This window comes from Talpa europaea (assembly GCF_964194135.1).
Source record: "Talpa europaea genome assembly, chromosome: 6".
In the NCBI taxonomy this organism is placed as follows: Eukaryota; Metazoa; Chordata; class Mammalia; order Eulipotyphla; family Talpidae; genus Talpa; species Talpa europaea.
Genome location: NC_140072.1, coordinates 45734272 through 45791770, shown reverse-complemented (window position 1 = coordinate 45791770; position 57499 = coordinate 45734272). Strand labels below are relative to the sequence as shown.

The window sequence follows — 57499 nt, the reverse complement described above, 5'->3', positions numbered from 1 at the left end:
GATATTCCATTTTACTCACAATAGTCTCCCAAAGGTATAAAAATATTCTCCTACCATTTTTCATTTGTCACGCTGACAAAAATTTGAAAGAGCAACAACACTCAGCAATGCTAAGAGAGTCAGGAAAGGATATTCTCATACCCTACTGGTAGAAATGTGAGTTTGACAGCTATTTGGAAAGTAATCTAGTTATAAGTACTAACGTAAAAATGCACACATCTATTATCACAGCAATCCCACTTTGGGAAATCTTTTCCTCAAAAATAAAAACATTGGATCATAAAAATATATATACAAAGATGCTAGGTTCGGCATTACATGTAGGGCAAAATGAAAACAAATGTCAGCCACAAAGACGTCATGTGATAGTATATTTTGCTGTTACTAAAAAAATGATTTTCCTGAACAATCTGAAAGTACATAATGCCACCATATGAATGTACTTAAAATGGCAAAAAATGATACATTTTGTGTTTATTTTACCACAATTTAGAAGAAAAAAGTGTCCTGGAGAAATGGTCATAAACATTGTTAAGAGAAAAATCTGTTTCTCTGAAATATGGATTTTCTTTTTTTTTTAGTAAAGTGTGTGTGTGTACACAAGTTCACAGCAAAAGGAATGGTAGGATAAAAATCAAATTTTATCATCAATTACCTAAGGGATTGTGAAACACTTCTTGTCTGACTTGTAATCAAGAGCATGAATTTAGAGCTCAAGTCCCTTGACTTGTGTGACCTGGGTGAGTCTGTATTAGTTTCTTAATTTTTAAAACAGGAAGAGACATAGTACATGCCTCTATTGTTGAATTGTTGAGGTATAGCTGTTAAGAACAGTTCCTGTCACAAGAAATGATAGGTAGGTGCTGTCATCATGATATTATTGTCTCCTTCAGTGTCTCCTTCAGTGCTTCATTGTATCCTATACATTCTTCCATCCCTGACTGCTTTTGGGGATTGTCAAAAGATTTAAGTATCAGAAAGGAAAATAAATCAGAGAAACAAAAACAAAATACAAGAAGCCTAAAAATGAGGGGATTCATGTACTATTTGTTTTAGATCCCAGAGCTAACTTGCTTCTGAGGCCATCTGAGCTGTCTGGGCATTGGCTCTAAAAGACTGGCACAATTTTGGAGGCATCTGGCCTAGGTTTCTTTCTTCTTGACCTGGTTTCACGTAGAAGGTACTCTTTAAATTCACAATTTAGCTGTCTTCTCAATGTCTTCACATCTCCACTACTGCTCTTTGATAATCCTAGTGTCACCTTCCTCTTTTCGCCTGCCAAACCAACAGTTTCTTGCACTGCAAATGTTTTCTCTGACTGGCAGACTGCTAAGACCGGGAGGTGTTAAACATGTGCACCAGTTGCAAAGATCAGTTTATCTATTCCCAGCCTTGTTTCTTTCATAGGGTTGCCGCCACATTAATGTTCTTTGGGTTGAGAAATTTGGAGCCTTTAGGCAGTGAATATTTCTCTTGATGCTTTATAACATTTCACATCCAACGAATCTTACGTTAAATGTGATATAAACCAGTAAATTCCCCTGGCTTATTTTTACCCATGGAGTACTAATCTATAGAATCAAAAATCTCCTTCCTCTCAGGACAGAAAGGCATGAGCTTCCCTAATAAAGACCTCTCAGGGGCCTCCCCGGTGGCGCAGCGGTTGAGCGCTGGCTTGTGAAGCTGCCCGCAGCCTCTGCAGCACCAGTTCGATCCCCAGTTGCCGCAAGGGTCCCACATGGAGCGCAGACCTCTCCTGCTGCCCGCTGCTCCCCTCAGCAGTGTACTTCGTCAGTCTGCCTGTTCTGCTTCTCCCTGCTAAGGCTCTGGTGAATTCTCTCACCCTCCCGCGCTTCTGACTATACCCAGTGCTTGTATAAATAAATAAAATAAATCTTTAAAAAAAATAAAGACCTGTCAGTTTTATTAATTATAATGCTTGAGATTAAAACCAAGCAGTACTTCTTTTCATTGATTTTACATGATCCCCAGGGTTTCTCTATCCCTTACGTTCTCCTGCCACTGCTTATATTTTCATTCTTTCCTTTAGTCCTCTTCCCTTACTCCCTCTCCTTTCCTCTCTTCACTCTTACGCACTTCCTGTGTGTCAGGCACTCAGCAACAAAGCTTGAGAAAAACAGACCATCTCTTGTTGTCATGGAGCTTACAAACTTAATTGAGAGATAAGGGACATTCATCAAATAATTACCAAATCTATAATTTTAAACAGCACTAGTGCCATGTAGGAAAACACAGGACCCACTAAGAAATCTGTCTAGGTGAAGGCTTCATCCATGAAGTGGCAGCTGAGCTGGGATAAGAAGGATGAGGAGTTAACCAGGCATCTCTCCCCATTTAGAGTTCCAGGTGGATGGAGATCAGCACTGTAAGAGTACCAGTCCTGGGTCTGCCTGACAGAGGTGCTCATAAATGTTTCCGGAAGGGAGGAAGAGACTATGTGAAAAGCATAAAACCTTAGAAAAATGTACCCTGCTTTCTTTCGATATTAATTAATACATTTTAACTGCTGCTAAAAAGAACTCCAAAGCAGAAACAGAAAGACTAAAGTGGTAGAAGGGGAGATTAAAATAGTTGCAACCAAATCACATTCGGGCCTTTAAGGGTATGTGGGAATTTTGCCCTAACAGCAGTTGGAAGTCACTGAAGGGTTATTTTTCAGTTAGCATTTTTAAAACCCCTACTCAGTGCTAAAGACTTTATTTGCATGATTTCAGTTAATCCTTGAAAAAAATCTTATGAGAGTATTATTATCATCCCCGTTTACAGACCTAGGACACTGAGGTGTAGAGAGGTTAAGTTGTTTGCTCAACACTGCTAGTAAGTGGCAGAGGCATGACTCCAAGCCCTTCCTCTTAACCACTATATTACACATGCTTTGAGCAAGAAAGAAGTAGGTAAGCAAGTATGAACAGCTGATTCTAATCTTCTTGGCAGGAACAGCCCACTGTGGAGGTGGTAGCATAGGGGTATCAGGGTTTAATGAGCTAATCATTGAATTTAACTAATCCCCTTGTTCTAACTCCATATTAATCAAATAACCTTCTAATTATATTCTGGCTTCCTATACAGATTTTTCTGCTGGTAGATAATGCACTGACCAGCCTACACATGCATTTTGTTCCAGTTGGTAATTTTATTTACTCACCGTGAGATAATAAATTGGCATTCTGCTTTTTACAAAAAAAGGGAAAAATACACTAAAACGAAAAATATTGTTAACTTTTAGTTATTTTCCTATGTAGTTTGAAAAATAAAAAACAACAAATAAAAAACAACATAAACTGTACATTGTCTCTTTGATGATTTAACCGTTTCCTGCTGCCTGCTGGGGAGGGACGGGCTATGTGGTCACGAAGTCGAGATCGAGCTCTTTCTTCACCTTCTTTGTCAAAGTCCCTGGCACAGACCAAGTGCTTCCATTGTTTCCAGTCGGCAAACTTGCGCCCTTCCTCTCGCACGTGGCTGGGAGGCTCGCTCTTCAGAATTTACCTAATTCCCAGAGCGACAGGCAGCTCCACCGGGGGCTCCTCCACCTCCCGGGGGTAGCGCGCGTGGGGTCCTCGGAGCAGGCGGATCCCGACCCACCAGCGCACAGCCGGGCAGGGCCGCCCCGGCCCCCCCAACCCGGAGCCGCCCCCCGCCCGGGCGCCGGGAAGTGACCCCCGCCCCTCCCCACTTGTGGGCGCCCTCCCAGCGGGTACTCCAGGCAAGCCGCTCCCGACTCCTTGTTTCTCGTTGGCTCGCGTTTCTCTCCCTACATAATTCCTTTAATGGGCAAAACTGGGACAATCGCGGGTGGACATTTTAAAGTGAAAGCTTCATGGAACACCCCTTTCAACTTGTCGGGGATGGGCTTCATCGCAAGGGGCTACATCGGGCTTTTCCCGCAAGAAAACGATTCCACTGTCTCCAACAAAAGATGTTGAAATGACTTTTTTTTTTTCCTCCCCAAAGACACTGGAGAATCAGCAAGGACAAGGTCAGCCTGGCTAGCGGCCTCCATTCCCTGGGCAGGAAAGGCCGGCGCCCTCGAGGCCCCGGGCTCGGCCTCCGCTGTGGGGTCAACAACGGGGGAGGCCCCGCTCGGAAGCCAGCGCTGGGAGTGGAGGGGAGGGCAGCGATCGTTTTAAATGGACATAATTCTCTTTAATGTCCTTTTCGGCCATTTTCATCACAGAAGCATTACCCAAGAATTACTACAACTGGGCGGCCGCCCCTCAAGATTTCCAGCGGCCAGCACCGCCCAGGGCGGGGATAAATACGGGGTGTGAAGAGTCCTACGCTGACCCGCCAAGATGGCCACTTTCGCACGGCCCAGGGCCAGCGGCGCCCCGCCACCCCGGCTCGGAAGGTGGGTGGCCGGAAAGACCCTCGGGAAGAGCCGAATGACAAAACCTCGGCCGATTCCCGCCGCCACCGCTGGGGGGCGCGCTCGCTGCCACATAGCCGAGCCAACGGTCAGGAGGGAGGTGCCAAGTCACAGCACAGGGGAGCGAGCCCAGAAAGACCTTGTCGCTTTTCCTCCACTTAAAAAAAGAAAGGGTACAACCACCCATTATACTGGCGTTTCCACTTATTCCTTGTTACAGCCGCTTAAGGCAGCTCAATATTCGTAAAAGGGGCGTGGAACCTGCGCTCCCCCCCGCCTCGCAGAGTGGTTCAGCCCGAGCTCCGCTCGCCGCCCCGCCCCTCTGTCTCCCCCCCCCGCGCGAGTGGCGCATTGGTGCGCGGCGCCGAGGGGCGGGGCCCGAGCCGGGCGCGCGCTGCGGCTGCTGTATAAATACTGGGCCGCACCGCCCGCCGCCTCGTTCGCTCCGCGCCGCCAGCCCAGGGGGAGTCGGTCGCTGCCTCGGCTTGCGCATTTCGCTGTCCTCGCCTCGCCCTCTGCCTTTTCTCCTCCGCGCCACCTTCACGCACCGCCACCGTCACCGCCACAATGAACGGGCAGCTCAACGGCTTCCATGAGGCATTTATCGAGGAGGGCACGTTCGTCTTCACTTCAGAGTCGGTGGGGGAAGGCCACCCAGGTGAGGTCGCGGGGCGAGGGGCGGGGCGTGGGCAGGACCCTGGCCCGGCCTGCCGGGACCCGCAGGTGGCGCCCGCGCGGGGTGCCCTCGCCCCCGGGCTGTGGGGAGCGCGGCGGCCGCGCGCCTTCCTCGTGGCGCCGCCGGTGCCCGGCGCGTGGCCGCCGCTCCCCTCCCCCTTCGTCTCTCCGGCCGCGCGCCTCTGCATGCGGAAGATTCCAGAAAGCGACTAGGGCGGGGGCCGCGGCCGCGTGTGCTCTGCCCGGGGAGGGCACTGTTTCCTCCTCCCCGCCCCGCCGTCTCAGACACCTCGAGTGGGCGACCCGCCCCGAGTGCTCGCCACCCGCCCTCGGGAGCGCGCGCCCCGCATTGCAGCCGCAACCACGTGTTTGCAGCATGTGGCATCCGGGCGAGGGGGCGCCGACCGGCCGCCCGGGGTGGAGAAGTGGGGGGCCGGTGCCCCGGGACGCCTGGTGTTTAAATGAACGCCGTGGCTTGTGCCGTTACCACTTAGTAAAGAGGACGGACATGCCCTTAGGCCTCAGGCAGAAAGAGTGTGGCCTTGTCTTCAAGGTGACAGCCTCCAACTAAATATAGCGCCTGTTGGAGAAGGCAGGCCTTATTTGGGCCTTCTGTGAAAGGATAAGGAAACGTGAATTAAGGGTAAGCTGCCGTTGCGTTGGGTTTCCTTTTAAAGTCTTCGCTACTTACCGTTAGGTAAGGTTTTACACATTTCCTCCCCGGCTTTGTCCACTGATCCGCCATTATGGATCAGTTTACACGTGAACAAATGAAGCTGTTTCAAGGAAGCTCCAGTCTCAGCCTGAAAGCATCACCTAGTGAAGATCATGGTTTTGCTTCTGCTCTTAGGGTGACCTCAGTGACAATAGTTCTATCTAGTCTGTGGCTGAAGGACCCATGTCTCTGTAGCAAGTCTCTGCCTAAGATGAAATCCCACCGGTCACTTCGTGCCGCAGAGTGGACAAACCCCAGATCCTGATGAGTGAAGAGCAGATGTTTTGGTGTGGTGGACGCGGTTTTTTATTAAGTTTGTGCATTTAATTGAAGCCTCTAACTGGATTGCAGCCCACAATTTGCTTTGTGTTTTGGATGATTAGAGAAAATTCGGGAAAGTGAGGTCTTAACCGCTGTCCCTTTTTCAGTTTTTAATAGCTGGCAGTACAGTGGGGAGAACAGCAACTAGGATTTGGAATACTTGTGGGCATTTCCCAGTCGAGCTCTTGTGCTGGGACTACCTTTACAATGAAATTAAAGATTTTTTGTTTTAGTCCATTTGTTTATGTGTCTTTGCATTCATTGTTTAATTCTTTGACATTTCTTGTTACTTAACTGGTGTTACTTAAAATCAAGGAGGCTGGTTTGCTGGCAGCCTCTGTTCTCCCTGACCTCCAAGTGCACAGGGGTTTGGTACATATTGTAGAAGTAAATATTGAATGACTTGGGCAAAATTAAGACTTCTTAAGAAATGGGTAGGAAAAATACAACTTACTCTATTGATTGGTTAGCTTTATAAGGCAAACTTTAAATTTAGGGGATAAGATACAAGGAGTATTTGAAAATTAACACTGTAAAGCAAAATGTTTCTTAAGTTCACATATGGCTGTTACTTTGCAGTGGAAATTGTTTTGCTTGGGAACTTCATTTTTCAAAATGTTTGCAATACTTTAAGAGATGGACTGACACCCTTGTGATGTTTAAAGTGCACATATTTAAAGTGCACATGAGTTAAAATGTATTAAACTTGTTGAGTGTTACGGCTTACTGAATTGGTAAGCTTGTGGCACAGCTATATTAAGATCCTGGTGTCAAATTTTCAACTACATGCAGCACTGTACCTAGCATTCTTCAGGCCAATGACTAATGACTTCTGGTAATGCAGTGCTTTAAGTAGACAGCAGTGAAGATGTACATACTTAGTGTCACTGAATTTATCACTAAGTTTTGCCGCCTTTTTTTTTTTTTTTTCTTAAAGAAAGCTCTGTCCCAATGAGCTTTACAGGTGTAGCTAAAGGGAAGTGGACATGCTTTTACTTTAAAAGTTGAGCCAGGACTTCTTTTTCCCCTCCAGATAAGATTTGTGACCAGATCAGTGATGCTGTCCTTGATGCCCACCTTCAGCAGGACCCTGATGCCAAAGTGGCTTGTGGTAGGTTCAGACTATTGCTTACTTACAAACTGATGAAAAGATAATACAAAATTTGTAAATTGAGATTTGAGCGTGAAACCTCTTTTTTATTAGAAACTGTTGCTAAAACTGGAATGATACTACTTGCTGGGGAAATTACATCTAGAGCTGCTGTTGACTACCAGAAAGTGGTTCGTGAAACTATTAAACACATTGGATATGATGATTCTTCCAAAGGTATGTTCTAGTAGCTTAGCTTTTTCCTAAGACTTGCTTTTTTCAGATGGTTTCTATAAACCCTACTCGCATTTAAAATGTTCCTGTTAGGAAAATGAATATAAGAAAGTGAAAATCAAAATCAACAAAAAACTATGAACCAGAGACACTTTTAGGGGGGCGGGGGCGGGAGGGGAGGGATTGGGGTCAGAATGGGGGGGCTGCAATTGTATGGGGAATATAACAATAAAATTTATAAAAAAAAAAAAAAAATGTTCCTGTTAATCTAACTCTAGTTGTATGGGGTTAATTTTTTTGTCCCAGCTCTATTATATTCTTTGAAAGGTACTAGTTTTAGGTATATTGGATTTCTACAGCGATATTCAGAATCCCAGATAATTGTCACATAGAAGATTTTTTTTTAACAAAACATTGTCTTTTTTATAGGGTTTGACTACAAGACTTGTAATGTGCTAGTAGCATTGGAGCAACAGTCACCAGATATTGCTCAAGGTGTTCATCTTGACCGAAATGAGGAAGACATTGGTGCAGGAGACCAGGTATCTTGGTATAGACACTACTTACATCTCTTACAACATTAATTTATGAAAATTTGGATTGTTGACATTGGTGATTTTTTTGTTTAGGGTTTGATGTTTGGTTATGCCACTGATGAAACAGAGGAATGTATGCCTTTAACTATTGTCTTAGCACACAAGCTCAATGCCAAACTGGCTGAACTACGTCGCAATGGCACTTTGCCTTGGTTACGCCCTGATTCTAAAACTCAGGTAAGTGATAATCAAAGCTAGATTACACATATTACATTGGCACAGAATCTGAACAAGACTAGTATGTCTTGCATGTATTATAATTTAGGGTACAGAATCAAGAACTAAGTTGCTTGATAGACTGATGTTCTGTGTTGCCTTCAAGGTGACTGTGCAGTATATGCAGGATCGAGGTGCTGTGCTTCCCATCAGAGTCCACACAATAGTTATATCTGTTCAGCATGATGAAGAAGTTTGTCTTGATGAAATGAGGGATGCCCTAAAGGAGAAGGTCATCAAAGCTGTTGTACCTGCAAAGTATCTTGATGAGGATACAGTCTATCATCTACAGCCAAGTGGCAGATTTGTTATTGGTGGGCCTCAGGTAAGGTCTTATATCAGTTCTGTGCTTGTAGGTCTTCTGTGGTGGTTACTTGCAAAAAATTTGCTGCTACCATCTTTCTTCTAGGTTTTCTGAAGCCCCATATGTGAATCTTCTGAGGATATTTGCTGAGTAATATAAATAGGCATTTAACAAACCTGATCTAAAACTGCTTATTGAAGAGGATTAGGCATAAAGTGACTCAAATCCTGTGTTTTCAGGGTGATGCTGGTTTGACTGGCCGGAAAATCATTGTGGACACTTACGGTGGTTGGGGAGCTCATGGAGGAGGTGCCTTTTCAGGAAAGGATTATACCAAGGTGGACCGTTCAGCTGCTTATGCCGCTCGTTGGGTGGCAAAATCCCTTGTTAAAGGAGGTCTGTGCCGAAGGGTTCTTGTTCAGGTATATGCTTTTATATAATTTAGAGTGATTAAATGCTTGTAAGTGGGAGGGCATTTTAGTAACCTACTTGTCTTTTATGCCATTGTTGTGTTGTATGTGGGTGTTTTGATCACTGACTCTTCTGATATTTGAATTCTTTCAGGTCTCTTACGCTATTGGAGTTTCTCATCCATTGTCTATCTCCATTTTCCATTATGGCACCTCTCAGAAGAGTGAGAGAGAGCTATTAGAGATTGTGAAGAAGAATTTTGATCTCCGCCCTGGGGTCATTGTCAGGTAAAGATGGTAAAGCCTATTGTTAGTGAAAAATATTGAGGGTGTGGGTATCCTGAGATGTTCAAATTTGAGAAAGTGAAGGAAGACTCGAGTGGGGAAAACATCTTCCTAGAATGTGTTCATCGTATAAGTTGTGTTCAGCAGACTTAATGAGAGCAATCTAAAATTTTAGCACTCCATGGCTTAGACTAACCACCCTAGAAAGTCCTCGATATTTGATACTGGGCTTTGTGCTCATATTGCCTAAGTATGATTTCTTTTTTTGAAGAAGAAGAAATTAGTACAGATAAATGGGATGTTCAAGGCTGTTATAAAGAAAATAAGAAAATAACCATGGCAGGGTGTGGGCATGGGACCTTGGTAAGTATTTCATTATCTCAGATGAGCTTTTGACATTTGAAATTTCTCAGAATGATGACAAGTTTTCATTATTTGTTGAGCCAGGGACGGAAAAACAAGAACTGTAGTTACTAATAAGGACTGTGCAAGGAGTTTGGACACCAGGAAGTAACAAACACTTTTGCCATAAAACTTCTTTCCTAGCAAACCCCAGAGAACTGCTCATTTGCCAGAACTCTTGAAAATGAGTCTTGCTGATTGTTTTGCTTTGTTTTAATTGAATGCTACATATTAAGTTACGGACTTGTATATTCCAGGGATCTGGATCTGAAGAAGCCAATTTATCAGAGGACTGCAGCCTATGGCCACTTTGGTAGGGACAGCTTCCCATGGGAAGTGCCCAAAAAACTTAAATATTGAAAGTGTTAGCCTTTTTTCCCCAGACTTGTTGGCGTAGGCTACAGAGAAGCCTTCAAGCTCTGAGGGAAAGGGCCCTTCTTCCTAAATTTTCCTGTCCTCTTTTCAGCTCCTGATCAGTTGCAGTCACTCTAGTTAATGACATGAATTTTAGCTTGTGTGGGGGACTGTAAGTTGGGCTTGCTATTCTGTCCCTAGGTGTTTTGTTCACCATTATAATGAATTTAGTGAGCATAGGTGATCCATGTAACTGCCTAGAAACAAACCAACAACACTGTAGTAAATAATGCTTTGAAATTGAACCTTTGTGCCCTAGCACCCAACCCTCTAAAATCCTAGTTGCATTGACGTTCCCACCAAATGCTGAAAATGTCTTGTGCACGTACTTGTAGTTCCAGTATAGCCTTCTGTCTGGCAATGCCATAGCCCTGTCAGCATGAATTTGTAATGTCTTCAGCTCTATTATGAATGTGAAGCCTTCCCTTATCCTCCCTATAACTTGATCCACTTCTAATTATGTAGCTCTTCTGTCAGGGAGTGTTCCCTATCCAATCAGTCTTGCATGTAACGCAAGTTCCAGTTGGAGCTCTAGCCTGACATTTAAAAAAAAAAAAAAAAAGGCAGTTACCATTAAATCATCTCTCTGGTGCTTATGCTCTTAATTGCCATCTCTTAAACAGCACCAAATCAAAATCTCTCCACTTTTCAGCTGTCTTTTGGAGGACGTACGTAATAAGGGTTTTATTTAGTAAACCAATCCTATGCATGGTCTCAGCACTAGCCAAACCACCAACTCCTAGCTCTAGAAAAAAAACAGGCACTTGGCACCCTTGTGATGTCATACAGAGAAGTCACAGGGAAGTACCTGAGGGTCTGTAGGTTGCACACTTTGGTACCAGTTAACTTTTTTTTTTCTTTATAAGAAAGACTGAGTACTCCACACTGCACAATAACTCCTCCCAGGGTTTTAACTTTGTTTTATTTTCAAAACCAGGTCCAATGAGCTTTCTGAACAGCTGGTGTAGCTACAGAGAAACCAGCTTCCTTCAGAGAGCAGTGCTTTTGGCGGGGAGGAGGAAATCCCTTCATACTTGAACATTTTCTAATTGCTTATTTATTGTATTCTGGGGTATGGCGTAAGTACAGAGAAGCTATCACCTCAGATGGCAGCTTTTAAAAGATTTTTTTTTTCCTCAACACCATGATTCCTTTAACAACATGTTTTCCAGCATTCCCAGGTAGGCCAAGGTGTCCTACAGAAAAACCTTGGGTTAGACCTACAGGGGGTCTGGCTGGTGTTAACAGAAGGGAGGGCAGAGCTGGTGCGGCTGGCATGGATAAAGCTGACTTGGCTGGTGTGGTACAGAGAAGCCAGCTTGTTTACATGCTTATTCCATGACTGCTTGCCCTAAGCAGAAAGTGCCTTTCAGGATCTATTTTTGGAGGTTTTATTACGTATGTCTGGTTCTCAATTCCAACAGTTTAATGAAGATCTAAATAAAACGCTAGGTTCTACCTTAACTGTGTCCATTATTCTTTAAAAGTGTTTCAGTAATGAGTGTGATCTAAGAATATGGTCTATGCATGTACTTTCAGTCCTCAATAATTACATTCCTACTCATGGATGAGGGACTTAATGCAGGCATTTAATAGTTTTGTAGATCCTGTCCCTGGTACTAAGAAGACAGTTTAAGGTTTGATTTTGCTTTGTCCAGCATGTTGTCTTTTTGGTCCATGTGATGGCCAAAGTTGCTCTCTTGCAGCATCCCATTGCTATGCTGCAAGTTGTGTTTTTGACTTTTAAGATACAGTACATTAAAAAAAAATCATAATGGAGGGGGGGTCATGCGTCAAAGTAATTTAACTAACTTGAAAAAATTGAATTTATCTGACATGTCTTACATAGTCATCTATGAAGCTACATGTTACGGATTAGTGTGAAATGTTCAGACCGGTGAGGGGTCAGTTTTAATCCTGTAACACAATACATGAACTAAAATGAAATTTATTTCTGACAGTTAACAGTAAAGGTGCTACAAACTTATAAAAGCTTACTCTAAACTTTGGGTGGAAGATTGATCTACCACATGGGCCCTGAACCATCCTTTATTGAGCTTAAGACCTAAGATATAATAGGCAGCCATTTGTATATGCTTATACCAGCATGTGTAAAATCAGGTGTGGTGAAACATTTTACCTTGGCCTACATGTCTCAAGGAACGCTTGCTTTTTTATACCTGTTTGGCTAGAGGCTTAGAAATTTTGGAATCTTGCGATGAGGAGGCAAGGTTAAATTCAACTAGGTAATAACAGTTTGCAAACAACATAAAATTTGCTCAAATGAGAATTAACTTTGGCACTGAAGATTTCAAAAAGGTTAGATGCCAGTGCATTGCTGTTTACCCCTGCTGGTGAGGTGAGAATAACGATAAGTGGTTCTGTTTTGTGGAAAAGTAATGGTTTTAGGTTCCATAGTTGGTAGGAAGTTAAGGCCTTTGTCCTGTCCAGCTGGGGAGATGGGGGGGGGGGGCAAGCCCAAATGAAACCTAAGTAAGGCAGAGGAATATTCACCAGCAAGTAGCATGAGCCAAGGGGTGAGGGTGATTACAAGTGAGTTACAGAAGGGGAGAACATGGTCAGGGACAAAAGAGTCACATCTTGGGAGTAGGATTAAAGAAAGCAGCTAAGGACATTGATAGCCCATTTTCAGAACAGATAATTATTAATAAGCCTGCCTCCCAACAAACATTAGCAGGGTGAGTCAGGTGGTAGTTTAGGGCAGGAGGTAACCCTGCCTATATTAAGAAAATGCTTTTTTCAAGCAAGGGAGGGAACAGCAAAAAGCTGAATTAGCTAGTGAAGGACAGAGTGCCACAAACTAGCACTGGGAGCTGCAAAAGGATAGCAACGTGGGCTTCTCTGGTGGCACAGTGGTTGAGCGCTGGGGTGCGGAGCTGCTCAAAGCCTCCACAGCGCCGGTTCGATCCCTGGCTGCTCCCCAGCCACCGGAGGAGGGTCACACATGGCGCACGACCTCTCCTGCCGCCCATTGCTCTCCTCAGCAGTGTACTTCGGTCCTTCTGCCTGCTCTGCTCCCCACTCTGGCTCGGTGAATTCTCTCACCCTCCTGTGCTGCTGACTGTACCCAGTGATTGTATAAATAAATCTTTAAAAAAAAAAAAAAAAAGGAATAGCAACGTTTCTCCCCAATGATGACACCCTGTGGTGAACAGGGTGAACAGGGACTTAAGCATCAAGGAAGTGCCCTTGTTCAGGCCAAACCTGTACAACTAAAGGGTGGCCCTACTGTGACCTATCCCTAAGTAGGTTCCAATATAAAGGCTAAAATAACAGGTAGTAGAAATTCATAGATTCAAGGAGTAAATTGTGAAATTGATGGGCTTTGAAATGTGAAGTGTGAGAAAAAGTAAAGGATAACAGCTTGAAAAAGTCAAGGAAACTAGGTGCCATTTGTTAATAAAGCAGGTCTGAGCTGAAAATGAATGTTCTCTTGAGGACAGTGATGGCCCAGTGGAACATCCAAGTGGCACTAATCAGATGGATCTTAAATACAGGGAAGATTTAAGCATCACTGGATGTAATTTCAAATGTGTACAGTGAAAAGGGAGATAACTAGGGAAGAATCCCAAGACCACTGTCTATGAGGATACAGTGGGCTGAGATATGGAAGAGAAGCCTGAAATTTTACTGCCAATCTCTGATGAGACCATGAGCTCCTAGAGTGGTAGACTTTGAAGAAAAAAAAAACGAAAAAGCCCCTATGCATTCTTACTGCATAAGCCAGCACCAAGCCTAGCACACACAAGCCTACAAAGTAAACATTCCCTAATCCCTCATTTGGTTGATTTTTTTCTTCATACCACCTGCTCCCTAAAGGCTAGATTAAAGCTAAATACTACGAATCATCTAACCTTACTAGTTTAACTTTGTGCTATTCTAACCTCATAACTGCTAGTAAAAAACTTAACTGCCTGGATAGTTAATAGGAACAAAGGGTTAGAATTGCAGTGAAAGAAAATTATTCCACATGTAGAACTTGATCACTATCCTAATCATACTTGTGATTAAGACAAGTTTTAAGCCACGTTAGTTAAGAATCATTGTCAGTGATTCTGAAAATTACAAGGGGCAGAATGCAACAACTTAACAGACGAGGTTCAAATCATCAACCTTATCTCTTACAAGGTATATATCTGAAAATTATATTACTTCCCAGTCTCAGTTTTTCCAACTATAAAATGAAGCAATGGCTACTAAGGACTTATGTGTAATAATATAGGCACAGTGCTTTTTTACACAATACCTAGCAAAGAGCAAGCACTTAAGAACAGTTTGTTATTATTTTCATCATGGTACATTTAAATCTCTCTCCAAGGAGCCAGTCACTTAAACCTGTCTCTTACCCCTTTATCCTAGAAGGACATTTTCACATTGCTTTTAACCCTTTCCTAGCCCCACAACCTAAGATTCATAAATCTTATCCTTGCTTTACTACCTTGGCTACCCTAAACTAATTATCTCTGAATTAAAAATAGTTATGAACAGGGAATAAAAATGTTAGAAATATCTGAAATAATTTTTTCAAATCAATTTCTACTGTAGAGGTAATGGTCCTGTAACTGATACTTCATCTATAAACAATGTCAGCCCCTCTCAGAATTCTGAGTGGACATGCTCCGAATTTGGCTCAGGAGGATCAGGATTTGAAGAATCTATGTTTGAAGGGCTGGACTCTCCAACTGGTTCAAAGGGTCGCAAGTTTGCATAAGACACCTCTTGGGCCAGCTGCTCCAGAGAAGGGCGGCCTAAGACCAAATTTCGAAGTGAGATACAAGTCATGAAGAAGCTGAAAAAGAGGAAAAAGTTCATTCAGTCCAAACTCTTGTTCCAACACAGGAATTCTTGCCAAAGCCCTATGAGGCTCCACTCAGGCATAAATGAGAAACCCCCCTCAGTGAAAATTCCCCTCATCCCAGCTGGACAGACATACCACTCCTTATACAATCTGGTAAAGGATCCCAAGGTGGGATAGGAATAACCCAAAGGGAAGTCAGAGATAAGCTGAGGAAAATAAAACAGCAGGCCACCAGACACAGGTCCTCCTTTACTCTTCCATTAGATCAGGAGGAGAAGACTGAAGGGGGCAAAAGATATTTAGTACTAGATTATCTTTTCCTGGGTGAGTCTCTGCTATTACCCCCACTAGCAAGAAGTTACCCAGCTTGCAAACTTTTCTGACAATGACAAATACTGTGGGTAAAACTTACCTGCGGCGAAAGATAAAGAGTTTTCGCAGCAAGAAGCGAAAGAATCGCTCATAGAAAGGGGTATTTCTTCGGCGTTCAATCTCCTGGAGTCTTCGCTGGCGTTTAAGAAAGGTCTGAACGAGAGGTGTTGGCTCAGGGCCCCCTTTTACTTCCCCTTCCAGCAGAGGTTGCAGTTCTGGAGGTAGAGGCCCTGTTTCTGCCCAGAAGATGGCAAAAAGAGAACTCAATGACAGAGCTTGTACTGTCTCTGCGAACTCCCCATTCACCAGCTAGAGGTCTTCAGTCCATTCTTTAATAGCTAGATCTGTATTTGTAACGTTAACTTTTTGTAACCGAGACTATCTCAGCCCAAATGTTCATATACTCACCACTTCCATTCTCGACTTTCTCCTTTAGTTCTTGCAGATAAGCCAGGTCTTGCTCCAGTGCAAGCTCCGTAGTGTTGACATAGATGTACATGTAGCAGGAAGGAGTGGGGGACACTGTATACACCTTATGGTACTCACCAGCAGGCAACTAATAAGGGAGAAGAAATGGATATATTTCACTCTTACCTTTCTTGAGCCAGCCTATGGCTCCCTGCATTACCCCTTCAGGCACATATTTTTTTATCAAGTTTTTGGAGTCCATCAGAATTGTATCCTCTAGAATGCTGGATGAGGCTATTAACAGTCCCAGGGGCCCTTGCATTGCTTCAATGGAAAGCATTTTGAGTTTAAAATAAACTCCACTCGTCTAAACATCCTGCCATTGCTGATCCCAGCAAAATACCTGCATTTTTTCTCCCTCCCGAAGAGTCTGATTCTTCTGTTCTGCCACCAGCTCCACAGTCACCTCCCCCTGCAGCAGCTGGATGCTAGTGTTGCCCAAGTCTTCACTCACAAAATTTTCCAGGTGCAGCCCTGCCAGGGGCAACAAAGTTTCATGTCCCACCAGTGGTAGAGTAAATTCACTCAGGCCAGAACAGAGGCGTAACATAGTCACCATTACTATCCCTCAGATTTCGAAAACATTCTTCCCACCAGTGTTATCTATCCCTCTACCACATGCAACGCTCTTGACCAAGGGAGCCAGGAGGAAAGACCACAAAGCTGCCCCTTGTTTTCCTCCATACCAGGAAAATCCGCAATGAAGACCACTTCAGTGTTGTTGTCCAGACTGGTCTTGATTTCCTGTAACTTGGCCCTCCAGGGAGACAGGTCCATCAACAATGGCTGCAGCCAAGCTGTACGCTGGAAGGGGGACCAGGCGGCCCGCACGATGTCCACACGAGGATCAAAAATCCTTAGGGAAGAAAATCATGATCTAAGGAGGCCACAGTCACCCACCCGGCAGAACTTCCGGCTCTCTTCCTTCTATCTGCCATTCCCAGATAGAAGAAATGGCCCAGGTCAGCATGTTACTGCCAGTCTGAGCGAGAGGAAGGTGGGAATGAGAGTCTGATGCACTGGAAGAATGGGGGTTAGTGGCCATCTGAGGAGAATTGTGTTAACAGTTTCTAAAAGAAGTCAGTTACTTTTTCTTCTGGTGCCCCCTACTGGAAGCAATCAGCTATGTCCACAACCAGGTCAACAGAGACATGCACTAGAAGGCAGCTTTTCAAGCAAGATATATTGGGGAGCATGGGCTATTCATCTTGGCAAAAGGAGCTGGATTTCACTTTTCCCCCTTCTCTGCTCCCTTGCCCACCTCTGCTGGAAGCGGTCATTGATGGAGACCCAAATATCAAAGTAGATCTGGGGCTCAGTGACATTGTACTTGGGCAGCAGGCGGCTCAGGCAAGTGGCATATTGCTTCAGCATGTCTGCGTGATCCTTCCATCGCCGGCTCTGTGTGAATACCTGCCCCAAACCCCCACATTAGTCCCACCTCATCATTAGCAACCTCAACCTCCCGGACAGGCCACGCACTGCCAACAGCACAAAGCGATCCCTGCCTGCTGCCCATCTGGACCAGGAAAAGAAAAACACATCTGAACTTGTGTTTGGAGACTTTCTCATTGCTGTGCTAGTGTGACACATAACTTTCCTAAATCTAGTTTCAGTTCAAGGAAATGGAATGCATTGTCCTACAGCAATTCACACATAAAGAGATTTAACCTGGCTTCTGAGATGGGATCGGGAGGGCCCAGATTGGTCTTATTTTATAATTTTGATTAGGATCAACCCAGACCCTGAAGTTCCAGCTGATGACAGTAAATTGTCAGCATCAGAGGTCTCACCCCAGGGTTAAGGTAGCCCAGCTCGCCGGTGCGGCCATCGCGGTAGGTGATCTTCACGTGCTGGTGGGAGCGGGAGTGCACCATCATGTCCCAGGAATAGCCATACAGCCCGTTTGTCCAGTTGTTATAGCCCTGAGAAGGCAGGGCAAAGGGAATCAGCTCCACAGCTCTCACACTCCGTCCTCGACCAAGAAAGGGCTACAACACCAGTCTCGCTGTCACCTCTGCCACTTTCCAAGCTAACCCCTTTCCATACATACCTGGGTGAGGAAATGGGAATAAGGCAGGAAGAGCTGCTCCATGAGGTAGAGCAGGGTGAAGGCAGTGGCTAGGTGATGACGCAACCCCAGCCTCTGGCCCTCTTTAGCTCGGCTCCTCTTATAAATGCAGGAAGAACTGGGCTGAGGGGCAGTCTGGAGGGGCAGCAATTCTTGCAGCCTTTTGGGACAGTGGGATACCAGCTTCCGAGGCCACTCAGGGGAGCAGAAGAGAGGGCTGCTGGCCAGCATGACATAGGGGAACATACCTAGGAAAGCAGGGAGAAAAGACACATTTAAAGAGTTTGGGAAGGAACATGGGTAATTCTCTCAACCTACTTCCCTTAGGGCACTTCTCCCAGGTATTCCCATTTATGATGATATGTAAGTTCCTAACCAGAGGATACTCCCTTCCACAGATTCCTTAGTGTACAACACACCGAGCCCAGGAGCCCAATCCTCTCCTCCCCATTTATTTCCATTTCACAGTGACTACATCTGGCTCAGTCTAGCTTCTGTTCCCATCACCTTCTCCCACTCCCAAAAATGCTTCTGACTAGTTCCTCCCTGTGAATCTGTGGTTTCCTGTTTTCGACCAGATTGTAGGTACTGACCAATGCTGAAAAGCTGGGAATTCATGCAGTGGAAGTAGGACACAAAGAGGAGGCCAATGGTCCTGGAGGCATCGAAGAAGAGCAGGAAACCAGCTGTGAGGTCCAGCACCAGCCCACACCAGTGCACCACTAGTAGGCTAGTCATCTCCTCAGACAGTATTAGTCTGCAGACACAGGTGACACGGGTTATTGGACAAACCCTGCATTCGCAGCATATTTGATCCCAACAATGTGTCTCTGCTGCCCTATCCTTCCCAAAGGTTCGGCCCAGCAGGTGGGTAGAAGAGCTCTGATAAAGGCAGCCTATGGGAGTTTTTCTACCTCCTCAGGTGTCCGCACACTTTAGGTATCCAATTTTTTTCTACACACTGTGTAATAACAAGGGCAGATCTCCTAGGGCAAAATACGATGAGGTGTCTGCTGGGGGTATGGGGGGTGGGGCATGACCCTCATGGAGGTTATAAATGAGAAGAAATTTTAAAAGGTGAATGCTTAACTAACATAATAATGAAGCCAAACTTCAGGAACTGGAAAATAACAGAGAAGAGGTAAAAGAACACTATAAAACAATAGGAAAGAAGAAATGGAAGGAAGAGAGAAATCAGAGCAGCAAACCTTTGTTTTGTAAAATGCTGGTAACAAGGGGTTTCTCAGAGTAGGAACACTGACTATCCTGACCTCTCAATGAGGAATCCTGGCAAGAGGCTGCGGTGGCAACCCAAAGGCATAGGCACGGCCCAAAGTAACTGCTGGTGACACCAGGTCACCTAGCCTTGGCTCTTTCCTTTTGTTTTCTTTTCCCTTCTTTCTGGCCCATACCATCTGTCTACAAGGGGCAGCTCGGTCTAGCTCTTTTGATCATCAACTCTGCCTTCTGGGAGATCAGTGGACAGAGGAGAGCATGTGGCAAGTTCAGCAGCCATTACTGAGCCCTGCGCGAGACAAGTCAGCCACTCAGTACCCGTCCCTCACTTGAAGGGATTGAAGAGCCAGTGCCGGGACAGGTATTCCATGGAATAGCCTCCAACCCAGTCTGCATCCAGCTTTTTCACCCCAGCAATGAAGTATACAATGAAGATCTGCAAACACAGGAAGCAAAATGAATATTCAAACAAAAAAAGAACTTTGTTTTCTACAGTCAAAAATAAAGCAAGTTCTGATCTCAGTTCAGGGCCCAAGTAAGAATACACGCATTCTTCTATTCATTCATCCCAGATAATTCACTCATGCAACAAGTATTTATTGACTTTATACCAATGCCAGGCATAGTATTAGGCACCCAGGAGAAGTCATGAAGCACAGATGTTATTCTTTCTCTCATGAGGTTTCTAATCAAATAGGTAATAACCTAATCTATTCTTCCCATGACAAGGTGAGAGAACCCAGCATTTAGAAAATTGGAAACAATAGAAAAGTCAGCTGAGCTTTCCAGCAAAAAGGAAACAAGAGACAGGAGAGTGTACTCTGGTAGTGGGAAGGCCGAGCTGACAGTGGCTGTCAGACACCTCCCTCTACCCTAAAACCCCATACCTGGCCACGCAGCACAGCATAGTTCCAGAGGGGCACGTGGGCATTCTGCTTACGGGCACTCAGCAGGCCATCCACAGACCTACACCAAGGGAGGTAAGAACTGAAGAAGGCCTCTCAGTCCAGGCACATTTCTACCTTTCTTTTCAAATGTGTTAATCTATCCCAGGTTATCATCCACATTCTCTCTGACCCTCTGTGCTGTCTGGAGGCCCGTTAGAAATCTATGAACTGCGCCTCCCTGGTGGCGCAAGGGGTTAAATCTCAGCACTATGAAGTTATCACCAGCCACTGCAGCATGAGTTCAATTCCCAGCCAGGGAGCTGACCCACATGGCTCAGCAGACCTCTCCTGTCTCGCCTGCTGCTCCACTCAGCAGTGTATTTCAGTCAATCTGCCTGTTCTTTCCCCTACTCTGTCTCTGGTGAATCCTCTTACACACACACCCCGCCCCCCCCCACACACACACACCTCTGGACTACACCCCAGCTCTTACCTGCATAAATAAAATAAATCTTTAAAAAAAAAAAGTCTATGAACCAATTCTAACAGTGATTATTTTAAGTCAAAACAGAAATACTACTAGTCAGTAACAACAAAAGTTTCATGTTTTCATTAGTTAGTTAGCAAGTTAGTTTGTCAGGGAAAAAACTGTAATACTAGAAAACAACTAAAATGAATGAGTTCAAGGGAGTGTTTGTAAAGCTAAAGGTATATGTAAATATATATAGAGGCTTCTTTTTTCCAGTCAGTATCCAGGACAAAGTGATATTTCATGACCCAGATACCAGGATGTAGCACTAGAGTTTAGATGTTGAAGCTTACTTTGGGAGAAAACTGTTAAATGTAGGTAACTATGTCTAGATGTACTCTGGAAGGCAAAAGCAAATCAGGGTTTTAAGAAGACAATGACTGAGCAGAGAAGTTGGGAAGGGGGCAGGTTACATTTGTGGTCAAGAGCCCTGGAGTCTGCAGTTAAGAGACCTGGATTGTCACTTGTGCCTATTACCTGCAGTGTGACCTTAGACAGATCCTTTCCTTATTAAAGCCTTAGTTCCTTCACCTTTAAAATGGAAACAACACTATAGACCTTATGGGGCTATAATGAGGAAACATTAGAAACGTTTGTAGAGTACCTGGCATGTGGAAAGTCTTTAGTAAGTAACTGGTATTTTTTTCAAATTGTGTAAAAATTGGTAAAATTGAAACTTTTCAGGGATATTCTGTCAGCATTGCCTTTCAGTTCTGCATCATCAGAGCCGGCCATTCTGAATGAGTTCAAAGATTTACAAAGAGCTATCTGTGTGTATTAACAAGTAAAATTTGATTAATGATTGATAAATCACTATGAAATTCAATGTTTGAGAGTGTTTTCCCTACACCCAACTTACTACATTCATATTGACCTTTCACTAAACAGAAAGTATCTTTAAAGGACATCTATCCTGCCACTCGGTATCCACATTCTCTCTACTTCCCCTGAAAGATGGTCATCTAAGCCAGATGTGGGGGAGGGTTACCTCCTCCTGGGAGATGTGGGGGAGGGCTCAGCTCTGGTAGGCCTCTCCTTTTGACATGACTGACTCACAGCAACTTCTATTCTTGGTTCTAACTCTGCCCCTCTGAGCTAATACAGGGAGTCTGCTCCCTCTTCCACATGACCACCCTTGAAGTATCTGAAACCAGCTATATCTGGCTTTAGTCTTCTCTTCTTCTAAGAGGATTACAGGAAGTAGGTAGATCAAGGCACCTGGGGAGATATGGAAAGAGTGAAGGGGTGGGAATGGAGCCATTTCTGCTTTTTTGTCATCCCAAGTACTGCAACCTTGCTGAAGCTCCCCCCTCCCAAATCCATCTAAATCAAAGCATGACCTTGCACTTTGCAAAGCATGGTTGAAAATATGCTTGCTGGGGCAAATTCTAGAAAGTCAATGGGCCCCTGTCTCTACTAATTATCCTGATCCAGCCAAGCCCTCCCCGCCTCTTTTCCCTAAGGCTCATACCAATAGCGATTTGCATCCACGAACATCAGCTGAAAGGCCAACAAACCATACAGATAGGAGTGGTTGTTCCATGATGTCTTGTCCAGGAGAAACACATACCAGTATGGCAGCAGGAAAAACACACAGCTTATCCGGTAGCACAGGCCCAGCATCATGCCCAGTGCCCCTGGGATTTGTGGGGAGAGGATTAAGAGGTCAATGGGGCACCACAGGCCCAGCTCCCCTGGGATAGGCTATGGGTGGGATTAAAAAAAGTCATCATGCCTTTTACAGTAAGGTAAAACTAAATGAAAATTAAATGCTATTTTAATATTTTAAAAAGAGTTATGGAGTCACAGCTCAGAGGGCATATGGGTGAGCAGGATAAAATGAGTCACAGTAGAAAATGAAATAAGGAGTAAGATCTTGGCCATTCACTAGCATGCTGTGTATTTCAGTATTGTAGGTAAGACCCAGGAGTTTTATGTAGTTTCCCTCACCCAGAAACATGATGGTGTAGACAAGATACATCCAGTCAAGTGGCAGAGGCTGCAGGGCATCCAGCAAGGGGAAGCGGCACACATCCAGCCCATCCAGGTATCTTCGGTCCAGGGAGTTGAGCCCCCGCTCCTGGGGAATGTCCAGCACCATCAGCAGCCCTGACAAGGCAGAGGGAAAGGGGACAATCAGACCCGAGTAAAGAAATACTCAGTATACAATCCAGTGCACCCAGCTCCAGGGCCACACTTTTTTCCTAACCCTGGCTCTGTAACTTACTCATTTATTCAACAATAACTCCTGAGGACCTACGCTGTGTGAGGAGGCATCATGCCAGTTGTGTGACATCAGCCATTCACTGTACCTCACTGAATCAATTCTCCATGTGCGAAAGGGGGTTCATAAAACTTCACAGAGTGAGGAGAGAAAGGAGAAAAGTATATAAAACACTACAAAAGTGTTTAGGGGAGTGACAATTATCTACCAAGGTCAGTTCTGCTGGACTACAGAAAGTGCTCTAGAGTCATGCTGCTCTACCTTTCTCATTTCCTGGCACACCCAGAAAACAGCAGCATTTGGCCAACACAGTAGGGTAAATAGAAGGAGCTCCTCAGGCTCAGAAAGTCAGCTCTAGTTAAGTCAAAGTATTTCAACTTCAGAGTATTCACGTCTTGGGCTGGTTAATTATTTGCTGGGAGGGGCTCTCCTGTGCATTATAGGTCATATAGCACCATCCCTGACTCCTACAAAGATGCCAGTGGCCACCTATTTCCCAGTTGTGACTAATAAAAATGTCTCCAGACACTGCCAAATATTCCCCAGGGAAAAAAACTGCCCCCAGTTGAGAACCACTGGGGATTTTATATCTCAACACATTTGTCACCCATTCCAAGCACCCATTCCAAGCACAGACACTGTGATCTATGACTTAAGAGGTCACCGCCAGGGGTCTCCCTGGTGGCGCAAGGGGTTAAGTGTCAGCACTATGAAGCTACTACCAGCCACTGCAGCATGAGTTCAATCCTCTGGTCAGGGAGCTGACCCACATGGTGCAGCAGACCTCTCCTGACTCGCCCGCTGTATTCCAAAAATCTAGTCCTCCTTATCATAGTTACTGGGCACCTTCATGCCCAAAACAAAATGGGTTCCTGTTCGTCTGCCTCTATATTCCTATAGCCCCAAATCAAATCATTTCCGGTGTCCAAACCCTAATAGGAGACAAAGCTGGGTTTGATCCTAAACACAAAGACCTCTTTCACGATATCAATTACCTTCAACTCTGAAGAAAAGGGAGGTAAATCCAGTAAGTCACCAAAGAATGAATGGACATGAGACTATTATTCTCTCACATCCAATCACACTGGCACTTCCAGAAACTGAACTTACCAAAGAGAAAACGGAAGACAGCCAGGCTTGCAGGATCTGTGGGTCGATTCAGCAAGGTCACTAGCTTCCCCCAACTGGACAAATCTGTCCACTCAAATCCCAAGAGTTTCCCCATTTGGCTGCCTTGCCTGGGTCTTGAGGTCTGTCCAGCCTTGTCTTTGTGTATTTTATCTGCAACCAATAAACGGAAAACGTGTGTGCATGCACAAGGCGGGGTGGGGACACTTGAAAACAGGTTCCTCTCCAAACCGTAGAAATCAAAGCCCCAAAAGCTTCAGGATTTCTGCAACCCTGGGCTCTTCTTTTGATTTGTGACTGCCGGAAATACTCGGCAGCAAAGCCCTTCTCCAGGATCCCCCAGTGCTCCAGGACTAGTCCTAAAGAAAACAGCCCCCTAACCACAAAGCGTCCCCGAAAGTCACCACCCTCCTGAACCTGCTGGCTGCAATCTCTACCCGAGACCTCCTCCCCCGATCCCGGAGGGCGCTCCTCCAGCCCCCTTCTCCCCGAGACCAGCGCCGGGCTCCCCGCTTGGCGAAGAATCTACCTGAACCCCGCGTCACGCGCGCGGAGCGGGCCGACTCGGCCATGGCCCTGCCCAGGTAGCTCCGCCACGGCAGCAGCGTCCCGGCCGCGGCGCCCCGCCCCCGCACGTCAGCACCTGCCGGAAAGCGCGGCGGCGAGCGTCGTGAAGGCGGCGCCGAGCTCCCCGCTTGGCGACAGGGGGCGGAGCGCGGCCGGGCTCGCCTGACTCGGTGACCTGGGGTGCAGTGAGGGTGCTCCGCGGCTCCGCCTCTCTTCCCTGCACCACCTCGGCTTCCCCGAAGCCGTCGGTCCTCGGAAGGCGTCCCTTAGCTTCCCCGAGGCCGTCCCCGCCCCCATTAGACCTCTCCAGGTAGCAGCGTCACCCCGCGGTGCCCCGTGACGCACCGATGCGGGCGCACAGGTCAGAGTCTTCCCCAGGGGGCCGGCTTGCCCAGCTGAACACGCGTGGAATGGCCGCCACGGCCGAGACAGGATGTGCGGGGTTTTCTCCCAGGGCTGTCAAGAACCTGAAGTGTGAAAGCAACAGGAGCTACATAACGGCAGAGGGGATGCAGAATAGGGGCAGCGAGTAGAGTGGGGTCCATCAGGGAAGATTCTTAGAAAGGTGAGTCTTGAGCAGAACTCTAATATCGAATTCCCTGCACTGGAATTGGCCAGCAGGGTAAGAGGAAAGCATTCCAGAGCAGAGGTGGCCACTTTTTTTTTTTTTTTAAAGATTTATTTGCTTATACATACAAGAGCTGGGGTACAGGCCAGATATGGGGGGGGGGGGTGAGAGGATTCACCAGAGACAGATTGGGGAGCAGAACAGGCAGACTGACTGAAATATACACTGCTGAGGGGAGCAGCAGGCGAGACAGGAGAGGTCTGCTGCGCCATGTAGGTTGCTCCCTGGCCGGCCTGGGATCAAACGCATGCTGCAGAGGCTGTGGATTGCTTCATAGTGTGGTGCTTAACCCCTTGCGCCACCAGGGAGGCCCTGTCACATTTTTTTCCCTGTTTATTTCAGGACTGTTTATAGTGCTAGAGATTATTGAGAGCCCTAAAGAGCTTTTGTCTACGTGGGTGATATTTACCCCTATTTAGGGTATTGGAAATATACACTGAGAAATGTTTAAAATATGCGTTGATTCACTAAAAAGAAAAAATAAATTCAGTATGTTTATACAACATTCTTATGAAAAAAGTAAAATTTATACCCCAAAATTGACCAAGTATTGTGATTTTACATGCAAATCTTTAATGTCTGACTTAATTGAAGACAGCAGTGTCCTCAAAACTGCTTCTGCATCCCATCTATTGCCAAACGAAGGAAAATTTGGAAAGGGAAAAGTATTTTAATAGCCTTTTAAGGTAATTGTGAATATTATTCTTTGATATCACACCTAAACTTACAAGTGGTAATTTTTTTTTTTTTTTGTTTACAAGTGGTAATTTTTTAAAGGGGCCTTTAAAAAGGCCTCTTTTTAAAGCTATTGGGGGCCTCCTGGGTGGCCTAGGGGCTAAGTCTCAGCACTATTACTCACTGCTGAAGCCTGAGTTGGATCCCTGATCCCCTCCCCAGGGAGCTAACCCACATGTGGTGCAGCAGAGCTCTCTTCTCTCACCCCTGCTGCTCCCCTCAGCAGTGTATTTCAGTAAACCCCTGTGTTCTCTCCACTCTGTCTCTGGTGAATCCTCTCACTCCCCACCCATCACCTCTGGCCTATACCCCAGCTCTTGTATGCATAAATAAATAAATCTTAAAAAACAAAACATCTATTCCACAATGTCCACAGCAGCATTGTTGACAATAGCTAGGATATGGAAGCTACCTAAATGTCCAGGATAGATGACTAGATCAAGAAGATGTGATATAGCCCACGATGGAATACCATGCAGCCATGAGATTGGATAATTGTAGCAATTTTCAACAAAATAGGGAATTTGAGAGAATTGTGTGTTGTAAAGTGAGTCAGAATGATAAAAACAAATACTCAACTTTCACACAGCAGACAATTTGAGAACATAAAATACTTTCCAAGACTGCCAGACATCAATAAATATAGTGAGGGCCCTGAGGTTAAGCAGTTGAGGGGAAGGGACAAGGGGATATAATAAAGCAAATTGTGGGGCAGGGAGATAAGTAAATAAGAGCAACTGATAAAAAGTGTTGTGGGATTACTGAGGAAGAAATAAGACTGGAGAAATCAGATAAGTTTTTTTTATTGAGTTGGCCTTTGACAGATGAGTACAGTGTTGGTGGAGAGAGGGAAATCAAAAAGTTCTTAATAATCTTGACCTGAACTGATTCTGGATAATAGAACATTAGCTAATAGAGGCCTCCCTGGTGGCATAGGGGTTAAGTCTCAGAGCCATCACACTATCACCTCATGTTATCACCTCATGCTGTCACCTCTGCGGGCTGAATTTGATCCCCCCGCCAGAGAGCTAACCCACATATGGCTTAGCAGACCTCTCCTGTCTCCCTGCTCCCCTTAGCAGTGTATTTTGGTAGATCAGCTTGTTCAGCTCACCACTATCTCTGGTGAGTCCTCTCACCCCTGTATCTCTGGCCTCCACCCCAGTTCTTATATGCATAAATAAATAAAAATGATCTTAAAATGAATCTTTTTTTTTTTTTTTAATAGAGGCATTTATTTATTTATTTATTTATTTGTTTGTTTGTTTGGTTTGTTTATACATGCACTGGGTACAGTCAGAAGCGCAGGAGGGTGAGAGAATTCACCAGAGCCAGAGCGGGGAGCAGAGCAGGCAGAAGGACCGAGGTACACTGCTGAGGGGAGCAGCGGGCGGCAGGAGAGGTCTGCGCGCCATGTGGGACCGGCGCCGCAGAGGCTGCGGGCAGCTCCGCAACCCAGCGCTCAACCGCTGCGCCACCGGGGAGGCCCTTAAAATGAATCTTAAAAAAACAAGAATTTCGTAACTCAGAAACTCTCCATGCCATGATTTTAACTTTTTTCCAATAGTTTCTGTAAAAGAGAAAACATAGTGGAGATCAGAAGAGGAAGAAGTTAACTTCAGTGGGGAAATCCTGAGGGCTTCATGGAAACAGTGTCTTAAATATGAATAGTGTTTCCATAAGTAGTGATAAGTGAAGTGGGATATTCACTTATCAAGAGAAAGTTTTACTTGAACAAAGATATAAAAGGGGTGGTGTGTCCGTGGAAGGGCATGTGATTTGGTGTGATTGAGGAGCTGCGGGCTGAGTCTATGGGAGGTAAGTTTCAAAAAGCAGATTGAGATTGGAATGTCAACCTAAGGAATTTGGGCTTTATCCTGAGGGCAGGATAGAGCGTAGGCAAATCTGTGTTTTAATTTTGTTGTTTTTTAAAATCTTTTATTTTTTTAAAAAAATATTTTGTTTATGCATATAAGAACTGGGGTGTAGGCCAGAGGTGCAGGGCTGAGGGTGGGGGTGAACGTAAGAGTATTCACCAGAGACAGAGTAGGGAGCAGAATAGGTGGATTAACTGAAATACACTGCTGAGGGGAGCAGCAGGCGAGACAGGAGAGGTCTGCTGAGCCATGTGGGATAGCTCCCTGGCCAGGGATCGAACTCTTGCTGCAGTGGCTGGTGATAGGTTCATAGTGCGGAGACTTCACCCCTTGCACCACCATGGAGGCCCCAAATCTGTATTTTGGATAGATAACAAGCGGCCCCATGAGGAATGGATAGGAAAAGGTCAGTTTGGAGATGGCTGGAAGTGTCTGGAGGAAAAATCATGCCAGCGTTACTGAGGAAACAAGAGCTGGTATGATAAGAAGGGAGTGGATATGAGAAACATATCTGAAATAAAATTAAGGTTATTTTGCAATGTGTGTGTAGGATGGCTTTGGAGTTCCTAGCTTGTGTGACTAGTACGATGGGAGTACTACCCAGGAGGAAGAACATGGGGAAAAATAAAAGGTTTGGTTTTAGCTGTTGGAGGTGCCTGTGGACTCTCCAGGGCACTGGAGAGATAATAATGGTAATTGAGAGAGAGGTCAGGGCTGGAGATACAGATTTGGAGATTGTCTGGAAATGGTTGTTAAAACCATAAAGGCATTGACGCCATGGTAGTCCTTTCCTATTTCTGTTTAGCCTGCAAGAACAGCAGGGAAGGCCATGGGGGGAAAATACCATACCCATTTTAAATGAGGAAAAGACAGATTTTTTTTTTTAAATATGTGGACAGGTTGTATTTCAGAGCACAGGCCCAGAAGAGTGTTTGCTGTCCTTGAGGTGACCTCTTAGTGCCCAGAACAAAAAAAAAAAAAAAAAATGTCATAGGAAACAGGAACTAAGATGCCTGGCTCGTGGTTAAACGGATGGTCAGAAGCAAGGGGTGCTTGGTTTTGTGGCAGTTCTGGACCTAAATTTGAGTTACACCATGTTTCAGCAGTAAGTAACTAATCAGACTCTAACAACTTGCATTTTTTTAATACTTTCTTTGTTCCTCAACCCCATAAATACTGCCCCAAACCCCATCCTCCAGGAAACTGATTTAAGAGCCTTGCCGGTCTCCTGCCAGCTAACTTTACATTTAACTATTTGTTTTCTCAAAAGCCAGTTTGATCCCAGGCCAGGGAGCTGACCCACATGTCCCGGCAGACCTCACCTGTCTTGCCCGTTGCTCCCCTCAGCAGTGTATTTCAGTAAATCTGCCTGATCTGCTCCCCACTCTGTCTCTGGTGAATCTTCTCACCCCCCCACCCACCCTGCACCTCTCAGTTACACTCCAGTTCTTATATGCATAAATTAATAAAAATAAATCTTTAAAAAGATAAGAGTTGGTGCCATGGTTGTTGGTTTCTTTAGCATGCAGCAGTGAGTCCATGTTCAGCAACAACATTGCACTTCCCTAGGTAACCAGGGTTTCTCAACCTGGGTTGTTTTGACATTTTGGTCTGAATAATTCTTTGAGGTGTGTGTATGAGGTGCTTTCCTTTGCATTGTACGAAATTTAGCATACTTGACCTCTACCACTAGATGCCAGTAGCAATGTCCCTACCCCAGTTTGACCACAAAATGTCTCCACATTGTCACAAGTGCCCTCTGGAGGCAAAACCAGTAATGGGGTTTGGAGACAAAAGGGACCTTGCAATAGCCAAGAGCTTTAAGATCTTTCAGGGAGCAATTCCAATTGGGCCTCCTGAATAAGCAATTTCATTGTTCTCTAACCTTCTCCCTGAGGGGTACAGGTATACACTGCCCTCTTGGGCCATAAATTAGAAGACTGGGATAATAAGTTTGCCTGTTTCCTGTTTGCTTTGCAGTCTGTAATATTCCTCCTCCTTTATTTTCTCATTCTGACTCCTTTATCATTTTTTTTTAAGATTCAACACCTTGCGCCACCAGGGAGGCCCTATCATTTTTTTTTAAAGATTTATTTTATTTTTATACAAGAGCTGGGTTATAGGCCAGAGTCACTGGAGGGTGAGAGGATTCACCAGAGACAGAGCGGGGAACATAACAGACAGACGGACCGAAGGCACTGTTGAGGGGAGCAGTGGGCGAGACAGGAGAGGTCTGCCACACCATGTGGGTATCTCCCTGGCCGGTGGGGAATCGAATCCGCGCTGCAGAGGCTGCTTACAGCTTCACAGTGCTGTGTTCAACCCGCTGCACCACCAGTGAGGCCCTCCTTTATCATTTTTATAGTGCTTCAGTAGAAATATAGACACATATAACTAGGTCAATTAATTCTAATATAGTCCTGCAAAGGAATTTTCTTTTTTTAAAAAAAGATTTATTTATTTATGCATACAAAAGCTGGGGTGCAGGCTAGGGGTGCAGACAAGGGGCGGGGGTTGTGTGAGAGAAAGGATTCACCAGAGACAGAGTGGGAAGCAGAACAGGCAGATTGACTGAAATACACTGCTGAGAGGAGCAGCAGGCCAGACAGGAGAGGTCTGCTGGGCCATGTGGGTCACCTTCCTGGCCAGGGATCGAAATCATGCTGCAGTAGCTGTGGATTGCTTCATAGTGCTGACGCTTAACCCCTTGTGCCACCAGGGAGGCCCCGCAATTTTCATTCTTATTCCTATTTTGCAGATAAGGAATCTAAAACTCCCAGAGGAAAGTTACTTGCCCAAGACTACACAACCAAGGAATAGGAGAGTTGATCCCTCAAGTCTTTGATCCGCCAGAGACTGAGAACACTCTTCACACCATGATCACTTCTTTGGCAGCAATGCCTACCATCATGCATCTTCTCTTCACAAAGTTACTGAAGCTACATTTTCACTGGGATCAAGCCTCCCTTGATGACAAAGGAATCAATGACTCTGTTCCTCTTCTACCTTGCCCATAGATCCATTTCTGCACTAGTATATTGTCTGGTGCTTTCCTTGCTCCATGTCTCCACTTGGAGCGTGTTATCACAGTGGTCTTCTAACGATAGGTAACATTGCAAACACTGTAATGTTTGCGCAAGTAAGGCCACATTCCACATGATCAGATGAAGGCGAACAGGCCTCAGGCCCAAGTGTCAGCATTTAGGATCACCCTGCTCATGATCCCCAGATCTAGGCCAAAGGTTAACTTCTTCTTGGACATCAATGTATATTCAAGGCTGGCAGTGGCATACATAGGGGATAATATTTCATTAAAAATTAGAATAAAGTGGCCCAAAATACTATGGCGGTCCAAAATTTATTAGAGCTTTTAAAAAAGTATTTGTTAAACAAGTTGACATTTTCACCTTGAAACTATTACTTTGGGATGAGACAGGAATGTTTGTTCCCTTCTGCATGTCCCTGTTATTGTTCTTCTGTCTTGATAAACACTATCCGGGAAGAGTGAATTTTCTCTGGCTTGCAGCCAGGTTGGTGGAAAAATCCTTTGCCCTGGACCCCCTCTTTGACCCAAAGGGCAGTCTTCTGACCACATTTCTCTTTGAGTTCACCAGTCCAGGGTGGCCCCTGAAGGGAAATGCCAGGTTGGTGAACTCTGGAAGGAAAGGAGGGGCTGGTGAGGCATCATTTCCTGATTCACACAGGGGAAGGTACTTGGCTCCAAGCACTGTGCTGTCCTTTTATTCTTCACCCCCACCCTTCCAGGTCAGCATTAGCACTTGTAAAACCCAAAGAGATGAAGAGGTTCACTCAGGATCACAGGGCTAGTAACCCAGAGTTTTCTGACAACAGTGTCCAAGACTATAGCGTTCCAGACACTGAGGGCTTTAGTGCTTTCTGCCGGCCACCAACCTCTAAGCAAGTGCTGTCCAGCAAGAAAAATTCATGTCTGTGTCCTGTTTCTATGTGAACTAGGTCTGCAGGGTTCTTAGGGCGGATTATACTGTCTAGGAATTGAAGACAGATATTCAGAAGGTAAAGAGCACAAGACGGCTGTGCTTAGCATAGCAGAGGGCCAGTCTCAATGCCGGATCACACTTCTCTTGCAGACGCTTTAGTAGACTCTCGGCGCCCGGCAGCCTGTGGCTTTAAGTCGAAACTCTCCTCCGGGAGGAGGCTGGAGGGCCCTGGCGGGTGCCAGCCTACCTGAGAGAACCTGCGTGAGGTGTGGCCGGCTCGGGATGCGAGGTGGGCGGAGGGCGGGCTGAAACTTGGAGCAAGCAGGAAGTGAGCCGAGGGCCGCCTGGGAGGAAACAGACTGGCCCAGTTCGGCTGCTGACAGGTCCCGGCCGCTCGGAGACATGGTGAGCGAACTGGGAACTGGGAAGGGGCCGCTTTAACGAGGGGCCCGCGGGGGCTGAGGGCTGGGTTTCAGGAAAGGAAATGTCAAACAGTAAAGTTAGACGGCGCGGGGGAGAGGGGACGGCTCTTACTGCGGGCTCTTTTTGACAACTTGGCTGCAAATAGCAGTGAGCTGTCCGGAGCGGGTGTTCCTGCCTCCCTCCCTCCGTCTGTCCGTGCCCGTCCGCTGACCTCTGTGCTGTCCCAGAGCTAGACTTCCGTAGAGGTAGGGGATCCGAATTCCTGGCGAAGAACTGCCCAGCCGCCCATCACCTCCTCCTCCTCCCGCCGGGCGGTGCTGTGACATTCTTGGTCAGCGCCTCTGCTGTTCCCAGCGCAGATTCTAGGCCGAGGCAGGGACTCTTCCCCCTGTGCTCGGCTTTTGATCCCCAAAGAAGCCAAGAGGATTTGCCTCTCCACCGAGTTGGAGGAATCCATTGCTCTCCATTAACATGAGGAAGAGAACTAAGGGTTTGTACAAGTACCACAAGTTAGTTCTCTCTCATAACACAGTCTTCACCCACAGCCCTGGCCTGTTTTCGGAGGCCCAGTGGGTCAGGAGGGGAGGAGCTTGATAATGTTTTTCCCTCCCTATTCAAAAACTTTATCTAGAGGCCTGGGGACGAGGCATCAGCCTGGGAGGACTTGTCCTCCACTTCCCCCAACGTCCACGCTGCTGTTTTTATTTAATATCTGCACAAGCAGGCTGTGGCTTGGTGCCTGTACATGGGGGGAAAGCAGAAGTTTGTGGCCCAGTGAGTTGGTTCTCTCCCCTGGGACCCAGTGGGGGTTTTGGAGCCTAATTGCTGTTGGATCACAGCAACTTCGCTGCTCTGGGCCAGAGGTGAGCGTGTTCTGCTGACCAGCACAGACACTTTTAATGAGGACCTTGTGGGATCAGGCAAGCGGGGCTGGCTCTTGGAGCTAGTAAATACAGTGGTGGAGTTCTGTGTAGTGAAGTGCCAGCTGGGCTGTCTTCTCCCACCCCCTCTGAGAAGCAAGGGGGTGAGGGGAGGGTTTCGAGAGGGACTTCTTTTCCTCATCAGGGGCCCTGAGAAGCTGAAAAGGAGTTTGATCTAGTCTGTTTAGTGTCAGCTCTCACCTTCTGAGGCTTAACAATGCATTTATTTTTGATTACATGAGTAATACATGAAAACATTCTCTTGTAAACATTCAAGCATTACAGAAGTTAAAGTTCACATTGGGCCTTCCCCTTCTCCGGGGCTATGAGGCTGAGTGTTTGGGTTCCTCCACCACTTGCCTAATTAACCCCCCCACATTGCTGCCCAGGAGGAGGCCAGTGGAGGTGGAGGAAATGACCGTGTGCGGGACCTGCAGAACGAGGTGGAGGGAGTCAAGAATATTATGACCCAGAATGTGGAACGGATCCTGGCCAGAGGAGAAAACTTGGATCATCTCCGCAACAAGACAGAGGACCTGGAGGCCACAGTGAGATGGGGAAACTGGGAGCTAGAGGGAGAGAAGGAGGGAAGGTTGTTCAGGGTTTGGAGGGCAGTGGTGGGGGGGACAAAATGAACAGGAGGGAGGTCGACTGCCATTTCTTTGTCTTTTCACCCATTTTGGGAATTGGTGTGAGCAGAGTCCCCACTGCTGATGCTGCTCTACTCTACTGATTGGAGCTGGAGCCCAGGGATTGGGTTAGGGGTTGGGAGCTGACCCATGGAAGCATTTTTCGAGACAGATAGATAGCTCATTCACTCCAGGCGTTCTTGAGTTTCTCTACCATGAAACTGATTTTTTCCCTCTGAAGGCTGCCCTTAATCATTTGGATCTGACCTCTCCTGGGGCAAAAAAATGCGGGCTCTGGGAAAATTCTCCAAGAATCTTCTCCAGGAATTATTAGGCAGGGGATGGAAAACTGCTAGAGACTTGCTGAGTTGGCTGTAAAAGGAAGCTGAGAAGAGCAGTGAACTTCTTGGATCCTAGGGTCCTCTGCTAGCTAAAGGCTAGAATAATATCTCCCATACCTCTTACCAGAACCCATTCTCTCTCTCTAGCCAGGAACTGAGTCAGCTGCTCGGGGAGGTAGCAACTATTAAGATCAACAAAGCCTAAGTGTCAGGCTCCACATCAGTGGAGAGAGACTGGCTGTGGCTAAGTCCTGTGTGGTATCATGGGTATAGCTCCTTTGTCTCCCTGACACCTAGTATTTTTTATCCACAGCCTAATCTGGGGGCATGGTCCAGGTGTTATAGAGCAGCCCCGATATTGAACGGGTTCCTGGCTGTGGGTCCTCACCCGCGCCCTTAAAAGGGACTTATTAAGACATCCTTTTCCCCCTAACAGAGGGACACTTAATTCTTACAACTTGAGTTGCAAAAAGAAGAACAGTTTTCTTTACCTCCAACCCCCATACTACCTGGGTCCTCCTCCAGTCTCAGGAGTCCCCATGGGGACCACAAGGAATGCGGAGTCAGGGAGACATGGCCGCCTGGAGCCTGCACCCCTTGGCCCCAGTGCTACCCTTTCAAGGGCAGGTTGTGCTGCTGGTGTCACAGCCCTGGGGGTGAGCTGTGTAGGAGATCCCCTATGGTATGCAACAGTGCCTGGGGACGAAGTGTAGGGGGCAGGCAGAGGCCTGAGAGTCCTCCCACATGCAGGTGGAGATCTCCCCGGAACCCGGGAATTCTAAGTTTGAACTTGGTCCATAAAATTGTTCTGAAGGCACATTGGTGAAGGTAGGAGGGCAAAGCATTTTAACTGCTGAAAGCTATGGCACGTGGGCTTGTTGTGCTGTTGTCTCAGCGGGGTCCCTAGATCACTCTGTCTTGTCCCGGCAGTCTGAGCACTTCAAGACCACGTCGCAGAAGGTGGCGCGCAAGTTCTGGTGGAGGAATGTGAAGATGATCGTGCTCATCTGCGTCATCGTCTTTATCGTCGTTCTGTTCATCATTCTTTTTGCCACTGGCACCATCTGAGTAACTTAGGGATTTCCCCCTGACCCCCCCCACCAGCCTGGGGGCACCTCCACGTGGGTGTCCAGAGGGCTCTGTCCTGTCCTTCTCCATGGGGAACACTGCTTGATCCTCCTGCCCCTCACTCTGAGACCCTCCCTGTCACATTGCCTGCCCCAGACAGCACTTTGGTCCCCAGGAGAGAGCCGGACTGTGGCAATGTTTCCCGGGTCCTGGGGTTGGTGGAGACCCAGAGGGCCCAGCCTGTGCCTGGGGAGCTGCTGGAGGCTGGTGGGCAATAAAGATCTTTTAGTCTGCCTACACATGTGAGGTGCTTTCTCACTCTCCGTTTTGCCTTTGGCCCTTCCAGTTCTTTGCTCCCTGAGGATACCTTCTGACTGGGCTCTCCCATTTGAGGCCCATGTTTTGAGAGGGGTGGAGAGCCTGGGTTTGGAGAAGAAACATGGAGCCTCCCTGTATTTCTTTATGCCTCCTCTTGTTCCATTCACAGTCACAGGTCTCAAGAACAAGAATTTTCTCAGAATCTTGACATGCATCATTTCAGGGAGATAGGCAAGACTCCTGAGTGCCACCCTTGGGTCTTGCCACAGTCCTGCATTACTCTTCTGCTGGTCCTGCTAGGCAAGACATGAAGCTGACCTGGTTGGAGTATAAAGGAATCTGGTTAAGGAACTCCTGCTTCTTCCATCATCTCTATATCTTTTCTGTGGCCCCATTGTAGTCTAGAGTGGGGGTGAGGTGGTATTAGGAGGAATTGGACTGCTTTTCCTTCTCTTGTGGTTCCACAAGTTCTATTTGTCTCTTGTCTGCCCCTGCCCTTCTGGAACTTAGCGGTGCTTCTGGGTCTCAGCTCTCCTGAGGGGGCAAGCATCTCTCCCCCTTGTCCTGTGGCTGGCATAGTCACTGTCACAGGACAGGGCCTGTAGCCATCCTTTCCCTCCATGTACAATGGGCCTCTCTGTCTCTGGGCCTCCCTCCTCCCCACCAGGTTCCACTGTCATTGTCACACTTTCCAGTGCCCAATCTGCCTTGGTTGGGGGAAGGGTTTTATCATCTCTGCCCCTATTTCCTCCATATGCAGTCTAGAATGGAAACAATGCATTTTTGGGGAGAGAGCAAGAAAGGGACTGGTTGGGAGACAGGATTTGGAACTAGTACTGGTAAGTCAGGTTCTGGACTCATGCTCTGATATCTGGGGAGGGAGGAGGAAAGCACAGAAGAGACCCTGGCCATCCTCTCTCTCCTCGGTCCAATCCCAGACTCTCAGTCCAAGGAAGTGCAGTGAAACCTCTTCCTTGGAACCCACACTGGCCAGGGAGGGGGTTGTGTCTGTGCTTACAGGGACTAAGTCACAGGGAGCGAAACCCTCACCCCTTTCCTCAAGATAGGCCATATTTGAGATGTTGGGGTTGGTAAGGGGTGAGGTGCAGAACAAATGGCTGGTGACTTCTGGCAAATTCAGCTCAGAAAAGCTCTGAAGGGTTAGTAGACACACTAGCCCCACCCACCCTTTGATGAAGGTGCAGGGTCAGAGCAGAGCAGGGTTGCAGTTGCTCTTCTGGTGAAGAGGGAAATGCAGATAGGCTAAAGCTGGCACCTCCTCCATGGGGGCCCATTTTCTTTCTTTCTTTTTTTAAAAAGATTTATTTATGCATACTAGAACTGGGGTGTAAGCCAGAGGTGCAGGGGTGGGGAGTGAGAGGATTCACCAGAAAGAGTGGGGAGCGGAACAGGCCCATCTACTGAAAATACACTGCTGAGGGGAGCAGTGGGAGAGACAGGAGAGGTCTGCTTGTGCCATGTGGTATCTCCCTGGCTGGCCAGGGATGGAACTTGTTCTGCAGTGGCTGGCTATAGCTTGCTAGTGCTGAGACTTTAACCCCTGTGCCACCGGGGAGGCTCCCTCATTTTCTTTCATAATTAAGGGGAAATTCACACACTGTGCAAGTGACCATTTTTAAGTGTATGATTCAGTAGTACATTCACAATGTTTTGCAACTACCACCTCTTTTTAGTTTCAAAACATTTTTTGATGGGCCCGTTCAGCCTAGTCCAGTGTCAGACAATTGCACCCACACAGATGCTTGTTGAATGAATTATAACTCCGCAGTTAAACCCCATCTATGCCATCTCGTATGCAGCCCCAGAAAGTACCCCGAGTCTGCTTTAGAGCCCACTCCACTGTGCCCAGTTCATAGACTGGGCCTCCGTGGTGTGGTCAGCGTGCAGACCTGGCGCCAGTTTGCGCAGGCTTAGCCCCCAATTCTTGAGGCTGGGGAAGCTCGACGGCGGCGGCTGGGGAGGAGTCGTCGTACCGACACCGGTTGCGGACGTCGGACGCTTTCGATTTGACTCGGTCTCGGTGGCGGCTGGGAGCAGGCGCGCCCCCCGCCCTCGGGCCGGCCCCGCCCCTCCGCTTCCTCCCGGGTCTCTGGCACCGCGGCCGCTCCCGCGGGCAGAGGAGCCGGAGAGGGCGAGGCGACAGCAGCCGAGATGGTGAGGGTTCCCGGGCGGCGCGAGGCAGCGGGGCGGTGAGCAAAGAGGGGGCTTGGGGGTGCGAGGCAGGAGTCTGGTGTCCCACGGCGGGGGCGCCCTGCCGGGCCCACCGCACCAGTCCCGGGCGAGGTGACGCTGCCAGGAGCAGCGTGCAGAGCGGGAAAGAAGGTGCTACCTGCGTCCAGTGAGGCCGCCCCCCTCAAGGTGAACGGGTGTCGGACTTATCTCTTCCCTGGAGCAAAGTGGTACCGCTTCTGAGTTGCCCCTGGGCTGAGATTCCGGTGGCGAACATTTACCGGGTCTGTGACCCTGGCAAGCCTCTTAACCTCCGTGAGCCTCCTTTTCCGCCTCTGTGAAGTGGGGTCAGCACATCCCAGCCTTGCTGGGTCCTTGTCTGGTTAAAGGAGATATAATGGCTCTCAGAACCTGCCCTAAGAAATGGTAGGTAATGTGATGACCTCTTGAGCCCTTCCTGGAGCTGTGAGGAGCCAAGCCCGACTAGGGACTTGGAAACCTGAGCAGATAGGACGCTAGAGGCGGTGCCAGCCTTACAACAGGGTGTTACAGGGCAAACTCCTTCAGCCTTTAGAAAGAGAAAGAAAAGATGTTTACTACATAAGTTCCACTAACGTTATAGTGTGCCTCCTGCTTAACACCTTCCTAGCGACATAACCCTGAGTTGAGTCATCCCCCACTCCTGCTGCAGGCTGGGGTCTTTTTTTTCTTTTTTTTTTTTAAGATTTATTTATTTATGCATACAAGAGCTGGGTACAGTCCAGAGATGCAGGGGGTGAGAGGATTCACCAGAGACAGAGTGGGGAGCAGAACAGGCAGGCAGACTGAAACACACTGATGAGGGGAGCAGTAGGCGAGACAGGAGAGGTCTGCTGCGTCATGTGGGTTGCTCCCTAGCCTGCCGGCGATGGAACTTGTGCTGTAGAGGCTGCGGATTGCTTCATAGTGCGGTGCTTAACCCCTTGTGCCACCACGGAGGCCCCAGGCTGGGGTCTTTGACCTCACTTGCCATCTCTAAAGCAGGAACTGCTGGTGTCAGTTGTCCCTCCCTCCCCACCCCTTGGACTCCCGGGAAGATGTGCCTGTCAGGAAGCAGAGGTGTGATGATGAAGCCTGACTAAGGGTCGGGATGCGGGGATGGCTTCGTCTCCAGGGAACTGGAGGCAGGAAGAGGAAGTGAGGCAGGAAGGTAGCGCTGAGCTCTAAGACCACACCAGGAAACGAGGGAGGCTCTGAGAACAGACCAAACTCCAAGCCCATTTCCCATCATTAGGGCCATGGGATCCTTAGGGCTGAGTGGGCTTCTGTCTGGCCCTGAGTACCTGGGAAAGAGAGGACACTCCTAAAGTAAAGGCTGAGACCAGAATACTTTATTGGGGGGTACTGGAAAACTCTCGGACTCTCACAGGTCCATTTGAGGCAACTAGTGGATCAGAGCCTGGAGGGGGTGCAATGATCCCTCTCCCCACCCATCTCCTAGTCCCATCCCTTTGTTTCTTCTTCCACTCCTGCTCCGTTCTCTGTCTCCAAGTCATTGCCTTCCTATTTCTCAATCCCACTCCCTACCTGCTGCTTCTTCCTTTCCTTTCGCTTCTCCTCCTCTTCGGTCACTCATTCGACCATTGTTTCTTTGGCCTGTCCTTTGTGCCAGATGTGGTGACGGGTATAGGGGCTAGAGTAGGAACAAAGCTGTGATGGAAAAGATGGAAATTGAATGAGCGATGAGTTGAATTCATGAGTGATGAGTTGAATTCATTCTTGTAGATGGTCCTTTCATTCACTGTCTAAAGAGTTTGTGTTTTGAGTCACGAGCCTCAAGTTCCATTGAAAGCAAGAATCAAATGATCTGGTGAGTCTTTAGCTAGCCAGCTCAAGCATTTGACCTCTCTTTACCTACATCCAGTTTAGCACAGGAGTTAAGAATATGATGCTTGCTGTCTACACGAGCTCGACCTCCCAGATCTTCAACTCCTTGGCTGTGTGATCTTAGACAGGTGATTTAGCCCCTCTGAGCCCCAGTTTCTTACAACACTTGGATAATAGCACTGTTCTCAATGGATTGTTGGGAGGATTAAATGAGATAAAGTGAACAAACAACTAGCAGCATAGCGCTTAGCACAGAGTGTGTGCCCCTGAGTGATGCCGGTTATTTTGTCAAGATGTGAAACCTCTACTAGTGGTGGGCTAGCAAAGATTGCGAGAAATTCTGTATTAAGTTAGAAACAATGAAGTGCACAAGTTTGCAATAAGGAAGAGCTTACTTGGCTGTGTATTTTGTAAAAATAGCTAAGAGGTTTTATTGACGACGATTGTTAGTTCTTGGGATCTGACTGCCAAAAAAAAATCTTAGGGAAATTTCGGCTATAACAATAATAGTAGCTATTGTATTTTTTTTTTTTAAGCTCAGGAGGATTTATTAGTGATAGAAACAGCCCTTGCCTGCAAAGGGAGGGGGATCAGAAGCTATTGTTTCTTAGCATTTATTATGTGTCAGTTATTGTACTAAGCACTTTATGTGGTCACATACCTTAGCTAACATTATGGTGGATAGTATTTTATTGTCAACACTTTACAGTTGAAGAAGTGGAAGGTCGGCGGAAATGTTATGTCCTCACTCTTCAGCCACTTAGCTGGTGAGTGACAGGCAGGGCTGCAGTGTTTTTGGTTTCTGAGCTCAGGTGAGTGCTGATCCCACAGGGAGCTGACACACCTGGTCTCTGCCCAGGTCCATCTGATGAGGACAACGTTGATCGCCGGAAGAAGGTTTCTCAGGCTCTAAACAAGAGAGACCGGAGACAGGAGCATGGGGGGTTGGGGAGGAGTTGACAGCTTTGTTTTCAAAAGTATTTGGCCTGGAAAAACCTGAGTGAAGATTTGAGCTTTAAAGGAGGGATATTCTGTACAGCGGGCAATGGTCTGTCAAGAACATTTCCTGCGTAACTGTCACCCGGTGTGCCAATGACACTGCTGCTCCCTTCCCCCTGGCTCAAAACCTCAAGCCCTGAAGGCCCTTAGCAGGGCTCGAAGTGCCTTTGTCACCCCTCCTTCCTTGCTACACTCTTTGTTCCCACCTTGCCTGGTGGGCATCTCCTCACACTCTTGCACATGGCACTCTTCCAGCCCTCTGGCCGCTGCTGTCCTGTGTGTTCTCACTTCCAGCCGAGCTGGTCTATTGCCAATAGAGAAATGATCCTCAGGCACCTCTCCAGTGTTGCCCTTGGCTCAGAAACCTGCACTAGCTCTTATTCTATCCCTCCCTCCAAGTGAGCTTTCTCTTCTTGACATTTACTACTTTTTCCTGCATCTTCATCTTTAACCACGGCTTGGCTCTGCATGGTCCCAAGTGTGTGCCCGTTTCTCTGTACTGGGAACACTCCAGTTGTATCCCATCCTTCCAGGGCTCATCCTACCTTGTCCGCCACAGCTCTCAGGAATCACCCTCTCTTTGGGTGGCTCCTGCACTCGCTATTGTATCTCACAGTGTCGGTCTTTACCCTTTTCTAATTGTATCATGTATGTCTCTTTCCCCCAGTTGATAGAGATCTCCTCAAGAATAGGCGCAGTTCATTCAGAAAATATTTACCAGGCATGCCCTGTGTGGCAGGCACTGTGCTGAGGTCACTGTGACAGAGGCAGCATGACCCCCGCCCTAGGTCGGATTCCCACATGCACACCCCATCATCCCTTTTCTCACCATGTCCGCAGAGACCTGTGCATATAGTGTCCTTTTCCCTCTGAATGAGCGGGGCAAGGAGGGCTCAAGATTTGAGCCTGAGGCCTCTGGGTTTCCTGGAGCTAATGTGTTCTTTTAGGCCTGGACCATTTTGGCTGTGGACAGGCCTGGCTCTGCAGTGGGGAAAGAGCCTGTAGATTGCAGCGGGAGGCACAGCCAGCTCTCCTGGAGAATGTGACCCCAAGTCACCCCATGTTGGAGAATGAGATAACAACAGCTGTAGCGTTTGGAGCAGAACAAACTCTTACCCAGTGTCCCACTTGGTCTTTTGCAGTGATCTGCATTTTTGAATCTTTGTCCATTCCTAAGGTTTTGCCTTGGACTCTAAGTGTGGGGATACCTTGAACTTTTTTTTTTTTTTTGGAGACTCCAAATAATAGAGGCTTATTGAATAGCATAGTGTTAACAATATCAGTGATGATGGTTGAGTTAGGAAAAGGTAGAGAAGAGTGTGGCTTCCCTGCTATCTTATTCCTCCTCCTTCCCCACTTACTGTTCCCCCTGTCGTGGCTTGCCTGCCTTCTCTTAAAGAAGGCAGGAAAGGTTGCTTTTCTAGCTCATGGGTAAATATTGACCTATTTCAGTGTCAGATGCCTGCTTCTCTAAAGTTCTGCTCAGCTAGATAAACACACTGGGATAACATCTCTTGAATGTAAGAGTTGCTTTTGCGTAGGTTATAATGTAATTGACCCACCCTCCTAGGCCTTGCAATGTCAGCACCACAGTGACTTCTCAGGCCCCACAGTGGCAGGTAAAGGTAGGAAACTCCCCCTGCCCTTTTTCTGGGAGCCTGAGTTCCAACTGGGCAGTTGAGACTCACACAGTAGGAATGCTTGGAGGTTGTGTGCAAGGCAGCTGCAAGGATCTTGAAGGCGGATTCTTGTCTGAGTAGGAGGTGGCCCTCTGTGACCACCAGGTCCCTTCCCTTTCTCTGGTTTGAAGTGGAATTTAGTCAAGTGCCAAAATGTCTGTTATAAACAATAGGCAATATGGGCTGGCAGGAAAGGGAGCTTGGCTGATGCTCTGTGGGAAGGAGACGAGAATAGGGATGGGCTGTGGGGGACTCGCCTGGGAGGAAGGAGTTTCTGTGGTTTATTAATCTGCTAGTATTCATCTCCCTGACATGTCCCTGGACCTGCTCCTACGCATCTAGTTCTCTACAAAGGCCTCCTGCCTTGGATCGCTCTTAGGTGCATGCACCCAAAGCCCAGTTCCTTTTTTGCTTGTGACCACATTTTTCTCCCTCCTCCCTATGTTCTCAACATTCCCAACCCCAGCCTGGACACCGCACCTCCCTTCCCAGCCCTCTGATATGAGCTCAGTTCTTTTGTCAGGTGAGGCTGCCCATGCTGGGAAATCCAAGGTGTCATCTCTGTGAGTTGGAGCCCAGTGAAGATCCTGGCTGGCTGGAAGGCTGGAGGCCAGAGACCTGAGGCCAGGAAGGCTGAGATTCAGTTCCCAGGCAGACAGGGTATTGGCTTTGAACATTGATGTGGGGAACAGGTCAGGCCAGGAGGCAGAACTGGTCTGACCAATCAGGGGTCTGAGATCTGAGGATGTGGAGTGAGGGAGAGCTGAACTTGGGTGTGTGTGTGTGTGTGTTGGGGGGGGCAAGGGAGATCTTGGTTAGGCAGAAATTATGACATTGGCTGCTCCAGAATTACCTTCCTGTCTAGATTTCCTTCCTGTCTGACTTCTAGACAAGTAGCTAGGTTCCCTTTGCTGCTGCCTTATGCCAGGGGAAGTCACAGGGCAGGTGTGCATGGGGTAGAAGTCATGCCAGAACAAGTGAGCTTTGTGGGAGGATGGTCTCTGCAAAGGTCCCACTCTGATTGAAAACTGAGGTGCTAGAAGCATGGGAATGCCTTGCACCTACCTTGATGGGCAGGGGGAGGAAACTTGAGACTAAAGGTGAGTAACACTCACCCAGGGAAGATGCTCTTTCTCTTACTCATATACGGCATGTACACAAGCAGGGTGGGGGGTGAGGAGGCCTCTAGGTCTCAGGACCAGATGAGGATCAGGTGGGGGTTTCATGCAGCCCTGACCTTGGGCTTCGTGCCCAGGCAGGGAAAGAGTTGGAGTTGTGCCAGCGGCAGGCGGAAGAGGTGACGGAAATCATGCTGAACAACTTCGACAAGGTTCTGGAGCGTGATGGAAAACTCTCAGAGCTGGAGCAGCGTTCAGACCAACTCCTGGACATGGTGTGAGGCCTGGGGAAGCAGGGAGGGGCTAGGAGGAGCCCTCGGGGAGAACTCTCAGGCTGTGCTCAGGGGCTCTAGGCCCTGGTTAGGGCTTGAGGCTGACACGAGTATCAGTGTGGGGCTGCTGGGTTTCTTGAAGCATCCCCTAGCTTAGATAGGCAATGGGTAAACTTTGTGAAGTAGAAGTCCTTGCTTTGAAGATGTGGACCTTCCTAAAGGTTGGGGAGAGGGATTATTAACTGGGGGTGAGCCAGGTAAGGCTGCAAGTCAAGGGCTACACCAGTGTCTGAAACCAGGAGTAAGATTGGGAGGGCCCCAGGGAAGCTCCAGAAGGGGAGTGGACAGGACACAGAGGATATGGGAGGAAACCAGGCCCTGCTGGGACAGTGTTGGGAGGAGCTGTCTCTGAAGCTTTCGGGGGGACCACTAACTCCCACCCTGTGTCTGGGGGTGTCCACAGAGCTCAGTCTTCAGCAAGACAACCAAGACCCTGGCCCAGAAGAAGCGTGGGGAGAACATCCGTTGCCGGATCTACTTGGGACTGGTGATGGGCGGTTGCCTGCTCATCATCCTGATTGTGCTACTGGTCATCTTTGTCCCACAGAGCAAGGACTCCAGTCCCCCATTGGCCCAGGATGCAGGTGCTGAGTCAGGGCCTTGAGACTGAAAAAGCTGGGCCTAGAGAAGAGGCTAAATGGCTGCACTGGCCAGCTCTGGTCTCCAGAGAACGCTGGTGTTTGTGCCCATCTGAGCTACCCCAGTGAGGGCCAGAGGGCAGCCTTGACACATGCACCTTTGCATGTTCCATCACACCATAGACTTGCCCTTGAGGGTAGCCCACTGTTCTGCACTGGCCATGCCAGGCCAGCCCCACCTGGAGCTCAGTAAACGCTGCTGTTTGGTTAAAAGCTGCTGTATGGTTAAAGGCTGGTGTTTGTGTGTGTGTGTATGTGTGTGTGAGAGAGAGAGGAGAGATCTACAGGTTGGTTCATCCTGCTCTCTTCTACCCCTGGGGTTGCTTAGTAAGCCATCACCTGAACAACTCTATCCCTGGCTGGTTGGGGGGGTGGGGGTGGCGCTTCTGTGTCTTTCCCTAGCCTATCCAACTCTATACGAACAGATCTTTCTGGAGTACAGGTATAAAGACACAACCAACCCTAAACCAGGCCCTGAGTCTGTTTCCCTGAGGATGGAGTCTGTTATTTTTCTGATGTCTTGGGGGCGCTCAGAGGACCAATGGGATGACAAAGAGAAAAACACTTCAAAGATTTTTATATCTGGAGGCTCTCACCTTCAGATAGACTTTTCTCCCTCTGAACACCTCTTCTTCCCCAATTTCTTCGCCCATATTTTCCCTCAAGCATTATTCCAGATTGCAGATGAGGCAGATGGCAGTGAATGAGAAATGCTTCTGTGGTTCTGTAACACAGAGTTAAAGTGATGCGTGGAGTTTTCCCTGTAGGAAATAATTCAGGCCTTTCAGAGCTCCAGGGCCACACAGGGACCGAAAGACAGTGCCTTTTGGGCCACAGCAAAGCTCACTGGGTAATTAACGTCAGGAAAGAAGGCAAGAAGGCCCAACCAAGACTGGAAGCAGGGCGGCCTCTGCCTGGGCTACTAAACAGCATCTCAAACTCAAGTGTGGGTAGGAAGAGGGATTCAAGATCAGGTGTATAACAGAAGCAGTTCCTTGTTAGGTTGAGTGAGGGCTACTGACAGGAAACAAGAACAAACACACTGATTGTGTGGTGCTTTCCCCCTCACCGAGCTTGTTCTTCCACTGTGTCCATTACTGGCTTCCTTTTCTGGGAAAGAGCTAGGGGAAGCACCTGCTCTTAGAGGTCATGTGACCTCCAGGACTCACGTTTTACATATGTAAAGATAGGACCATTGTGGGGACTATTTATAATGCAATCGTTCTAAATGCCCAATCATCCAAATCATTTAGTATCTCACATTAGACTCACCTGTAGAACTTAAAAAAAAAAAAAAATACCACGTCCAGGCTTAGATTAGAATCCTTAAGGGTATGACTCTGGTTTCTGTTTTTCTTAAAGTTGCAACCCCTCTGGGTAGATAGGTGTACAAACGACTTATTTAAGTCAAGCCACTAGTTGTCCATAATCTAGGGAGAGGTGGAGCAACAGTCCGAAGGTCACAAAGTTGCAGGTAATGCTCCAGATTTACTGACGGGGATCTTTCCATTCTCGGTTGGAGAGGTTTACCCCACCCTTTATTATTGCGTCTAACACAGAAGAGCAGGAACTTTTTGTTTATTGATTGATTTATTTTTTTGAGGGCCAGGGAATCAAGCGCAAACTCCGGGACTAACGAGAGCGCAGCGGGTGCAGAATTGCCCGGCAGGGGCCAGAGCAGAGAGCGGCAAGAGCCCTGACTCCAGGCTCTTCCTCTAGACTCAGAGGCTCTGGGCCAGAGCATCCTTCTAAGATGCTTCTAGCATTCGAACTCCCGAGGCCCTCTGGGCCTCCGAGCAAGCTGAGATCCCTATCACCCTATCAGGCTTCTCAGGGCTTTCACGAGATCCACAAGTCACTGCTCCCAGGCAGACGCCCGAACGAGTATTTCCTGACCGCCTCGGCCTCCGCCATTGGCGCTAGCCCGCGGTCACCTGACTCTCTCGAGCCTACGAGGCGGGCGGGACGAACACTTCCGCTCTCGGGGCCAAACGCCTCGGTGCGCCCGCCCTTCGGCCGCGCTGCTTGGCCGTCCTCTCTCAGCCGGCCAGTTAATTGGCCGACGCCGGGAGGGCGCAGTCCAGGGCGGAGGGCCGTGTCGGGCTGCCGGCAGCCATGGCGTCCTATTTCGATGAACACGACTGTGAGCCGTTGAACTCCGAACAGGAGACCCGAACCAACATGCTGCTGGAGCTCGCACGGTGGGTGCGCGGCGCTGGGAGGCGGGCCTGGGCAGCGGGTTTCTTGACCCGGGACTGCCTGGAGGGGGCGGGTTATCTGGGACAGCGGATTCTGGGGCGGACGGATGAAGTCGATCGGCGGCGATGTTGGGGGGAGGTCGATAATTTGGATGGACCGTGGTTGGGCACGGGCAAGGGGATTTTGGGGAGACGAGCCGGACAAAAAAGATTCTGGGGGGCGAAGGACAGTGGGCTTTAGGTGTGGAAAGGGAGCCCGGGGGGCGGGGTAGAGGCCGAGTGGGTGTGAGTAGGTTGATTCCTTAGGAACATCGTCCACGGAAGCCGACACTGTCCCTTGGAATCTGGCCTTACCAGGTCACACCTGCAAGCCTGAGTAACTTCTCCGAGCCTGTTGCTTATTTGTAAAATGGGAATAAACAGCTTGCGTGCTGGGGTTGTTTGTGAGCAGCTGTAGATCATTTCCTCACTTTGCTTTTCGCTAGTGAGCATTATTAAAGGGTAGCTGTTATTACTTAGACTAGCCAGACAAGGTGTTTATCTCTTAAGGCTTAGTGTACTGCAGGGGCAAAAAGGTGGGGTTTTCTTTGGTCTCGAACTTGTGTCCTTCTTCCCAGGTCACTTTTCAATAGGATGGATTTTGAAGACTTGGGGTTGGTAGTAGATTGGGATCACCACCTGCCACCACCTGCTGCCAAGACTGTGGTTGAGAACCTCCCCAGGACAGTCATCAGGGGCTCTCAGGCTGGTAAGACAGCAATTCCACTGTTTGCTACAAGTCTGCCAGACCCAACCCCTCCCCAAGTTAGACTGTGGTCTGACCTTCAGTTTTCCAGGTTGGGGCAAGAGTGGCCTCCAGGAGTGGGAGCTGGGAGGTAGGGTCTGTGATAGCTCTCCTGATCAGCACTCCCTCCTAAAGAGCTCAAGTGCCCCGTGTGTCTTTTGGAATTTGAGGAGGAGGAGACTGCCATTGAGATGCCTTGCCATCACCTCTTCCATTCCAACTGCATTCTACCCTGGCTAAGCAAGGTACTTACTGCTTCCTTTCTCCCAGCTCTTACCCTGCCCCTGGTCTAGTTGTCAAGCCTCTTTCTGCTTAGGGAGAAGGGAGAAGAGAGATGCAAATTGGGAGCAGGGAAGGGAAGGTAGTTTATGAAGACCAGACCCAGACTAGACACTGCCCTGCTTTTTCCCAGACAAATTCCTGCCCCCTGTGCCGCCATGAATTGCCCACTGATGATGACACTTATGAGGAGCACAGACGAGATAAGGTAGGAGCTGGTGGTAAGTGGAGGGGATCATAATGGGGCTTCCTCAGTGCCTGTCCTTGGTGTTCTCAGTCCCCACTTCAGCAGGCCTGGGTGGCTCTCAGGTGCTGGTTCTGGCTCTGGCTGCCTTCCCAGTGACTTTGGTGAGGGCCAAGAGCCTTGGCAATGCAGATGGTAAGGACCTGAAAATGGTAAAAGCTGGTTCCGTGTTAGCTGTCCCATCCACAGGCCTTGAGGAATGGCACTTGTCCTCTTTCCTTTAGGCTCGAAAGCTACAGCAGAAGCATCGACTCGAGAACCTCCATGGAGCAATGTACACATGAGGTGCCTGGGTTTGTGTGCTGGTCCTCTACAACATCTTCCTTTTACACCTTAAATCCTCATTAAAGATTTCTTTACCCACCCCAAAGCTGCATTGATCACAGACCTGGGCAAGGGCTCTGCATCCTCCACTAGGTTCCTATTGCTATTGGAGAAGGTGGCCCTGAGGTGCAGAAAGCACCAGTTTATCCTCCCTGCCAAGCATGCTGGCTTGTCTGAACTTAGGGTGGTGGAGCCCAGGTCAAGAACCTGGCCATTGAACCAGCCAGGTTTGGGCCTTTGTGTTAGTGGTTGGAAAGCAAAATGTGTCAGGGTTTGGTATCTAGTAGCTACTCAAAGATGATAAAGAAAAACTAGCCCGAGTGCCCCTTGTCCTGCAAATTTTTAGTCAGCCTTGGGATCCCAGGGACTCTCTTTAGCTCCACTGCAAAAATTGCTTCTAACATTTTAAATTTGCTCTGTGCATCTTGCCTAACAGGCCTCTCTAAGACTCAAAGTTCAAACCAGAGTCTGACCAGGAAAGGAAATAGGAAATGATCAGACCAGGTCAGTTCTTTAGACTGTCCAAGGCCCAGAAAGGGCTTCAGGCCCTTGGGGTTATTTGGATAGCACCTAGTGTCTTTTGTTCAAAGAGCAGTAGACACTCACAACTCTCCCTGGGGGCAGAGGCTTCCCCCCCATCTTTTGCCTAGGGAAAGTCACCCTGGATCAGGCCCTTTCTGACTCTCCAGAACAGAACACAAACATGCAAATTAGAATTCTTTTAATAGATATATAAAAAAAAGTACTAAAATACCCATGTGGTTCTGCTGTGTTTTTTGCCCTAAAGAATGAAAGGGGCAGAGTGAAGAAGTAAGCTCCCAGTGCAGCACAGTGAGCCCAAAGTGGGCTTCATGAAGACAAGGGAGTGCTCAGCGCCCCCTCCACCCCCTTCTCTATCCCTTGCTATTCCCAGCCCCCAGTGACTGCAGCAGGAAACCCCAGTGGTCTGACCTCGGCACTGGGGAGTAGAAGGCACCTGAAGGACTGGCTGAGTGAATGAGGATGTGACCTTTAAACATAAAAATAACACTGTGGTGTGGGGGAGCAGGTCGTGCACAGGTGGGTGCCAGGGCCCGCTCCTCTATGGCACAGGTGGGTGTGGGATGGCCACTCCTCCGGGAGTGAGGATGTCTGGATCCCAACTGAATACTTTTCTCAAGTTGTTTTTGGTACAAAATAAATGCAAAGAAGATAAGAGTTGGGGAGCTTTAGAGGCAGGGCAGGCCACCCACCCTAGACCTCAGATCATGGCGATGCTCTCAGGGGCACAGTTGAGGTGCGTGGAGGTGCTGCTGCTTCCAGAGGACTTGCAGGCCCGGCCAGGGGCAGGCTGCAGCGCTGCCACCAGTGTCTCTGAGGTGACTGCCCCAAACTCATAGCTGAAGGTGCCGTAGAAAACGAGAATGTCGATGACAAACACCCACTCGCACAGGGCTGCCCCGTGCTGCAGCTGAGAACTCTCGTGGATAAAGAAGACACCACCTGGAAGAGGCTAAGGAAATGTTCAGTAGGATGTGTGGGAGCCTGCAAGCCCCTCTGCCTTCCCAGAGAGCTGGGCTGGAGCAAAGGACGAGGGCTCATCGCCCTGAAGGATGCTGTGCAGTGTTATCTGCTCAGTAAGGTGTGGCCCCCACCCCCCTTGGGTGGGAGAAGGGCTGGGCTAGAGGATAAGTTCCTGGCTGCTCTGTCCCGGAAGGATACTGAGGACCAACGTGACAAAGGCGATGACTGCCAGCACAATCCGCAGGTAGGCCACAGCCAGGTCCTGGGGAGTGGTGGTGCCATGGTAGGAGAGGGCACAGTGCAGGCAGACAAAGAGTAGTCCAGCAGAGAAGGCCACGCCAGTTCCAATGTAGTGCAGAGACTTGGCATGATCCACCTGGGCCCAGAGAGAGGGGCTGGTCTGTGAAGCAGCTCTCTCTACCCCTTTACCCGCTTCACCCCACTTCTGTCCCGCTTTCTCCCTTTACCCCCCTTTCCCTCCCAGCCCCTGCTCCCATCCCCAGCCTTAAGGGGCTGCCCCTGCAGCTCAGGTCAATCCTTGGGAGACTGAGGACCCTCGTAGACTCTAGTGTAGCCACTGTAGTGAGGCACTATTGGGAGAGGTGGGCACATGGGAGTTTTTTTTTAAAAAAAGTACTGGATGACCAAGAATACACCCTACCAACTCTCCAGAATGAAGTCATTCTACTCTACCAAGTAAAGACAGATTCAGCGCTTTAACTGTTGGCCAATCTAGACTTTGTTCATTTTCTTTTAAGAAACCTGAAGACATAAACATGTTTCTAAAGTGAAGACCATTCTAGCTTTCTAAGTGGCCAAACCAGTTTATGCCTAAAGGGCATGTCGGTGACTATGTAGAAAGGGAAACGTGCTTACATTTACCCACGTTCCTCCAACCTCCCTCCCCCGGCAGAAGGATGGGCAGGCAGTGCACCTGGAAGTTGCCGACCACCACGAGGCCTGCGGTATTGGTACAGCCTGTGATGAGTGCTGTGGTGTTAAGCCAAGAGTGACGACTCTGCTCCAGGAGCTGCCCGTAGCGTAGAAGGCAGATCAGAGCCACTGGGGAAAGAGGGTATGGGTGCGGTCAAGTGTCTTCTTCCTGCCTGCTCTGCCACAACAGCCTGCCAGCTCCACCCCCAGATGCTCTGAGGGGCGGAGGGGAATAGAGAGGTGGTAAACAGTTTCTCCAGACAGTGGCCAGCAGGGTGGCTGTGTGGGGGTGAGCATTTGGCCTTCAAGGAAGAAAAGTGGCCCTCTCACCTTAGCTCTTGGTGGGGCAGGTTATGCTGAGCAAGGGCTTCTGGACCTTTCTGGGGAGCTGGTGGGGTGGTGGGATGGCAAAGGGGGCTGAGAGCACAACTCACCCATGAAGGCACCTACGTTGCCGATGAGGCTGAAGAGGCAGCTCTCTGGGGGATATGTGCCGCACTTGCTGAGAGGACGAGAAGGAGGAGCAAGGACAGAGTGAGAGAGGTAGAAGCCCCAGGAGGTCCCATTCTAGTCAACCTCCTCTCTCTTGCTTTATCTGCCTACTCCTTAGCAGGCAAGCCACTGATTTATGAGAAGGGCCAGTGTTGCTCACAGTGTTGGCTCGAAGGTGGGTCATCCCACCCTCCAGAGCCGAGCGCATGTGTTGAGTGGTAAGGGAGTGCTCAGGTCTGCTTGGCAGACCCTGAGGCTCCTTGGACTTCATGGTCTGACCTTCCTTGAACCAGAACTCAGGCTGCGCAATCAGAGGGCTGGAGCTGAAATCCAGTGCCTCCAATTACTACCTAGAAGACCTGGACGAATGACATAACTCTGGGGTTTCAGATTCCTTGCCTATAAAATGGTGAAAATAATAGCTGCCTCCACTCTGGGAGGAGAAATGACATGCACGTAAAGTGTGCAGCACAGTGCCGTGCAGACAGTCATTGTCAAGTAGAGTTATTATATGCCCTCGACGTAATTATTCTTCCCAGGGTGCGAGGACAGGCCTTTACTGGGGGGCTAGGTTTGGACTCCCACAGGACCTTGGGTCTCCCCAGTGCGCCCAGTTTCTGCGCCTCACCTGATGAGGGGTACATCATCCAGAGTGCAGCATGTCTTCGGGCCCCCTTGCTCAGTGGGGTCAGGAGAGCAGGACTCGTTGTAGGACCTGGCAGGCAGGATACAGAGTAGACTGGGGGAAAGGGTTCCCCGGGGCCCCTGACCTGTAGCGTCAGGCCTCTCTGAGACTACGCTCCCAAACTTCCCCTGGCAGTGGCTGAAGAGCCCACTTCCCAAGGCCCGGCTGAGGCAGAAGCCCAAGGGGTGAAGGGATGGTGGAAGCAGGTAGGTGGGCACAAAGCCATGCCTGGGGAGGGGCAGGCGCTGCCAATGTCAGAGAAGAGCAGTGAGGCCCAGGGTGTCCATCTGGCTTGCAGCAGCCCTGGCCCAAGAGGGAACAGAGATGAAGGGAGCTTTAGAGTGAGGCTGTCTGCAGAGCGCACCATACCAGTTCTCCACGGGGCACACGTGGCGGTTCATCACGGCCATGGCATACCTATGGGAACACAGCTGTCACTCTGCCTGTAGACCCCTCCCAGCCTTCCCCCACTGATTCTTTTTTCTTGATTCTGATCCCATCAACATCAGTGTTCTGGCTGGCACTCATGTGGGCTGGCTTGGAGGCTTGACACACCAGAACAGCACGGCCCCCAACTAGAGGACCTTTGGAAGTTACCCTGACTAGAAAAAGTATGTGCATTGGGGCTACCCTGCTGATGAGCAGTGGTGCTAGCTTGTCCCATGAGGCTGTGTGCCCAGTCACCAGGCCAGGCTTTGGAGACAGCCTCAGTGACCCTGGGTTCCACCCTGGATCCTGCAACAGACGGGACTGTGTGTGCCATCAAGCTCCTGTCGGATCTTGGATGGCGGGTTCAATCTGAGCCTGGGCCCATTTTGTACCCTAGTTGTCTTTAACCCTCCCCCTCTTTACTTACACAGTCCATAGGCCAGTGATGGAGAATGCTGACAGGCTGACAGGAAGGAGGATCCAGGCGGTCATGAGGGAGGGAAGCCAGGATGGTGGTGGTGTGGGGGAGAGGACAAGAGATGGGTGGGGGAAAGGGGGCGGGTCCGGCTACCTTAAGAAATTTCTCCAAAACCATCAGCTGCCCTGGCCTGGTGGAGAGAGACAGATCAAAGTCCAAGGTCCAGTGACTGACCATAGCGGGGGCGAGAGGTGGGGGGAAGGTGAGGAGGGCTTGGTAGTCAACACAGATTTCGAGCTCCCGCTGGGGTTCCAAGCGCCCAAACTTTGTGCTGAGTCCACGCCGGAACGTAGACACCCCCTCTGACATCCAGCGGGGGCTTCCGCGTTCCACCAGAATACCACGGGAGTGACCAGGGCCATAAATCTGGAGAGGGAACCACCACCCTGGCCTGCGGGACCCGGGCTGGGAGAGGGGCTGGGGTTTGGACAGTCACGCCAAGGAAAGCCAGGGAGCGGGTCCGGTCCCCCGGGTCAGCCGCAGGCAACCGCCTGACCACCCGCGCCCAGGGAAAGTGGCGGGTTCACGCTGGGAGCTCAGCCCGTTCTCTATCCGCGTGCGCGCGGGGACCCCGATTTGGGCTTGGAGCCCATCGCCAGGGAGCCCCCCAGGACCCGAACTCTCCCTCCAGTCCCCAAAGTGATCTCTGGAGGTCCCGGGAAAGGGGCCCAGTACGCACCTCTCCGAAGTGCCCCGTCGCCGCCTGGCCCCGCTCAGCCCCCTCGTGGCGCCGTCTCCAGCTGCGGCCCTCGGAGCAGCCCAGAGAGGTTTAAAGGGCCGAGCGGCCCCGCCCCTGGCCCCAGGCCGCGCCGCGCCGCCCGCCGGGACGTGAAGTCCACAAGGCTCGGGTCCCGGCGCGCGCGCCCTGCCAGAGACTACAAATCCCGAGCCCCTGCGCCGGCGTCACGGTGGAAATGTGGGCGGCTCCTCAATTTCGGGGGGGACCTGAGCGCCGGGGGTTTGTGGCCAGGAACCCGAGCTGAAGCTGACACTGGAAATGCCAAAAGGATGGTCCGGTCACCCCTGTTCCTGCGGTGGAAGCTTCGGGAGGCGGGAAGCTCTGGGGGCTACACAGCCTTTCAACCCCATGTGATTGTCATGGTGCACTAGGCTGGAGGAGCCTCCTTTCGCCGCTGGGCACTTTTTGCAGCCGAGATCCCTGGACAGTGATGCTTAGGTGAACCTCCTTCAGTGTGGTGGCCTGTGCCTGCCCCAGGTGAAGGCGAGGCGGATCCCGCGGGAAGCGAGCATAAATCCTGATTGTTGCTTTTAAGAAATTCAAGCGCCCAGGATTTGGCTTATGCTATTCATCAGATACCTTTTATTTTCAAGGGTACAAGTACACAGAGTACTGTCCAGAAGTCAGTGTCCATTTCCCGACTGCTGTACACTTGAAACAATGCTGCAAAGACCCATGGACAGACATTCCAAGCGCGCACACACACGCGTGTATACACAGACACCCACACACACAGAGCCCAGTGTGGGTGAGCAAGAGATAAGGCAGCAGACTGGGACAAGGAATCAGGATAGTTTGGGAATAAATTACCCCAACTCAGTCAAAATTTAAGGCCCAGAGCATTACTAGCCATTCTTTTCCTGATTAAAAGGGTGGGGATACTCCTTTTACATACCAGAAGTGTGCCTGGCACTTTAAAAGGCAGCCCAGCATGTGCTGGTGGGCTTGTGAGAGACAACATTTGGGACTATATCCTGTTGAGCAGGGTTTGAGTTCCTGTCCAACCAATATCATGACATCTAAGGCTACTACTTAGGTTCGAAACTGGCTGTTTTAACAAAGTGGGGGAGGGGATAAGATTGTCACTCCAGAGTGGTAACAAGGAGGCAGATTTGGACTTAATATGACAATCTGAATAATTCCTAAAATAGAATTACCAGGAGACAGAGCTCCCTATGAAGGAAGAGATCTTTGAGGGTGGTGGGCAGAAAGGAATTACATATCAGAGAAGAACCAGGTATCTTTAATAGTCCCATCCAGCTCTAATGCTGTGTAAGTGTAGTTATGCTCCAACCAGGACAGTTCTTAAAATAGGCAGCAAGAGATGAGATTTCAACTGCTGATTCTGTGGTGCTGAGTGGCTTTAGGCCAGGCATTTAATCTTTACTTCCCTTATGTACACAAGTGATTTCACAACTTCTGGCAAAAACAGTGCTGTAAAAATAGTTTGAGTTTATTGGTTAAAAAGAACACTGTATTTGAAAAGTATCTTCTCAGAGGATTTTCAAATAATTTGCACACTTCGATTTATTCATCCACATAGCAGAAACATTGGAAATGAGAAAACAGAAACATGTATGGCTTTTTATACACTTAGTATCACAATATAAACAATACAACCAGTCTCTCATTCTGGTGACTGAGAAGGCAGTGGAGCCATTCACTTCAAAGTTTTCACTTCTAATATCACTCCAACTAGTGGGGAAATTGGGTGGGTGTCTAAGGCTTCTTGGTCATCTGTTTCCTCAGGGACAGGGCAGGAATTCATCAAGCGAGCTTAAAATGTTTCAAATAATTGTGAACATTCCATGGTGATACTCCCAAAGAAGGCTCAGAGGTAGCAAAATAATTTGTCCTTATTCCTATCTTTCTATATGCAATGGCTTCATTTACATTTGTGAACCTGCTGGGGATCCACTACCCCACCTTCCACAGATCCTGCACCAAATGCAGAATGGATACTTTGCTGTGTAGCCAACGTTTCTTCCAGTCCTATGGACTAATCTCTAGTTGGCAGTGCCCTCAGAGTGGACCATGGAGATGGAATGTCCCTTTCAGAGGCTTGTCCACAAAGAGAAGCATTTCTTATTTTCCCTGTTGGTCCTATTGGTTGGCCAGGTTTCACAGACTCCTACTCTCATTCAGCACAGTAGGTTTTACATTCTTCTTTTCCCTTCTTGAATTATATTCTTCAAAGACTTCCATGCGTGCCAGTTGGCTGCAACTCAAGCTTTAGTATTTACTCTTGCATAGCTCAAGGCCCCTGCAAACCTCAGCATCCTTCTATGTTTAACATCACCCATCATGGAGCTGGAAATACAAAACCTTAAATCCCAAGCCTTACCCTCAGTAAGTGAAGAACGCTTTATTTTAGGTGGGCATCAGATATGCCTATCAGGGTACCAGACATTTTCAAACAGTCATGATCATGTCTGGTTAAGTGAGTGTTGATTCTGAAGTAGTTGCTGGAAAGCTCCAGCTAGTCCAACACTGTTGCCACTGCACCAAACAGCATGGGACAAGTCTTCTTTGGGACATCTCTAGAGCCTGTGGGAAATGCTCTGGAACATGCTCCTTGAAGGCAAAGCACCATTATTTGAAAGCAACTTTAAGATGTCTGGAGGCAAGTCTGGTGAATACAATGATAGTACCATCTTGGACTCCAGATGAGGGGTAGCAAAAAGCAATGAGCCTGAGCACTGACTGTCAAATGGCTGAAGGTAATCACCAGGGAAGCATTTTAGGCACACCTGGTCTCACCAGTAGTAGGCCTACATTAAAGGACAACCTTTCATTTAAGTACCAGACTTAGTGCTTTACATAATCATATTGTATAAATTAGCTAAAAATTAGAATGCTTTCTTGGGTGAAAGATACCTTATACGCACTTGCTAAGCAAAGTGCCCTAAGGAGGAGTTTACAAGCAAGGAGTTCCCATCAGTCTCTTACCTGAGTGTGAGGATTATATAACAAACACATACAAGGACACAATAAGTACAGATGTCTTCCCTCTCACAAAACAGGAATGAGGCTAAGATTTCAGGTGCTATGCCCTGATCGCCTCTCCTGATCCTTTCTAAATTCTGTAATAAATACAGGAAAAAGGCCAGCCAGCTGTGAGAAGTCAGACCCAAAAAGTATTTCCAGATTAGCAAAACTAAGAGTTCCAGTAAAATCCTATGTTCAAGTTAGAAGATCAGTTGAAGAGCTGGAAGACTAAAATGACTGGTCCTCTGATTGGGAATGGAGTATGGCACCGCCTCCTTGACCCAGGAGGCTCAGCAGGGTAGTTAACATTGTGAGTCAAAAGGCACTTCTAGGCCAGCTGAATACGTAGAGGGCAGATTTTCTGCTTTGAAAGTAGAACTAAGCCGAGGACTGGCAAGTTAAAGACATTTAGCCCCAGGCCAGCCTTGTGGGTCAGGAGCACTCTGGTCCCTGGCTGCTTTCACAATCAGGCCCTTATCTACCTCACTCCTGGCATTCTTGTGGCACTGCAAGTTATGGCTTGCTGCATTTTCATGATGTGGTTTAAGTAGCTTACTTGCTCCATTTCTAGGATGGTAGATTTTTCAGGGGTGTAGGGCACAATAAAGCTACTGAGATGGTTCAATCAGACTGATCTTGAGACCTTGGGATGGAGAAACTGCTAGGGCAGGGGACTTTGGTTTCAAGAAGTTACAGTGCTCACAGGATCACTTAAATCCCATAGATACAAGTCCTTGTGGTTAGGCCCATTTGCTGGAAAAGTGAAGTGGTTTGGAATTTCAGGAAGTCACGCGGACTTTTCACATGGACTTAGCCCAATCCTGCATTAGGACATTCATTTAGGTAAAAGCAAAGATCTTGCTTGAGATCTTTAGTTGAAGGATCTGTTTTACATACTCTTGGGAGGCAGGAAAGGAGAAAGCATGGGGCATGGGAGGGGCAAATGAGAGAGGCTAATTTCATCACTTCCTTTAGGGTGTCGTTCAAACTTTTTTTTTTTTTTTGCAACTAGGGCTCCAAATAGGCAATTATTGCTAACAGAATTTCCTTTTGTATGTACATTTGAGATAAATCACATTTGGAGCATTAGTTTCACTCTTATTTTGATAATTCCCCATTAGCCTGAGCAGAGGCTGGTCTGTTCACATCTAGGGATAAAGTCAAAGGCTAGAATTCTGAGCCCTAACAATGGCAGGTTTAGCTGCAAGAAATTCTTACAGTTTAGTTTCATGATCTTCCTAGGTCTCCTTAGTGCAAAGCATGAGAGAAACTTGCAGAAACTATAGAAGGGGAGGGAGATACAAGCTTGGAAGTAGGCCTCAAAAATGAAGATCTCTTAAAAAAAAAAAA

General features: G+C 48.2%; 6 protein-coding genes across 6 annotated transcripts; 4 read left to right on the top strand and 2 right to left on the bottom strand.

The window, feature by feature from the left end:
• Nucleotides 1-4957: 4957 nt before the first annotated feature.
• MAT2A (methionine adenosyltransferase 2A) lies at nt 4958-10111 on the top strand (the record flags this gene model as incomplete). Its single annotated transcript, XM_084234821.1, has 8 exons — nt 4958-5048; nt 7135-7212; nt 7306-7428; nt 7855-7967; nt 8055-8198; nt 8781-8963; nt 9106-9239; nt 10105-10111. 8 exons carry the CDS (start codon nt 4958-4960, stop codon nt 10109-10111), a joined length of 873 nt encoding a protein of 290 aa, XP_084090947.1.
• A 4558-nt stretch (nt 10112-14669) lies between these two features.
• Nucleotides 14670-23937, bottom strand: GGCX (gamma-glutamyl carboxylase; the record flags this gene model as incomplete). The annotated part of the gene is made up of 14 exons (XM_084234598.1): nt 23769-23937; nt 22385-22543; nt 21906-22071; nt 19906-19984; nt 19348-19454; nt 18376-18539; nt 17765-18030; nt 17505-17636; nt 16973-17124; nt 16398-16567; nt 16055-16185; nt 15652-15799; nt 15284-15479; nt 14670-14862 (listed from the first exon to the last, which is right to left on the bottom strand). Exons 1-14 carry the CDS (start codon nt 23881-23883, stop codon nt 14670-14672), a joined length of 2178 nt encoding a protein of 725 aa, XP_084090724.1. The 5' UTR covers nt 23884-23937.
• An 8509-nt stretch (nt 23938-32446) lies between these two features.
• VAMP8 (vesicle associated membrane protein 8) lies at nt 32447-35222 on the top strand (the record flags this gene model as incomplete). The annotated part of the gene is made up of 4 exons (XM_084234820.1): nt 32447-32484; nt 32700-32838; nt 33285-33443; nt 34796-35222. The coding sequence occupies 4 exons, from the start codon at nt 32447-32449 to the stop codon at nt 34931-34933; spliced, it is 474 nt and encodes a 157-aa protein (XP_084090946.1). The 3' UTR covers nt 34934-35222.
• A 2186-nt stretch (nt 35223-37408) lies between these two features.
• On the top strand, nt 37409-44246 carry VAMP5 (vesicle associated membrane protein 5). The gene is made up of 3 exons (XM_084235550.1): nt 37409-37426; nt 43241-43378; nt 43839-44246. Exons 1-3 carry the CDS (start codon nt 37424-37426, stop codon nt 44037-44039), a joined length of 342 nt encoding a protein of 113 aa, XP_084091676.1. The 5' UTR covers nt 37409-37423; the 3' UTR covers nt 44040-44246.
• A 1899-nt stretch (nt 44247-46145) lies between these two features.
• On the top strand, nt 46146-47922 carry RNF181 (ring finger protein 181). Its single transcript, XM_084234959.1, has 5 exons — nt 46146-46274; nt 46889-47019; nt 47191-47300; nt 47468-47542; nt 47803-47922. Exons 1-5 carry the CDS (start codon nt 46189-46191, stop codon nt 47860-47862), a joined length of 462 nt encoding a protein of 153 aa, XP_084091085.1. The 5' UTR covers nt 46146-46188; the 3' UTR covers nt 47863-47922.
• Nucleotides 47923-49142: 1220 nt separating this feature from the next.
• TMEM150A (transmembrane protein 150A) lies at nt 49143-52436 on the bottom strand (the record flags this gene model as incomplete). The annotated part of the gene is made up of 7 exons (XM_084234690.1): nt 49143-49384; nt 49604-49781; nt 50340-50467; nt 50773-50840; nt 51459-51545; nt 51885-51932; nt 52372-52436. The coding sequence occupies 7 exons, from the start codon at nt 52434-52436 to the stop codon at nt 49143-49145; spliced, it is 816 nt and encodes a 271-aa protein (XP_084090816.1).
• Nucleotides 52437-57499: the final 5063 nt, after the last annotated feature.

Excerpts from the sequence above, each read along its gene's own strand:
- VAMP5 (XM_084235550.1), top strand. Across the intron at positions 43,379-43,838 it reads CAGACCAACTCCTGGACATG|AGCTCAGTCTTCAGCAAGAC; the intron begins GTGTGAGGCCTG and ends GGGTGTCCACAG.
- RNF181 (XM_084234959.1), top strand. The coding sequence starts at position 46,189 with ATGGCGTCCTATTTCGATGAACACGACTGTGAGCCGTTGAACTCCGAA. Across the intron at positions 46,275-46,888 it reads ATGCTGCTGGAGCTCGCACG|GTCACTTTTCAATAGGATGG; the intron begins GTGGGTGCGCGG and ends CCTTCTTCCCAG. Across the intron at positions 47,020-47,190 it reads CATCAGGGGCTCTCAGGCTG|AGCTCAAGTGCCCCGTGTGT; the intron begins GTAAGACAGCAA and ends TCCCTCCTAAAG.